The following is a 72,089-nucleotide window of genomic DNA, read 5'->3' on the forward strand; positions in this document are numbered from 1 at the left end:
ATGACAAATTTGACCAAATTAGAATTTGCCGCTCTTGATATCAATGACAATAATTATTTGTCATGTGTACTAGATGCTAAAATTCATCTTGATGCCATGAACCTGGGAGAAACCATCAAAGAAGGAAATACAACCACAAGTCAGGAAAAGGCAAAAGCCATGATTTTCCTTCGTCACCATCTTCACGAGGGGTTGAAAATGGAGTATCTGACAATAAAAGACCCCCTTGCCTTGTGGCAAAATTTGAAAGAAAGATATGATCATCAAAAAACAGTTATTCTTCCTAAAGCTCGTTATGAATGGATGTATTTGAGGCTCCAAGACTTCAAATCAGTAAGTGATTATAATTCTGCACTATTCAAAATCAGTTCGAAATTGAAGTTATGTGGAGAAAAAATTACTGATAGTGATATGCTAGAAAAGACATACTCAACCTTTGATGTCTCGAATATACTCTTGCAACAACAATATCGAGAGAAAGGTTTTATTAATATTCTGAGCTCATATCATGCCTTCTGGTTGCTCAGCAAAATAATGAGCCACTGATGAAAAATCATGAACCTCGACCAACGGGAGCAACGCCATTCCCAGGGGCAAATGCTGTAAATTTCAATAATCGTGGTCGAGGTCGAGGTCGTGGTCAAGGGCGTGACCGTGGCAGAGGAAGAAATAATTTTTCATTTCGTGGTGGGCGTTATAATCGTCCAAATTTTAAAAGAACCACACGAAATGTTGATCATAAAGAAAAAGCTCCACAAGATCAGAATTCCAGAAGTGTTGAAAATAAGTGCTTCCGATGCGATATGACTGGGCATTGGGCACATATTTGTCGTACATCGAAACACTTAGTGAATCTTTATCAAGCTTCCTTGAAAAAAAAGGAAAAAATGTGGAAGCAAATCTTGCCTACTAGGATGGTGATATCTTTGACACTGCCAATATTACAAGTTTGGATGTGGCTGACTTTCTTGAATCTCCTGGAGAACAAATTGGCACAGTGAGCACAATGGATGGAATAGCAAGTGCTTCTTTTGATTTTGAGAATATTCAGAACTAATGTTTTTTTTTATATCTTTTATGTATGTTTTGTATTTCAAGTTTTTTTTTTCTTCATTCTTCTTATTGTAATTATTTTGTTTAATGAAGAAGCATGGACAATTTTCATATATTGGATGACTCGAAAATGAGCAATGGTGATCTATGTCTGGTAGACAGTGCGACTACGCACACAATACTGAAAAGTAGACAATATTTTTCTAAATTGACAATGCTGAAAGCAGAAGTCAATACTATATCAGGTTCTGCAAACTTGATTGAATGTTTTGGAAAAACAGACATAATTTTGCCTAGAGGAACAAAATTTACAATTGACAATGCATTATTCTCTAGTCAATCAAAGAGAAATCTACTGAGTTTTAAAGATATACGTTGCAATGGTTATCATATTGAGACTGATAACTAGAATAATATAGAATATCTCTATATTAAATCTATTGTCTCACATAACAAACGTATACTTGAAAAGTTGCCTGCTTTATCTTCTGGGTTATATTATACTCATATACGAGTAATGGAAACATATGCAACTACGAACTTGAAGTTCATAAATCCAGATATATTTACCATTTGGCATGACCGATTAGGTCATCCTGGATCCATAATGATGAGAAGAATCATTGAAAATTCATATGGACATCCATTAAAGAACCAAAAGATTCTTCAATCTAATGAATTATCATGTGATGCTTGCTCTCAAGGCAAATTGATCATTAGACCATCACCATTTAAAGTAGGGATTGAATCACTTACATTTTTAGAACGAATTAATGGTGATATATGTGGACCTATTAATTCACCAAGCGATCCTTTCAGATATTTTATGGTGCTAATAGACGCATCAAGTAGATGGTCACATGTATGCTTATTATCAAGTCGAAACCTTGCATTTGCAAAACTACTTGCTCAAATAATAAAGTTACGAGCACAATTTCCTGATTATACAATTAAAAGTATTCGTCTTGATAATGCTGGTGAATTTACATCCCAATCATTTAATAATTACTGTATGGCAATTGGGATAAATGTTGAACATCCTGTAGCTCATGTTCATACACAAAATGGTTTAGCAGAATCATTCATAAAACGATTGCAGTTAATTGTTAGACCATTACTTATGAGAGCTAAGCTCCCTACATCTGTATGGGGACATGCTATTTTACATGCAGCGTCGCTCGTACGCATTAGACCAACATCTTATCATAAATATTCCCCGTTACAATTAGCTTATGGCCAAGAGCCAAATATTTCCCATCTGAGAATTTTTGGATGGGCAGTATATGTTCCAATTGCTCCACCACAACGTACTAAGATGGGTCCTCAAAGGAGGCTAGGAATATATGTTGGATTTGATTCCCCATCAATTATTAAATATCTTGAACCCTTGACGAGTGATGTATTTACTGCACGATTTGTTGATTGTCATTTTAATGAGACAAATATTCCAACATTAGGAGGAGGAATAATGAAGTTGGAAAAAGAAATTACATGGAATGCATCGTTATTGTCTCATTTCGATCCCCGTACAGATCAATGTGAACTTGAAGTTCAGAAAATAATTCATTTGCAAAATATAGCAAATTAATTACCAGATGCATTTATTGATGCCAAGAAAGTGACCAAGTCACATATACCAGCTGCGAATGTTCCATAAAAAATTGACATCCCAATGCAGAAAGTTGTCATTAATGAAACTGCAACACACCATAAGCGTGGTAGACCAATGGGTTCCAAAGATAAAAATCCTCGAAAAAGAAAAATAGTCAATAATCAAAATGACACAATTGAGAATGAGGATATTCCAGAAGAAATCCTAAACATGACTACTCATAAAGATATTGAGGAAAGTCAAGTACCTCAAGATAATAATGAGATTTCAATGAATTACGTTATGACTGGAAAAAGATGGAACCGAACTAATGTAGTTATTGATGATATTTTTGCTTATAATGTTGCTATTGACATTTTATCTGAAAGTGATGATTGTGAACCAAAATCTATGAAAGAATGTCAACAGAGAAAAAATTGGCTTAAATGGAAAGAAGCAATCCAGACAGAACTTAACTCACTTTCAAAACGTCAAGTTTTTGGACCAGTATTCCGAACATCGGAAAATGTTAAGCCTGTGGGATACAAGTGGGTATTCGTAAGGAAAAGAAATGAAAACAATGAAATCACAAGATATAAGGCAAGATTGGTTGCACAAGGTTTTTCACAAAGACCCGGTATTGATTATGAAGAGACATATTCTCCTGTGGTGGATGCGATTACACTGAGATATTTAATTGACATGACTATGTTTGAAAGTCTTGACATGCATCTCTTATGGATGTAGTCACTGCATATTTATATGTATCTCTTGATAATGATATTTATATGAAAATTCCTGAAGAATTTAAAGTACCCAATTCTAATGCTCGGGAATTGTATTCCATAAAGTTACAGAGATCATTATATGGATTAAAACAATCAGGACGGATGTGGTACAATCGTCTAAGTGGATATTTGTTGGAAGAAGGATATAAGAATAATCCAATATGTCCTTGTGTTTTTATAAAGAAATCATAGTCGGGATTTGCCATTATAACTGTATATGTTGATGATTTGAATCTAATTGGAACTCCTGAAGAACTTTCAAAGGCAACAAAGTATCTTAAGAAAGAATTTGAGATGAAAGATCTCGAGAAAACAAAATTTTGTCTTGGTCTACAAATTGAGCATTTAGTAGATGAGATATTTGTATATCAGTCAACTTATACAGAGAAAATTTTGAAAAGATTTTATATGGATAAAGCACACCCATTAAATATTCCAATGGAAGTTCGCTCACTTGATGTGAAAAAAGATATATTTAGACCTCGAGAAGATAATGAAGAGCTTCTTGGTCCTGAAGTACCATATCTTAGTGCAATTGGTGCACTTATGTATCTGGCTAATAACACAAGACCAGATATAGCATTTTCAGTTAATTTATTAGCTAGATATAGTGCTTATCCTACAAAAAGACATTGGAATGGGATTAAGCATATATTTCGCTATCTTCGAGGAACGACTGGTATGAGTTTGTTTTATTCAAACAAATCAAATTTTGATCTAGTTGGATACGCAGATTCTGGATATTTATCTGATCCACATAAAGCTAGATCTCAAACCGGTTATTTGTTCACATGTGGAGGAACTGCTATATCATGGCGATCAGTAAAACAAACCATAACAGCCACCTCCTCAAATCATGCTGAAATTCTTGCAATTCATGAAGCTAGTCGAGAATGTGTATGGTTAAGATCAATGACTCAACACATTCGTGAAACATGTGGTCTATCATCTAGTAAAAATCTTCCAACGATACTTTAAGAAGATAACACATCATATATATCTCAAATCAAAGGAGGATATATTAAAGGAGATAGAACAAAACATATTTCACCAAAACTTTTCTATACTCATGATCTTGAAAAGAATGGTACTATCACTGTTCAACAAATTTGTTCGAAAGATAACTTGACAGATATATTCACAAAGGCATTACCTACAAAACCCTTTGAAACATTGGTGCGCGACATTGGAATACGACGACTCAGAGATCTCAAGTGATGTTTCCATGAGGGTGAGTTAAATATATTGTATTATTTTGGGTTTATTAGATTATATGAAATATGTACTCTTTTTCCTTCACTAGGATTTTTTCCTACTAAGTTTTTCCCTAGTAAGGTTTTAACGAGCATATTTCATATATACAATGGGCATCTAAGGGGGAGTATTATGAATTTTTAATTAAATAGATGCCCACTAACCCTTGGTTAGTGTCCAATTTTGAGGTGTCTCAAAATTCATGCTCCATATGTCCTCTATGTGTCTTTTATTCATAAACCCCATAAGTTCCATTATCCATGGACCATATGTTGAAACCCTAATGCCCTATGTGTCTCAATTTTAGACATTATTAGTGTCATGTAAATCACACCACATGCTTATACATGGCCTATAAATAAGGTCAATGTGGTGCTCATTGAGAGTGAGAATTTGTGAGAAATTAGTGATGAGAATTTGTGAGAAATTAATGAGAAATTTGGTGGGAAATCAAGTTTGAAAATTGGTGGGAAATGCCATTTTGAATTTTGAATTTTCTTTATTATTTGAATTGTTTTGTTTATTTTATTTCCACGACGTTGCCTCGTTTCGTTCCTCAATTTTACAACACTTTTTAAATTAATTAGAATTAGTTTTTATATTTCTTTATAATTTTATTTTGATTTAATTTGTTGAATGTTTTGATTATTTTACCTATTCTATTTCTTGTAAATTTAATTTTTATGTTAACTATGATGAGTGCTATTTTTTTTATTTATAATTTTGTTAAAAATAAATCTTATTTATAATTTATCATTATACTGGTAAGAGTAAGAATTCGAGTTTTAAATTTTTTTTTATATACAATTACTTAGGTTGCGAAGTTAATAAAATTTTATTTCATGAAAAATAAATTATTAATTAGTTTTATATAGTAATTGACGCCGCTCACTATTTTTCTACTGATGTTCGACTTTTTATTTCATCCTTTTTACAAGTCGTTTAAGTTGTTTCCTTTTATGCCAAAGTAGAGTTGCGATTTATTATCTATCTATATTATTTGAGTCGTTTGCTAATCTTCCTCCTCTTGATTTGTCTTTCTATTCATTCATCACATCAATTGTTGCTGGCTCTTGTATGTATCATTCAAAATCACCCAGTTATTGGTCTCTCCATCCCACTGAATCAATTTGCCTTTTTTTTTTCTAAAAAACTTTTTTGTTGAGAAGTGTGAATCGTATAATCTTAGAAAGAGAAAAGAAGAAGAAAAAAACTATCAATTTGATATAAAAAAAAGTGCAAGTAAAGGGGTGTGCCAAACGTGTATTCATGAGGAAGAAATACTTTAGACATAAAGATTTCGCTCGGGTAGCCTAGACATAGGACCTCGACCTAACGTTACGGTTGGTTTTTATTAAATTAAGTTCTTTTTTCTAATAGATATATTAGGAATGGACTTAAACCTGGCGAAGTAAAACCGAAGAAAATTTATGAGAGGCGCTTGATGTCACATTTGCACTTTTCAAAGGACTCGCAAAGCGATTGTGCGGCACTTGCTCTTGCCCACGAGCAAGTCAGCCAATGAGAATCGGATAGCCGGCGGCACTACGGCTATATATCGCAACCTCTACCCCCGTTATCGAGAAAACAATTTTGGAAAATGGGGTTAGAGAACAAAGGTTTGGAAAACGTTTGAAGACATTTTGGAAAGCTTGTTGTATGCTTGAATGCAAGAGAATATATTAGCGGTAAGACAAAAATACAACTATATGTAGGGAGGAGAATAGGTGTACCCCCTAAGGTATATTATAAAGCATTCTGCCTTTGGCAGGTGTGAACATGCAAAATGGCGAGGAGTCAATCACCACCAAAAGTACAATGAAAAGTAAATAACATGCAAAAGTAAATACATGACATAAAAGTAGGAGGGAAGAGGCTATCATGGGCATGCGGCCATGGGCGACATGCACTGGACGAGCATGACCATGACATCCTCCCCCACTTAAATGGTTGACGTCCTTGTCAACCGACGTTGCTCGAACTCTGCGATCTAGGTTGATGCTTATTTCAGATCTTCTGCGCGCTCCCAACTGATTTCTTCATCTGGAAGCCTTGTCCGACTAAGAATTCCTGTACGTCCCTTCTCAATCGTCCGACTCGACGAGTTCTTTCAGCTAAGATTTCTTCAACTTCTTTTTCCATCTTGTTGTTCAAGACGACCCCTGTTTGGATCACTTCATTACGTGCGGGATCAATGGTGTCCGGGTGATAGGATTTTAAGTTGCTCACATGAATCACTGGGTGGATTTTCATCCATGAGGGTAATTAGACCCTATATGACGTCTTCCCGACCTTCTGAATGATGTTGACTGGAACTTCATATTTCCGTACAAGGCGTTGATCTTTGTTACCTTGGAATCGAAGCTGTTCAGGGCGTAATTTAATGAGCACTTGATCTCCTGCTTAAAATTCCAACGGTCTGCGCTTCTTGTCGGCCCACTTCTTCATGTGCTTAGATGCCTTCTCAAGGTATGCTTAGGCAACATCCATGGATTGTCGCCATTCTTTGGTGAAGTTGTAAGCTTGGGGGCTCTTTCCTGCGTAAGGATGGTCGATGATGTGGGGTAACACAGGTAAGCGCCTGCATACTATTTCAAAAGGAGCCTTCCCTGTAGTCGTGCTCTTCTGGCAGTTGAAACAAAATTGGGCTACATCAAGCATCTGTATCTAGTTTTTCTATCGAGCATCAATGAAGTGGCAGAGATATTCCTCTAACATCCTATTGAAGCGTTCTGTCTGACCGTCGGTTTGCGGGTGGTAGCTTGAGGATATGTTAGCCAAGTAGCCGGAACAGTTCCGTCCAGAAGGTTCTAGTGAATCTTCCATCTCTATCACTCACGATGCTTTCGGGGACACCCTATAGTTTCACTATGTTCTTGAAGAATAGCTGTGCTGTCATCTGTGCGGAACACATCTTCGGAGTTGGGACAAAGGTTGCATATTTGGAGAATCTGTTGAAAATAACAAGGATAGCTTTGGATTCTCCAACCTTGGGCAGGTGGGTGATGAAGTCCAGGGATACGCTCTCCCAAGGCCTTGATGGCACTGGAAGGGGCTCTAGTAAGCCCGCAATTTTAGTCCTCTCGACTTTGTCTTGTTGGCAGATGAGACAAGTCTTGGTGTATTGCATAACATCGTTTCGCAAGTTCGGCCAGTAGTACCATTTCTTCAGTAGTAAGTTCTCTATCACCCAGCGTGGCCAGCCCACATGGTGTCATGGCATTCTCCCATTAGGAGTTTCCTCAAGTTTCCTACTCGCGGAACATAGAGACAATTGCCTTTCGTAAAAAGGAGGTCGTCTTCGACCCAAAACTGGCGGATCTTCCCGTATTTTGCTAGCTAGCTGAATGATTGTTTGCTACTGGATCGTCTTTCAGGCGTGCCTTGATGGCTTCACAAACAGACCCCATCAACTTGCTTGCTTTCAGATGAGCTAACATGCACAGGGCCGCATGTTCTTTCTTTCGACTAAGGGCGTCTGCTGCTTGGTTTGACCGACGAGACCGATGTTCGAATTGGAAGTCGAATTCACCGAGGTACTCTTACCATCGGGCTTGTTTCGAGGACAACTTCGGCTGATTGAAGAAATGACATATCGAATTGTTGTTGGTTTTGACAATGAACTTGGAGCCTAGGAGATATTGTCTCTAGGCCCTTAGGTAGTGGACTACTGCCAGCATCTTTTTTTCAAGGCCACATACCTCTTTTATGCGTCGTGCAAGTTTTGGCTTTCGTACGCCACTGGGTGTCCATCTTGCAGGAGAATACCGCCTAGGGCGAAGTCTGAGGCATCAGTTTCTACCTCGAACGGTTTGGTGACATCCGCGATACCAAGCACTAGTTCTTCCATCATGGCTTTCTTTAGTTTATTGAAAGCCACTTGACACTTCGGAGTCTAACACCAAGTATTATTCTTCTTCAGGAGTTCAGTTAATGGTCCCATCTTCTTCAAGAATCCTTTGACAAATCTTCGATAATAGTTTGCTAGCCCGAGAAAGGACCACAGTTCTGTGATGGAACTCGAAACTTTCCAATCTTAGATAGCCTTGACCTTTCCGTCTTCCATGTCAATTCAGCCACACTCGATCACATGGCCGAGGAAGTTGATGCGTTTTTGCGCAAACGCACATTTCTCTCTCTTCACATATAGTTCGTTCTGTCTCAACTTCTCAAAGACCAGCTGCAAGTGGGTCTGGTGTTCCGCCATGGAAGAACTGTAGACTACTATGTCGTCGAGCTAGACTACCACATATTTGTCGAGATACTCATGGAACACTTGATTCTTTAAGGTGCAAAACGTCGCTGGGGCATTGGTAAGGCAAAAGGGCATAACAAGGAATTCGAAGGCCCCATATCTCGTGACACAGGTCGTCTTGGGCTTGTCTCCCGCTGCAATGTGCACTTGGTAGTATCCAGACCTCAAGTCTAGCTTGGAAAAGTACTTGGCCCCATGGAGGCGATTGAATAGATCGGTGATGATGGGCAATGGGTACTTATTATGTACCGTGAGCTTGTTCAAGGCGCGGTAGTCGATACACAAGCGGAGATTGCCATCCAGCTGGGCGGATGAATCCTGTATTCAAAAATTCATCCAGCTGCTTCCTGAGTTCGGCTAATTCAGGAGGGGCCATGCGGTAAGCGTTCTTAGCTGGTGGTTTCGTCCCTGGGACCAGCTCGATTTCATGGTCGATTCCCCTACGCGGCGGTAGGCACTTTGGCAGACTGTCGGGCAAAACGTCTGCATAGTCAGCTAAGACTTGTTGGATCTTACTGGGAATTACTTCTTTACTGCTCTCTTCTTCATCACTGGGATGGCCATAAATATTGGTTCATCATGAGCAAGGCCCCTTTTCAGCTGCAGAACTGATATCATCTTAACCCCACTTGGTTGTTTTATACTCGTCGGAACAACGGTGGGATCAGATCCATTAACAACTAGACACTTCGCCAGTGGCATGGGGATGACTTTGTGCTCTAGATGGAATTCCATTCTGAGCACGATGTCGAAGTCATCCATTCTAACAACTACAAAGTCCATTTTTTCGCTCCATGTTCCGATCTTCAGTTGAACCCTTTTTACTATCCCTACGATGGGGAGAGATGCGGAGTTAACTACTTTCATCTTCCCTGGACCTTTATCTCATTGTAGATTCAGACGACAAGCCTCAGTTTCAGTCATGAAATTGTGTGTGGCTCCAGAATCCACCATAGTACTCTTGGCAGCCTTATCGTGAACCAACATATCTACATACATGAGCCCTCTCTCTAGTGCTTCTTTTGCTTCCCCTACTTTCTTCTGAAGAGCCGATAGGAATTTCAGTGCCCCCTGAGGCTCTTCGGTCGGTATATCTATCTCAGCGGTTTCTGTCTCGACCTCAAGGCCATTGGCTATTGTAGCTTGGAGTGCCTTCAGGGCAGCTCGATGTGCGCAGTCGCTTACGCGATGAACCCATTTACACAGAAAGCAAACGAGGGGCCCTCGATTGAAGTTGTTCTGTTGGTTTGGCCCGCGCCAGTTGGTTCCACTCCTCTGATAGGGTTTGCGATTTGCTCATCCATTCCTATCTCCTCCTCCACTTTTGGGTGAGCTTGTTCTGGTGGTTTTGCTCCACTACTCGAGGAGGGTTCGTTCCTTCTGTAATCCTGAGACTGCTCGTTACCAAGATCAAGCAGAGCCAAGGTCTTGAACTCCTTGATCGTACAACTTGGACTTGACCCATGGTTTCAAGCCTTCCACGAAGTAGAAGACTTTGTCTTTCTTTAACATATCTCGTATGTCCAACATCAGTCCTGCAAACTGTTTTATGTAGTCTCTGATGTACCCAGTGTGTCGTAACTCTTCCAGTTTACGTCTCGCTAGAATCTTAACATTTTTTGGAAAAAACTGCGCCCTGAGAGCTTTCTTCAAGTCATCCCATGTGTTTATAGTGCATCGTCCCTCTTGGATGTTCATATACTTGGACCTCCACCAAAACTTTACACCTTCAGCTCGATGCATGGTTGCCAAAGTGATCTTAGCTTCTTCTGTCATTGTACTCGTAGCTCGAAAGTACTTTTCGACGTCAAAGATGAAGTTCTCGAGGACCTTGGCATTGCGTGCCCCGTCGAAGGGCTTAGGCTCCGGAATCTTCACCTTGTTAAACTAGACATTGCCCTTGGGCCTTGGTTTCCCACTGTTCTCATGGTTAGGTTCACCTTCGTATTTATCTCGGCGACTTCTGCCCGCATGAGTAACAGAGCTCGTCGAGCTATCCCCTCGCTCGAAACTAGCCGTTTTCCCGACTTTACTTTCTAGGGTCTCAACCCTAATCAATAACTCTTTCACTGGCAATGCGTCAATTCGAGCATTTGCCGCGTCGATTCCATCGGCTTTACTAGCCAACTCTTCTAGCCGATTTTCTAGGAACCGAACATGATCAGAGACTTCCTTCAAGAACAACAGATGTTCCTCAATTTCCACGAGTCGTTCGACATGTGTCTTGTTCAACTGTTTCACTGCCAAGATGATTACTGATTTCGATTCGAGGAGCCAACTAGGTTTGATACCCATTGTCACAATCGCACTTTTCAAAAGACTCACAAAACGATTGTGCGGCAGTTGCTCTTGCCCACGAGCAAGTCAGCCAACGAGAAGCGGATAGTCGGCGGCACTACGACTATATATCACAACCTCCACCACCATTCTAGAGAAACGGTTTTGGAAAACGGGGTTAGAGAAAAAAGGTTTGGAAAACGTTTGAAGACATTTTGGAAAGCTTGTTGTATGCTTGAATGCAAGAGAATAGATTAGCGGCAAGACAAGAATACAACTCGATGTAGGGAGGAGACTAGGTGTACCTCCCTAAAGTATATTATAAAGCCCTTTGCCTTTGGCAGGCATGAACATGCAAAGTGGCGAGGAGTCATTCACCACCAAAAGTACAATGAAAAGTAAATAACATGCAAAAGTAAATACATGACATAAAAGTAAAAGGGAAGAGGCTATCATGCGCATGCGGCCATGGGCGACATACACTGGACAAGCATGACCATGACACCTGGCTCCTAGTTGGAAAAAGTTTGCGTATTTTTAGCTAATTTGAAGTAACTAGGCTGGATTTATTGCATTGAGTCTTTAAATATCAAAACTAACATTATCCTTATTATTTGTTACCCCAAATTCAATTACAAAGTCACCGATCATTAACATTTCCTATAAAAAGACTTCATTTGTCCCTGAGGATGGATACTCGGAATACTCATTCCGCTTTACTACTTGTGACGGGTGTACACTTGCGCTCTATCATTTATTTTCATTACATATCCCGAACATGAGAGATCAACAACGTTTCGACGATGATTGTCATCCGAGGAGGATGGAGAACCGAGAGTTATTCTTGCTCGGGATGGTTGAAGGTGATGAATTGTTAAATAAAAATTAAGCATGTTGTTTATTCTACTATGATGTTAAAATTTGAGATAACTTAATTATTTCCTATGTTTTATACTTGAGAAAATTATTTGTTTGATGCCCAAACAAAACCTTCTCAAGTGGGGGCATGAGTAAGATAATCAACAGCTGGTCAGGGAACTCGAACTTGGACATACTCAGAAAGCAGGCATGCCAAACCAGTAACCATTGGCAAAAGCCAAATAGGTTTGAAACCTAAGGGTTCCAACTAAACTTAGGGTATAAAATCGTTGACAAAAGCCAAATAGGTTAGAAATCTAAGAGTAAACCCAAGGGTATAAAACCATTGGCAAAAGCCAAATAGGTTAGAAACCCAAGAGTAAACCCTAGGGTATAAAACCATGGGCAAAAGCCAAATAAGTTAGAAACCCAAAGGAAGTACCACTGGCTCTGCTGAAAGTTAGATCCCAAGGCCAAAATCTAACGGTTAAAACCAATCGTATTGCTGAGCCCAAGAGACTTGATTGCAGCCAACACACGGCAAAATACTCTCAAAGCAGAAGTCAGATAATCTTCAACTTTGAGAGTGGGGGCTATTGTTATGGATGAGAAAATCTCAATCCCTTTATTCAAGGGATTCAAAAGGGAAGATATCTTGATGGCCGTTAAATTAATGAGAAGATATCCTGTATTCAAAATGAGAAGATATCCTATATTCAAAAGGAGAAGATCTCCTAGATTCAGATAACCAGATTTTCTAGATGTATCATGATTCGAATTCCACAATCCCTAGAGAGACCATGATTCAATTTCTATAAATAGGGAAGTAAGCCAAACCTAAAGGCATGCTCACAACACCCTACACTTGACACTCAACCAGAATCGGAGCCTATGTGGCAAGAGTCACACCGGTCTTTAGTGTTATTTTATTTTGCAGGTCTTGTTGATCCCTTTTATTATAGAAGATTGGTGCGAATTTGGCGAAATCCCAGGAGGCCAAATTTCTGCATCAACAATATCAATTGTTGTTGCTGGCTCTTGCATGTATCGTTCAAAATCACCCAGTTTTATAGTCTCTCCCTCCCATCCAATCAAATTGCTTTTTTTAAAAAAAATTTTTTTGTTGAGAAGTGTGAATCGTATCATCTAAGAAGAAGAAAAGAAGAAAAAAATTATCAATTTGATATAAAAAAAGGTGCAAGTAAATGGGTGTGCCAATCGTGTATTCGTGAGGAAGAAAAAACTCAGTATATATACATGATAAGAAATAATAACGAAAAAAGAGATAGGGAGAGAAGTGTAAGCAAATGGGTGTACGAATTGTAATTGTTGAATAAGTGGTATTTTTATATATATTTGTGTAGAATCCCCATAGTTATATGTTTTTTTAATAATAATGATATTTATAGTTGTAAATTTGCAACAATAATTATTTAACCTAATGATTTTAATGTTGAAATAATTAATTTCTCAGTTACAATTCAACATCTTACAAATTAGTTTTAGTTAAATTTAAGTAAATTAAAAATAAATTATGAATTATTAATACTTGAGAAGGGATGACATCTGTAATTATTTAAAAATAAAAAGAATAATATGGTCCTAAAATATTTTGCAGAGATCCTTGCTTTTTAATATAGTATAGGTTATATCTCTAGTTATTACTTATCGGCTCTTTCATATTCATTAGCTGCATTCTTTCCTCCCATGATTTTATCTTTTTGTTTTGCATTTAAAATGTTAACCAACTTGTAGACAAGTTGTAGGAGATAGTCGTGAATATTCAAATGACTACAAGTAGGTTTTCTAAAAAAAAAATTATAAATATAATGAAAAACCAGAAGACACATCAATGATAATATTAATGAGTTATTATTTGTATAGACTACCTCGATATTTTTTTTAATATTATAATAATATAGATACTATTCTCATTCATTGTCAACCAAGCCAACGTTATTTAAGAATGATGTGAAGTTCATGAACGTTAAAGATTTTTTTATTTCAAATAAAATTTATAGTGTGGACGAAGAGTAGGTACTATAGGAGAATACTAAAAAAAATATTGATTGAACTATATGACTTCCTCCTCGATCATCCAAGGGTTCGCCCCTCTCTTGAACCTCTCTCAAAGGACCATCATCGGCTTCTAAGGTAAACATCATGCCAACTTATATCTCAACCCTGCAAACATTGTTATCACTCGCGCCTATACGGTTCACTAGAATGTGAGACCACTCTCTACTATTAGCACATATAAGTTATTGGGTACACATGCAACATAAGTAAATTCATCTTTGGCCACGACTCCTATATAAAGGAGTAGCCTCTATATTTTTTATGATCATGAATAATATTATTAATAGACAATCAACCCTTATTATATATATAAAAAAAAAACCTACTTGATAATTAATGAAACTATTTATATTTTTTTATCTAAAAAATATATCCCAAATATGAGTGAGGTTTCAACTTAGGATTTTTTATCTAAAAAATATATCCCAAATATGAGTGAGGTTTGAACTGAGGATCCCCTAGAAGTAGTAGGGATGTTTTAACGTATCTTTTTTTTAAATATTATATTTCCAATTGCATAACTCTTTTTAAAAAATATACAATATTTCTATTATTATAATAAAATTATTGGTAAATCACTTCGCTAAAATAATAGTAACTTCTTAAAATCAGAAGAAATCGATTATGGTAATAATGATTAAAAAAATGATGACATCACGCATGTGTTGAATTTTGGAAAAAGATATTATAATAAATTAAAGAAAGATGATCTCACTTTTTTTCATTTTTGTGAATTTTGTTAGACATCCATTATAAAAATAATTTTGTTATATTTTTGTCCTCCAACCTTTAGAAAGGTTTGTTTATTTATTAGTTCTTAAGCACCTTTTAAACATAATGCTTTAGGTCCAAAATTTCTATTTTAATCTTTGAATATAAAAAAATTATTTTTATCATTGCTAGCTAATATTTTGAAATCTAATTAGATTATGCTCACTCGATACTTATCTTAGTCAACCTATGTTAATCCGATACATGCTGGAGTCAACACGTGTTAATGCGGAATTATGTTATCAATTTGTTAAAATGCAAAATAAAGATAAGGAAAAAATTAGCGACTAAAATATGTCTTTTAAAAGTTGAGGGTAAAAGAAAAAAAAAACTTAAAAGTTTAGTAACAAAAGTAAAGAATTAGAAATTTTCAAAACCAAAATAAAGTTTAGAAGCCAAAATGAGATTTCAAACCCATTAAAAATAATTATCCTTAATATATCATAAATAAAAAAGTTAAATAAACTATTAAAAATTAAAATGATTTAAAACTATTTATGTCAAATACCTCATCATAACCAAAAAAAAAAAAAAATTTAAACAAATACTTTATTCTTAGTTCAATATGTGAGAGTAGGAGTATGAATTATATCTAATCAGTTGAGTTATGTTTACATTGAACTTGTGAACATTAAAAATTATATAAACAGTTAAATTGACGTGATGATGTTGTCGCTTGAAACGTATTGTTGACAAAAATTTAATTCAAAATATTCAACCTAAAATTAAATTTTTAAAGCCAATTTGGTAACGTTTTTCATTTCTTTTTTCTATTTCCTCATTTTTAATAAACAAAAAAATACATTTGCGTAATATCAATACCCATGAATTTAAGAATAATAAAACAATATTTTAATTTGAGTTTTGGAAGAAGTTGGAAATGGAAACTTTTCCAAAATTTCTATACAATTTTAAAAATGTTTTTGAAAAAATGAAAAAACATAGATGATTACTAACGGTTAGGTTTCTTAATAAAACATTACCAAACGTGCCTTTAAAAAATTTATTACCAAACATGCCTCTAAAAATTTATAAATGGAAAAGAAAGTATGATATAATTTTTGATAAAAAACAATAATTTATATTACATGTCAAATTGTACCAATAAATGGGGATGTAGCTCAGATGGTAGAGTGCTTGCTTAGCATGCGAGAGGTATGGGTTTTTTTGTCCTTGGTGATTCTTGCCAAATGACCATTGTTTATCTTTAGCTGCAGTAATCTCTTTTCCTCCACACAATAATAAATGAGCTCATTAATAGTCAATTCACTGTTTTGATAATAACAATTGACCTTAACCTGGTAAATTGTGTAGGTAGGGAAAGCAAAACTAAGTGCACGAGCGACCATCAGATAGCTCAACCTTAAGTGTCTTTAGTTCTGATCCAAGATGAGACATTTCCGTAATTTGCTTCTCAACGTTTTCTTTGTCCTTATACTTCATTGAAATAAATTTTTGCAGAAGCCTGCTTGTTTCAACCTTATAGTTTTTATCAAAATATTTCTCTATTTAAGCCAAGAAATCTTTAACATTCGTTATTCCTTCAAATAATGTACCCCTAAATGCATGAGAAATACTGCGCTTTATGATCAATAAACTTAAGCTGTTTGAGTGGTCTCACTTCTCAAATAGACTCCTATCACTAAGAGAACTCTCAACTGAAGGAGAAGGAGGTTCCTCTATCCTAAATGCAAGGTCTAGATCCATAGAGCCTAAAAAAGCAACCATATTTGTTTTCCATTATTTGAAGTTTGAACCATTAAGAATAGGAAAATATTGTCGAGAATAGCAGAAATTGTAGCAATATCAGTTGATAAGAAAACAATTTTTTTTAGTAGAAAACAATTTTTTTTTTTTTACTGCTTAAGAAAACAAAATTAAATGTATGATAATGCTCATATTAGTAATGGTCAATAATGAAAAAATTAACCATAGTAATCATAAAATTCAAATAATGTTTAATCCTTTCACAAAATACCTAACACGGCATCAATATCAAGTCTTTGGACAATAATATTGACTGTAAGCTGAAATCTTGGTATAGACAATAAGTACACGTCAAATTAACAAACCTATCTTTAGATCGATTTATTATTCACATGGCAAAAGCCTTATAATTTTCACACATTTATCACCAGAAAAAAATATTTGTAATTCACGTCAAATATTAACCTTCCTTTGGGGAGACTAATATTTGCATAAATATACAAACATTCCAACATTAAACACATTTATGAATAATCTCCACTAGAGATGTCACTTTGGCGACATTGAATTTCAATTATGCAACTATATATCTAACACAATGATACTAACCATAAAATTCAACTCACCAAAATTTGAATTTATGAATTAAAATATATATATCAATGTAATAACATAATCAAGTACGTAAGAATAAAATAAGTGCACAAGTTGCATAACCCAATATCTAATACCAAATTATAATAAAAATGCACCATTAAAAATTAAATTTATGAATTCTTAAATAAAATAAAATAAACTCACCTGATATGTATAACTTGGAAATCCAATTTTCAAATTGCATATACTGTACCAGAACACAAGTGAGTTATGACCCACCACTAGACAAAATCAAAACAAGAAGAAGTCTTTGTAATTCGCAAACGCACCGCAGTAATGCAAATGTCCTCACCTTTATTTTTTTTTTTTAATTTCTGCAGGCTGTGCGTTGCAGCATTCACAACCATCCTCTATGCATTCGCAGCCAGTGAACACTTCTGATTTTTATTTTATTATTTTTTTTTTAAACAAAGACAGTTCCAACATGTATGAAGAGTGGAACCAAAAAACTGAAAACTTAATCGCTACAGTGAGCCTTTCCTCGTTCCAGAAATCACAAAATGCAGAACCACAACAATTTTGTACGAAGATTACACTATTAATAAAGTAAGTGATCATCAAATTGGCATCAAATTGGAAAAATTAAAACCCAAAACTTAAAAGTCATAGATTGATTTTCCAGATCAATTCAAGAGAATTAATACCAAAGAAGCGAAAGCATACCTTGATCCATAATTGAATGCCGATTGATGGGTTTCATCTTCCACTATGTTTATTCGTGGAATAAAAAAAAGGTTCTATATGCAGGGATAAGAGAAAACTGACGTGATGATTATAGGACCATAATCCCTATGTAACCGATCAAAAATCATTGGTCGGTTACAAGGTGTTACGGATCTTTGAGACTTGTTATTGTTTGCATGATGTTGGAGTTCAAGAATTAAAGAAGAAGAACAGGGGAGGAAGAAGAGACTCATGGTTTAGAGTGGTATGGTTAAGCCAATTTTGGCCTACATCCACGGTAAGGCTATGATCTTTTCACTTATTATTTTGTGATAGAAATTACAAAGGTGAATCAACTACTCCACAAAGTTAATCAAAGGACTATTTATACAAATGCCCTTATTCCTAACTACTATCGTAATTACCCTCACTCACAATAGGTTCAACCAGGGTCAAGTTTTCTCCCACTAGGAACAAGTATCTAGATAGAAACCTTATTTTTTCCATATCTCATGCATAATCTGAATCTACATAACCATATAGCTCTTTGAGGATTTTTGTATGAGAGATATATATTTTTAGTCCATTTTAGGTACGTAAGTACCCATTTTGCAGCTTCCAGTGCCGCATTCGAATAGGCACTTGAATAGGGCAGATAGACTAATCTTTTGTACACTTGTCTTTTCATTTTGTAGCTGATTAGACTAGTCGAATAGGCCGAATTCGGTCTTGTGCAAATCATTAAGTACATCATGCTGCCAACAACACTTGAATAGGGCACTGTTTCCATCCTTTTGAAATTGAAAACAAAGATGTTGTATGGTTTAGAACTCTTTGTGCAAGTGTACACAACCATTGTAGCAAGTGATAAAAAGATCATATCCACAGGAATTGATAACTAAACACTTCAACCATTACTTAAGAAAATCAAACAAATCAACAAAAATGTTTTAGATAAGAAAAACTGAAGGAACTCAAAACAAAATAGGGCATACATTATTTGCTAATTAAAAACAAGGCAGAACCAAGCAAAACCAAATAGATTAAAGAAAAATGTGCAAACAAGAGATTAACTACTGATATTTAAAAAGGTAAGGGGGAAGAGTTTATGTGACCTCTTCTGGACTCACCTAAACAAATGTAATATACTGGCCAAACAGACATGGAATCTTCCCAGATTTCTCAGATTTTTTGCTATTACGTTTTAGGGCAAACATGACAGCATATCAACACAGTTTATAACCTTACTAGGTGAGTCTTATTCTTAAGTACCCACACTCTAAACTCAAGTAGATCTAGCATGAGTTGAAGCCAAACAATCCTTATTACAATTTTTCAAAAGCTAATAAAGATGTATTCCAATATGTTGGTCAAGCACGTTGAAAATCAAACAACTTCAACTCAGTATATATATCATCATTAAAGCTGAAACAAAGTTTACAGCCTAAGAATAAGTTCACAACATGCTTCCTCTTACAATAAACTTAGCTACGCAATGTCATACAAGAAAAGGAAAGAAGAAAATACAAGATCCGTGCACTTAAGAGTACAAAAGAAGAAGAAATGGAAGAAAAACAACAGCACTTCACTCCATTTGTTGTCTTCTTCCGGTTCCTCTCTAAGTGTTTTCTCTCTTCTCTTGTCTTGTTCTCTCTAAGGTTTGATTAAGAATGAATAGAGGGAGGCAAGCTTGAAATGTTGCTTTTATATCCATCCTTGATTTTAGGGCAACACAAACAATAAAGTGGCCTCAACTCAAAATATTAGGTGAATCTGCGTTTTACTGCAGTAAATACTCAAGTAAAAATCTGTCACTGTCAACTCTGTCTTTTCTGCATTTTTGATTCCGATGGTGCATCGTCAACAATGCTACATCAAAACATTTAAAGTTAGGTCATTCTTCATAACTCTCAGCATTATCAGCAAAAATAAGGAGGATGGTGAATTTATAACATTATTTGCACAAAATCAATGTAGAGTGGGTGTTAGTGACGCTATCCTTAGCTAATTTATATGAAAATCTTGCACAAATAACTATCTTTTGGAGAGTTATCAATAGAAAAACCAAAATACATGGGAAAAAATGAGTTTTTTTTTTTTTTTTTTAACCTTTGATGCTTTTTTTCCTATAAACAAAACGAACACCACCAAGACCTTCCTTGCTATGTCTCGGACGAAGATCTGCTTTTTGGGAACCAGATGGGAATGAAAAAGCAAAGAACAATTGAGAGAGAGATTCTTTGTTTTTTTTTTCATAGTAGGAAAAACAGGGAAAATGTTTATGCATTCTTAACTAAAAAACAAACGACCCCACGTCATAACTCCTCACTCCCTGCAGTTATGCAGGGGAGTTGAAAAAAGAGAAAAAAAATTAATTAATTAATTAACCATTAATTAATTAATTTAATTATCTAATATTTTTTTTCCTTTCTTTCTTCATGAAATTAAACTGTCATAAAAAACAAGTTTGAGTGACGAAGGGATCTCCAAAAACCCTCATCCCAAATAATAGCCCCTTCATCTTCAGTGAACAATCGGGCAATCTGATGAGCCGCGCTGTTAGCCTCTCGGTGAATAAAATTGACCGAGACCATTGACTTCCGGGCCAGCAAAATCTTGATTTCGTCCACTATCCAACAAATTTCAGAGATGTCGACATCCTCCTCCTCCACCAACTTCACCACTCCATGAGAGTCAGTTTCAAGGTGAATGTCGTATCCTTCTAGATTCTGAATATTTCTCAAACCATGAAGAAGAGCAAAAGCTTCCAAGAATTTAACACTTTGTTTCTCTCTAATGTAGCAATATCCAGCTTGCACCACCATGTCGCTTGAGTCTTGGGCGACCCAGCCAACGCCCCCAACTCGTCTTCCCTCAAACCAAGTTGTGTCCATGTTCATTTTCCAGGTATTAATTGGAGCTGAGTTCCAATTTCTATATGACTGTTCCTTCAAATTGCATCTGTGGAAATAACTTGGTTCTCTCTTGAACTCTGGCTACTTGAATCTTGGATAGCCTTCTGTGCTTGATAGGTGAATTGTCTCTCAATTAGTAGTCTCATGCGATCTTGATTCGGTTGTTCGCCTCCAAACACAATCGAATTTCGGTATACCCACATTTGCCAAACTAAAGTTATAGCTTTTGCAATGTCTTGACTCCCTCCACAGGCTAGGATCTCATCCCAGTAATCTCGAAATGATAGCATCGATTTGTTTAAAGAAAAAAGATTTATATTAAAATTTAGAAAATAACTTCATAAATCTCTAGTTACCTTACACTCCCAAAAAAGGTGTTTGGATGTCTCCTCTTCCTTCCAGCATAAAACGTATAAGTAGTTAGAACGAATCACTTTCTTAACCAGATTAGAATTTGTTGGAAGGACATCACTCAAGGCCTGCCACCAGGAAATCTTTTCTTTTGGAAGGGTATCGACATTTCAAAGACAATTTCACATATGACGATGATTGTCAAGGTTTGAAGAAGAGGCCTCATCGCAAAACTGAGAGTTCATCCCCACATGATAAGCACTTTTCACGAAAAAAAAAAACCCTTCTTATCTGGCCCCTAGATAATTTCATCATTTGCATCATACCTTGGGAGCGGTAACTGAGAGATGATTACTGCTTCTGTCTCTATAAAACGTGATCTAATCAACTCCTTCCAAAATCCTCTTTCATTCATAAGCGCATTAACACATTGACCTTTCAAAAAGTCAGGGCATTGGATAATTCTGTAATTGCCATCTCGACATGGATCTACCTCAATGACACCGAGTGTTCATTCCCAATTCTCCACCTATATGCTTGCTCAAAAAACTCTTTGCCCCAAAGAATACTCTGCCAAATATATGATGGGTAATTGCCAAGTTTGGCTTTTAAAAAACCTTCGATTTTAAAGTATTTTACTTTAAGAATTTTAGCAAGAAGGCTATTCAGATTCTTCAAAATTCTCCAACTCTGCTTGGCCGAAACCTTTAGCTCATTAAAACCCATCCTGCCTAGCTCTTTTCGAAGGCACATCCTCTTCCAACTGCACCAGTGAACTTTCCTCGCTTGGAGTAAAACTTAATTTAATTAGCTAATTAATTATTAATTAACTTAATTAATAATTATATTAATCAAATTAATAATCAATTAATTAAATATAAATATTAAATAAATAAATAATAAATTTTTAACTTTTTTAATTGAATATCGGATATTGAATTAAAACCATATATTTGAATCATATTCAAAAGTATCTCTTGTATAACCTATAATTTTAATGTACATTTTATGCGCATTAATTTTAACCTATAGTTTTAATGTGAGTCTAACTCATATTAATTATTGTTTGAATCTTATTCAAATATTTCCCTCATAATATATAGTATTAATTTTGAATCTTAATCCAAAATTAATATTTATATGATGTATCAATATACATTATATACATTCCCTTATAATTTGAACATTTAAAATTCTTACAAAAAAAACTTGATCCTCGTTTTACCCGTTATGAGTTAGCAAGGGGACCTAACACTGCAAGAAATATATGTTTCAGCGAAGAAAATAATGTGACGAAAAAACTTAATCGAAAAAACACGACGAAAACAGCTTTCGTCGCATTTTTATGTGACAAAAGAACGTTAATGCGACGAAATAATTTTCGTCGCACAGCCTTAATACCAAATCCCTAATTTCTCACCATCGTGTCTCCTTCCTGCTCTCTCTATTCGCGACCCTCTCCCTCTACTCTCTCTCAATCGCTGGTTGCTATTGCCTCACCGCCCTCCTCTGATTAGGCTTCATGTGCTGCCGCCACCCTCTCTACTCTCTCCCCACTACCCCTACCTTGCCGTCGCTTCGCCGCCGCCCTCGTAAATTTCTCTGAGATCAGTTCACTTGGAATCTCTATCACTTATGAATTTCTTGAGTGTTAGGCTTCCATCCTTGGTTTCCTTGATTTCAATTTCAATTGAAATTGTTTGTGCATTTTTAATTGAAAATGAGGGGCAGAGAGCAGTTTGCTCGGTTAAGGCTCCTGAGAAAGAGAAGAGGGTTGGGGAATTACCGTTTCAATGTGATCTTCTATAGTTTTTTAACTTTTACGAGATTCTCTTGATTTTTGAGGGCTATATGAAGATGAATCAATCCATTTTAATCTTGTTTATGTAAAGATGTGCACAACAGTGTGTTCCAGATTGCAGCTCGAACTCGGCCTCCGGACCGACTTGAACGCTTGGGCGGACCTGCACAAAAAGGTGAGCACTCCGACGATCAAGTCAGTATAGGTCGGATTCCCAGTTTAGTTCGAGGCCAGAAATCATCGTACCTGATCGGGGAGTGAGGTCCTCTACTTATGGGTGGTAGTCCCACTAATCTCGCGACGGTTACATTCGGTAATCTCGGGACCGTCGGTTACACCCGGTAATCTCAGGACCGACGGTTACGCCCGATAATCACGCCGCAGACAGTTGCTTACATCGGCCCCTACCGAGCTCCCCGGTAGGTCAGACCTGGGCCAGGTTCACCTCGGCCCTCATACTTAGCATTTGTCGACGTTAGTGGCGGCCATCTCGGCTATCCGAGCTGGGCATGACTCATGAGCCATCTTGGAGCACCAATAGGGGTCCTCCACGTGTCCACGGTATTCCCTTCCCCAAACATTGGCCCCCTCTCTGTTTGGTCCGATCTTGACCTGGCAGAGAAGTTCATTCGACTTGCTTTGGACACATGGCGACTTCCTATTCGTGGGAAAATACAACCGTCGCTGAAGATTTATCGTCGAAATATTCAAATATTCCGACGCTTCGGATCTCAGGGAGGATCCTAGCCGCTCGTTGATTACACGTGTACGGTGGGGAAATTCTTCCGACGGGCTATAAATGCCCCCAATCCTTCAGATCATACCTTACGTTCCCTGAATTCTTGGAGTTCGATCTGAAGGCAACTCGAACCCTTGGTAGGTCGGTCTCTTCCCTCTCTCTTTCGAACGTAGTTGCCATGTCGTCCTCTTTTAGCAGCAACTTAGGATCCGATTTAGCTCGTAGGTTAGAGTCCGAGCTCGAGGAGATAGAAAACTTTAGATTCTCCGATGACGGGGAGGATAGTGACGCCTCCACTTCAGGTCAGGGTTTGGAATACCCTTCTAGGATACCTGAGCACTACCTCGGATCCCTTCGTAGGGGGTTCGCTATCCCTGAGAACATCCTCCTCAGGCTTCCGGAGGAGGGGGAGAGAGCTGACAATCCTCCAGAGGGATGGGTCACTCTCTACTTCAAAATGTTTGAGTACGGCCTCAGACTTCCCCTTCACCCTTTTGTCCAAGAATTTCTCTTCCGGATTGGATTGGCTCCGGCTCAAGTGGCCCCCAATGGGTGGGGTGTCATTTTCGCTTTGGCCATCCTTTTTTGGCTACGAGCTCGGGATAGTGAGGAGGCCGAGCTGTTGGACGTAGACCAGCTCCTCGTGTGCTTCGAAGCGAAAAGGATAGCTAAGAAGCCCGGTCGGTTCTATATGTGCGCAAGGAAAGGCGCAGGCGGTATAGTTAAGGGGCCGACCTCCATCAAGGGATGGGTGAGGAAGTGGTTCTACGCTTCCGGGGAATGGCTCGCAAAGGACGAGTCAGGTCGTTCCTTCTTTGACGTCCCCACTAGGTTTGGGAACCTAGGTACGGAGTAGTTCTTGCTTTTCGTAATTTTCTTCTGTCATTCAGGTCTAACTCGGATTTTGTCTTCGTGCAGTTTCAATCCGACCAGTCCCCGAGCTTACGCAAGCCTCCTTCGACACGCTGAAATACTACAAGGAGCACTTTCCGAGGGGTAGGAAGGTCGGAACCCTGGTGACCGACGAATTGCTGCTTGAATCCGGGCTGCTAGATTACAACCCTGCAGTTCGTCCCATTGAATCCTCAAGGCCGAACTCTGAACTTGGTATGCCGAGCTTGCCTCACCGCTTTTTCCTCTAACCTTGTGATGACCCCTATTTTTATTTTGCAGCCATGGTTTGCGGGTTTGCAAGCAGCGTGAAGCGCAAGTCCAAGGGCCGAGCCCATGCTCTTGAGGCCGCCCAGAGTTCGAAACCTACCACCCCTGCCGTGGCAGGACCTGCCTCGGAAGATCCAGCCCCAGTGGTCGAGCTGGAGTCTTTTGGGGGTCCCTCGAGGGAGAAGCGCCCCAGGGATCAGACCGAGGCGGTGGACGTCCCGCCTTTGGGCGAGGAGGTGAGGGAGGAAGCCCCTCTGAAGCGAAGAAGGAAGAAAAAGAAGGCGATCTCCCCCTCGGAGGTCGGAGCTCGCAAGGTCTTACGTGCAAGTTTCGCAGATCGGATGGACGACCCTGCGGCTAGGATGAGCGGGACGTCCGACGTGACGGCACGGTTCAGAGTTGAGCCGTCAAGTTCCGGGGTGAGGGACCAGGTGTCCCGCATCTCAGCTGCAAGTTTGGACCGCTGCCTAAGGAGAGCGTCCAAATTTGTGAGCGACCCTGAGTCCGTTCTGCAGAGGACCATCGACTACGCCGTCGAGGTAAGACTAGTGTCCCCATTTTTGCTTAATTTCGCCCAACAGGTAATTCGGTCTAACTTTTTCCTTGTACCGTTTCTCAGGAGTTCGTTGCTTCCATTCAATCGGCTCTGGCTGTAAAGGCCGAGCTGGATGGGAGGGAAGTTCTGGCAGCGAGGGAGAAAGAGGAGTTCTCTGCTGCCTTGGAGGCTGCTTCCTCCACCATGAAGGATGAGCTGCTGAAGGCTCACTTTGAGGTGGAGATTTTGAAGGCCGAGGTGGAGTCCCAGGCCGAGCTGCTGAAGAAGGAAGAGGACAGGCGCAAGGCCCAACTCCGAGCTGCCCACGCTATCACCAGGGGCTTGGAGAAGGAGAAGTTCCAGCTTCTGAAGAGAAGGACGACATGCTCCAGGCGCTTGAAGCGAAGGATAAGGAGCTGGAGCATGCGACTGCCGAGTTGGAGACGGCGAAGGAGCGCCTCAGCAATGGAGTCCTATTGGAGGAATCGTTTAGGCAACATCCTGACTTCGATGGATTTGCCAAAGACTTTTCTGACGCGGGCTTCAAGTTCCTCATGAAGGGCATTGCTTCCGACATGCCCGACCTTCAGATCGATCTCAGCGGTTTGAAAAGGAGGTATGCGAGAAGTGGGCGTCTGGGCCTGGCGGCACCCTGGCCCCCAAGCGTTGGTGGATCAGTATGTCAGAGATCTGGACTCTGACTACTCCGATCCCGAAGAGGACCAGGTCGGCTCCACTCAAGAAGGCGCTCCTCAAGCAGACTCTTAGGCGACCACCCTTCACGAGGCTTTTCGCTCTTCTTCCTCCATTTTCTTTTGTTTTCTGTTTGTTAAGGCAGAGCTGCAAGGTCTATAAGCCTTGGCTCTGCTCTCCATTAATGAAGAAGCTTTGTTCGATTTTACTTTGGTGTCGGCAACATCTTTCATTTCTTTGCCTTTTGCAGCCAATGTCACCTCGCACCTCTTACCTTTGAGGTCGCGCCTTCAATTAAAATAGTTGTAAGTTTGAGTTTGAATCTCTTAATGTTCAATACATTGCACCAACTCTGGATTTTTAACATTTCACCCTTAACTTAAAAAAGGTTAAAAGGCTAAAATCCTAAGTCCGTAGCTATTCTTCATATCGTTCCTCGTACCCCCAAGTTCGGAGGCTTGATCATTTTGAACTTTTCACATCGCCCCTTTGCCTTGAAGGTTTGAATTTTAAGTTCGTCAGTGGTTTTTAAGTTCGTCAGTGGTTTTGGCATCGCACCTCGTACCCTTAGGCTTCCCTTAGGCTTCGGAGGATTGAACTTGAACCAACTGCTGGAATGTGATCGCGTGGGAGTCCGTGGCCCCCATTTAATTTCTGGTCGAACTCGGAAGCATGAAATTAAATCATTACATTTATTCCGATCATAATTCTTTTGGAACAGTCGTTACAGATTCATTGAAAACCCTCTTGGCATTTCAAGGATAATAACGCTTCAGGTGTTCCGCGTTCCACGGGTGCGCGAGGATATCTCCTTTCAGATCGGCCAATATGTACGTCCCAGGTCGGACTATGCCCTTGATCTCAAATGGGCCCTCCCAGGCCGGATCAAGGGCACCCACATGCGTTTGGACCCTCCTTAAGACCAGATGTCCGACCTGAAAGGCCCGAGGTCGAACGCGGGCATTGTAATGTCTGGCCATTCTGCCCTGATATTCCGCCAGGCGTAGCTGGGCCATTGCTCTTCTTTCTTCCAACAAGTCGAGGTTGAGGAGCAGCTCATCCTCATTTGTCGTAGGTTCGTAATGCTCTACTCTGTCAGATGGCATACCGATCTCAACCGGGACTACAGCTTCGGAGTCGAAGGCCAGAGAGAACGGGGTCTCACCCGTCGACTCTCGTTGGGTGGTCCGGTACGACCATAGAACCTCTGGTAGTTCCTCGGCCCACCTGCCTTTCTTGGAGTCCAGTCTAAGTTTGATGCCTCGCTTGATGATCTTGTTGACTGCCTCCACCTGCCCATTTGCTTGCGGATGTGCGGGGGACGAGCTAAGATGACTTATGCCAAGTTTGCTGCAAAAGTGTTTGAACTTGGCGTTGTCAAACTGCTTCCCATTGTCTGTCACTATGGCCTGCGGTATACCAAAGCGACATATGATATTCGTCCATACGAAGGACGTGACCCTGGATTCCGTTATGTGGGAGAGTGCTTCGGCCTCGGCCCACTTGGTGAAGTAATCCACAGCAACCACAGCGAACTTGGTCTAGCCCTTGCCCAAAGGGAAAGGACCAATGATATCTACCCCCACTGCGCGAATGGCCACAGGGCCGAGATGGGGGTGAGCAGCTCGGGAGGTTGGTGGATTATGGTTCCGTAGCGTTGGCAATTGTCGCAAGTTCTAACGAACGTCTTGGCGTCCTGGCTGAGGGTCGGCCAATAGTATCCTTGTCGGACCACTTTGGCCGACAGTGACCGGGCGCCTGAGTGATTGCCGCACACTCCTTCGTGGATCTCTCTGAGGACGTACAGGCCCTCTTCAGGGGTTAGGCATCTCAATAGAGGCAGGGAAAAGCCACGTCGGTATAATGCCCCATCTCGAACCACGAACCGAGCTGCCCGCCTTGCCAACTTTCTGCGCTCCTTGGGGTCTTGTGGTGAGTTGCCCCTAATGAAGTCCGCGATCGGGTCCATCCATGAGGATTCTGGAGCGCCGATCTCTATCAGATCTGGCTCTAAGATCGAGGGATTATCGAGGATCTCGACGGGGACCGACCTGGCCAGGTCGGTCTCGTACGCCGATGCTAACTTGGCTAAGGCGTCAGCATTAGAATTTTCTGCTCGCGGAATCCGGCTTACTTCGTAAGTTCGAAACTGGGCGAGGTGCGATCTGACCTTGCCCAAATACTACTCCATTCGGGTGTCTTTGGCTTGGTACTCGTCCTTGATCTGGCTCACAATCAGCTGGGAGTCACTGAAGACCTTAACACAAGAGGCCCCCAATGCTCGAGCGATTCGCAGGCCGGCAATAAATGCTTCATACTCAGCCTCGTTGTTAGAAGTTCGGAAGCCGAACCGCAAGGCATACTCAAATCGCTCGCCCCCTGGTCCGAGCAAGAGGACCCCGGCTCCGCACCCCTTCTCATTGGAGGATCCGTCGACATAGACTGTCCAAGGTAGGTCGGACTCGCTCAGCTCGGAAGGTGGTGTGAGCTCGGCTATGAAATCTGCCGCTGCTTGTCCTTTCAACGCAGTTCTGGGTTAGAACTGGATGTCGTACTCACTTAGCTCTATTGCCCACTTCATTAGGCGTCCAAAAGCTTCCGGCTTATGGAAGATGCTTTTTAGGGGCAAGTTAGTGAGCACCACCACCGTATGGGCTTGGCAGTATGGTCTGAGCCGTCAGGCCGAGGTGACTAAAGCGAGAGCCAACTTCTCCATCTGAGGGTACCTAGTCTCGGCTTCGGTCATAGCCTTGCTTGTGTAGTAGACCGGGTTTTGCCGCGCTTCCTCTTGCCTGATTAGGACCGAGCTGACGGCACTGTCAGACACTGCTAAGTACAATTGGAGCTTGTCCCCCGGCATGGGCTTGGCGAGAAAAGGTGCCGAACAGAGGTAGCTCTTCAATTGCTGAAACGCTTGCTCGCACTCCACTGTCCATTCAAACGACCCTTTCTTTCGTATGATTTTAAAGAAAGGAAGGCACCTATCTGTCGCTCTTGAAACAAACCGGCTCAGGGCCGCAACCCTGCCATTGAGACACTGAAGCTGCCTCAGCGTCTTCGGTGCCTCCATCTCGGTCACGGCTTTAATCTTTTCGGGGTTGGCCTCGATTCCCCGGTTATTCACCATGAAGCCGAGGAATTTTCCCGAGGAGACTCCAAAGGCACACTTAGTAGGGTTGAGCTTCATTTGATATGCCCTCAGAACCTCGAAGGCTTCGGCCAGGTCGGAGAGATGCGACTTAGACTGCTTGCTCTTGACAAGCATGTCGTCCACATACACTTCCATATTCCGGCCGATCTGCTTGGCGAACATTTTGTTCACCATTCTCTGGTAGGTCGCTCCTGCGTTCTTTAACCCGAAGGGCATGACCTTGTAGCAGTACAGACCTTGGTCTGTTATGAAAGCGGTATGACCTTCATCTGAGACATGCATCTTGATTTGGTTGTACCTAGAGTAGGCGTCCATGAAGGTGAGCAGTTCGTGCCCGGCTGTGGCGTCCACGAGCTGATCAATCCTCGGCAGTGGGAAGCAATCTTTCGGACATGCCTTATTTAAGTTCGTAAAATCTACGCACATTCTCCACTTGCCGTTAGATTTTTTAACTAATACAACATTGGAGAGCCACTCGGGATACGAAATTTCTGTTATGTATTCAGCTTTCAAAAGTTTGTTAACTTCCTCAACAATTACATCACTCCTCGACTTGTTTATAGGTCTTCTCTTTTGTTTCACAGGTCGGAATGATGGATCTATGCTGAGGCGATGCGTCATAATTCGCGGGTCAATGCTAGGCATGTCCTCATGGGACCACGCAAAGACGTCCGAGTTGGATCTGAGGAAGTGGATTAGCTCCTCTCTGTCGGTGGCCCCCAGCTTGGTTCCTATGCTTACCTGCTTCTCGGGACTAAGCAGAGGAACAAGCTCGAGCTCCTCAGTGGGTGCGGCAAACTCCTTCCTCGGCAGGTCGGGCTCGGACTCGAGCGGCCCATCCCTGCCGGCGAGAGTTTCGAGGGCGCAAACCGATGAGCCTTTGAGTGCGGAGGCATAACACTCCCTTGAAGCGGCCTGTTCACCTCGGACCGTGCCCACGCCATTGGGGGTTGGATACTTCAAAACTTGATGAAGTGTTGAGGGAATGGCCCGAAATGAGTGGATGATGGGTCGCCCAAAGATGGCGTTATAGGCCGATCTACCGTCAATTACCACGAACTCGGCCATTTGAGTGACCCGAGTTTGGTCCTGCCCTAGCGTGACCGGCAAGTCGATGCAACCCTCTGGGATGACCGATTCTCCAGAGAACCCAACCAGCGGTGTCGGGCTTCTCTTCAATTGCGACCTCGTCCATCCCAAGGCGAGGTAGGTCGGTAAGGACAGGATGTTAGCGGATGCGCCCCCGTCTACCAGCACTCTCCTGACCACCACATGATCAATCAAGGGAGCAATCACAAGTGCATCATTGTGGGGCAGGTGGACCTCCTCCAAGTCTGCATCGTCGAAGGTGATTGGGCAGGTCGGCCCCTGCTCCCTGATGATGCACACCTCGCGCCTGGCTGCACGGGCTAACTCCTTTCTTTTATGTCCGGACTGACCCCCGCTTGGCCCTCCAAAAATGGTATTGATGACTGCAGGTCGGTCGGTGCGCCGGGGTGACGTCCTTGAACGCTTTCGCTCTTCCTTTTTCTCTGCTGAGCTAGTCTTGGGCTTTCCCACAAACTTCTTGAAATAGCCATCTTGAATTAGATTCTCAATTTGGTGCTTCAACTCCCAGCAGTCCGACGTGTTGTGGCCGTGCTCCCGATGGAAGCGGCAATACTTGTCCTTGCTGCGCCTCTCCAGGGCTCCTTGAAGTTTCTCAAGACGCTTGAGTAGTTTCTCCATTCCAGACTCCTCGATGTTCGTTAGGATCTCGGAAATTGGAATCGTGGTCGGGGTGAAGCGCTCGTAAGGTCGGCTCTTGGTAGGTCCGTTCTCCGCCCTTCGATACTCAGCTCGGCCGCTGGAAAAGGATCTCTTGTCGTTGGACTTGGGATCTGCCCTTTCTACATCTTTTCCACTTCTGCCCCGGCCGATCTTTCGCTCCGGTTGGCCGGTTTTGGTTCGGAGGAGCTCCTATCCATCGATGACTTTCTTCGCCTTCTGAAGCACCTCGGCGAAGGTGGCCGGGGCCTCCTCTCCAAGTTTCACCGTGAGGGCTTCGTCGGCTAGACCGGTGAGGAAATAGCACATGGCCGAGTCATCGGAGCAGTGTGCAACCTTCAACTGCTCCTCCTGGAATCTGGTGACATATTCTCGCAGCGTCTCACCCTCCTTCTGCCTGATGGTGGCGAGATGGGTCGCTGTCTTTTTTTCATAGTGCCGAGAAGAGAACTGGGCGAGGAACTCCCTTCTCAGCTGAGAGTAGGTCGAGATCGACCTGGCTGGCAGTCTCCGATACCACAATCGCGCGCTGCCAGTAAGCGCGATCTGAAAGGCGCGGCATTTGATTGCGTCTGATGCCGCTTGGAAGTCCATGAGGCCTTCAAAGACCTCAACATAGTCCTTGGGGTCCTTCGCCCCATCATAAGGCTTCACGGTAGGAGCTTTGAACTTCGGAGGGATTGGTGCTTCCAAAACGTCCGAGGTGAAAGGCGATTCTCCCAAGTCGCCATCGTTCAGTGAATCGTCTTTCTGCTCACATTTGGCCTTTAAGGCCTCCACCTGAGCATCGAGCTCCCCCCTCAGCTGGTCGAACTCCTTCCTGTGATTATCCCTGCGGGATTGTGAGAGGATTCAGCCTGCTAGTTGGAGCTCCTGTGTGAGTGGGATGGTGACTGCCCTTTTCGGAGAGACGAGCCTCTCTTTCTGTTGAGATGCTCACGGAGGTCTCCCCCCTGGCGAGTGTACCCCTCGCTCTCGTTGTTTTCGGGACGTTCCTCCTCGGCTGGGCCGAGGTGGGAACCCCTTTGCTCGCGTACGTCTATGCGCGTCACTCGATTTTCAGATCGGGACCCTGCGCCTGCAGCTAGCATCATCTCGTTATACATTTCCTCGATGGAGCGCATTTGTGTGCGCATTGCCTCCATCTCTCTCTTGAGCGCATCAAAGTTCTCGCTTGTTGGAGCCGGAGCTGGATCCCGGGTGCCCTTCTTAGAGGTCCCACCTCGGCCACGGGTGGCCTTGGACGTCCTCGGGTGCGCAGGCGGTAGGGCAGGCGCGGTGATCCGCGCCGACCTGCGGAGGGGTTCCGTTGCTAGGCCGTCGTGACCTTGCCCCTCTACCGCTGCTGCTCCGACCTCCCTCTGGTGGGCATCGCTGGCAGCTAGAGTCCTTCGGTCTGTCGTATTGGTCGAGTTCGCTGGTTGAACCATGTTCGCTCGCGTGTTGGTTTAAAAGAATTGGGATGACTTACATTGTCGTTCTCACAGACGGCGCCAAATGTTTATGCAAAGATGTGCACAACAGTGTGTTCCAGATTGCAGCTCGAACTCGGCCTCCGGACCGACCTGAACGCTTGGGCGGACCTGCACAAAAAGGTGAGCACTCCGACGATCAAGTCAGTATAGGTCGGATTCCCAGTTTAGTTCGAGGCCAGAAATCATCGTACCTGATCGGGGAGTGAGGTCCTCTTCTTATGGGTGGTAGTCCCGCTAATCTCGCGACGGTTACATTCGGTAATCTCGGGACCGTCGGTTACACCCGGTAATCTCGGGACCGACGGTTACGCCCGATAATCAGGCCGCAGACAGTTGCTTACATCGGCCCCTACCGAGCTTCCCGGTAGGTCAGACCTGGGCCAGGTTCACCTCGGCCCTCATACTTAGCATTTGTCGACGTTAGTGGCGGCCATCTCGACTATCCGAGCTGGGCATGACTCATGAGCCATCTTGGAGCACCAATAGGGGTCCTCCACGTGTCCAGGGTATTCCCTTCCCCAAACAAATCTCATGCATAGAAAAAACTGATGAATAAGTCATAGAGTAAGTCGTTATTTTTATTGGGCTCTGATTTTAGGCGATCTGAGTGTTGGCGAATACCGTGTGAGGTTCTCTTAGAAATAGGAAATATTGGCCGCTGCAAGAGTGACTTTGCTTCGAATGAAACGATTCAGCTTTGGCACTTTTGTTTGATTGTTTCATTTCCTTGCGGCAAGGGAGAAAGAATGATACTATTCGATTCAAATTGGCATGCAACATGGTTATTTACTTGAGGGGTGTTTGTTATACATATTTGGGATTTGAGAATGTGAAGATTTCATGAATTATGAGAATGAAATTTGAATATACATTTAGTTTATTTAAATTCCAAATATTGTAAGATTAAGTTCATTGATTGAAGTTTGGATAGTTTGTATAAAAACGTGATATTAATATACATTTTGTAATTTGCAAATTAGCTTGATTTTGTATTTTGAACCCTTCAGGCTTGAAGTATTACATTCATGAAGGATTGAATAAACTTTAAGAGAAATTTGAGGTTAGTAAATATGTTTATGATTTTCGAGCTCCAGAAAAATATTGTTGTGTAGCATTGTAATTGATCACTTAATAATTACTGTTTTGAAGTTCATATTAGTATTAATGATATTTTGGATTATTTGTTAGCCAGGAATATTTGATGTCACATGATAATCTTCCATGTATTTACTTTTATCTACGAAGGAGTACAAATTTTTGTTGTGATCTTCTGATTCAAAATCTTTTTGCACTTGTTTAATTATGTTAATGATCATTGTATACTATGATTTATTAGGAAAATTATGGATAAAACTTGGATAAAAAACCCGAAGAAGTTAAGCAAAGAATATAAAGAAGGAATTCGCTTGTTCATTGAGGATGAAGATGAAGATGAATATGAAGATACAACATCGTCGGATGAAATCGATGACTCTGATATTGACGAGTACTCCCATATGGTATATTATATTTTTTGTATGCTTATAATTTATGGTTCATACTAATTCTAACAATTTGTTTTATTTCTTGTTCTATCTTTGCAGTCATAATTTATTAGGAAAATTATAGTAAGGTGTGTTCTGAAGTTAGTTTCTTGGTGCTCTTGTTTTGCTATCTAGTTTTAAGACTTTACGTATGTTTTGAGTATGTCTTCTGAATTCCGTGTATGTTTGGAGTTGTTTGAGGTTATCTTTCTAAATTGCAACTGTTTGGAGTATGTCTGAAGTATGTATGATGTTTTGAATTTACTTATGTTTGAAATCATGATAAAGAGCCAGGAGGCGGGGTATGGTTTAAAGGGTGTTCTTCGTGTTCTGTCTTATGATTTATGTATGTCTGAAGTATGTTATGATTAACTTATGTCTTAGTACATAAGTTCTTGAATAGTTCTTGATAGATTTTGTGATAGTTACTTATGTTATTTGTTTTTTATTATTCTCGGATTTGAATGAGGAAAACACAAATATTTTTGTGGTTCAATTTTATGAAATTAGTTGGATTTTTGAGTTTTATTTGACAAAGGAGGTGTGTTTGTGAAATTGGTTTAGTATATTTGTTTAATTTTGTCTATTAGTGTAGGCTTTAATACTTGTACTACAACAATAGTTGATGTTATTCTTTGTACAGGATTGATGTAACAGATTGATGCAACTATATATGGTGGAAATATATTTTGTAACCTTGGCTCAATTGAAGGGAGAATGTTATTTGCAAATTTAGATAGACATTTTGTTGTTTTAATTTTCAAAAATTTCATTCTATATGTAGGTACTCTAATTGAATTGTTTTTATTTGCAGAAACATGTATATGTTTTCAATGACATATGTTGTTCAATGAAATTTGTATTATTATCTAAGTAATTTTGCAAGTTGAACGTTTTAAATTTAGCGACGAATTTTGATGTCGATTAGACATTTGTGTTGATTTTGCATAATAAGGAGAATTAAAACAAAACGACAAGGAAAACTTGCAAAAAAGGAAAATTATAATGAAAAGAAATGGTCAGAATGCGACGAAGGCGTTTTCGTCGCAGAAGCGACAAATGCGATGCAAGATATTTTCGTCGCATATGTGATGAAAATGCGCTTTGTCGCATATGCGGCGAAAAGTACATTTTCGTCGCCCATATGCGACACACGGGCATTTTCGTTGCTTTACCTCTTCAGCGACTCAGTTTTAGCAACGAAAATTGCGATGAAAGAATTTTCATCGCAGATATTCTTCAGCGACAAAAATTTCTTTTCAGCAACGAAAACTTTTCGTTTCGTCGCCGAAACCCCTCATTGTTGTAGTGTAATGGACCTACAGATCAGAAGCTCCAACAATACGAAGTTAATTGATTGAACTCATTAACCAAATTAACCAACATTTGTTAACTACGGATCACTCCACTAACAACCCGCCGCTGCACTTTTCTCACTGCAGAATATTTCGTGTCCACGGAAATTAACTATTGACGACAAATCAATACTTCACGAGCGTTGTAACTTCAGCTAGGTCAAATTATCATTTTACCCCTGAGTTACCTCTTTCACCTTAAGTACCACTGCTCCTCTAATGAACAACCTGTTTATGGTCCGACCATCAAACAGAAGTCCCTCTCGGGCCAATGAGAGGGTGGAGCCCCTTGTTTAAGTCTCGGAGTGAGTAATTAAGGGAACACTCATCTACTTACCCTAAAGTCGGGAAGGAGTGAATTCCATCTTGCGTAGTTATGTCCTCAGCTCCCCACTTTGTCACATCCCCAAAATGGTAGGATTATTGAGTTGGCAACACTACAAGAATATTGTTGTTTGGCGACGAAAATTAGGGACGAAACAAATTTTTGTCGCAAGAAAAGCAATGAAATTATTTATTGTCGCAAAACAAGCGACGAAACGAAATTCGTCGCTTGAAAAGCGACAAAAGAAACTTTCGTCGCCCACCGCAACGAGGAGCGACGCTGAGTGCAAGGGGGTGACGAAATTTCAATTTCGTCGCCCCATTTTGAGCAGCCAACGAAAAGAAGGGTGCGTTTTGGCACTGGGCGACGAAATCGTTTTCGTTGCCCCCTTCCAAAACCCCAAACCTTTCTTTCTCCCCCATTTCTCTTTTCTTCTCCTTTCTTTCCTCTCGGGTTTTCTTCTCTATTTCCAGTCCCCATCGCCGCTGATGACTTATTGCCGCTGTTTCTTCCATTATTTCGCCGGTAAGTTGTACGATTTTCGTCAAATGTAAGTTTATTTCATTTTTAAAGTGTATTTTACTTCATTTAAGCTTACATGCAATTTGTTTTTTTTTTTGTAGATTTCGTTTTGTCTTCACTCCGGCGTTCAAACGAAAAGTTACCCCGTTCTCTTTGGGTCGAGTTTAAATCGAGGTAAATGTATTTCCTTTTAAAACTTTAACTTACTTGATTTATATTTATGTCATATTTTGTTGGGTCGATTCATTCACGATTGGGCGTTGATTTATATTTATATGTAATACTTTTTTTTTGTGTAGATTCATTCATTGTTTAAGAGATTTTATTCAATTGTTCTTGTGATAATTACTATTTGGTACAATTTTTCACTTTTTATTTTATTTGAAGTGTTTTTATTATTTAAAGTGGTTTAAAATATTGTTCTTGTTGTGTAGTGTTAAATAATAATATTTGTATATATGTTTGATATTCACTTTAAAATTTGGTTCTAGTTCACTTGGAATTAGACTTAAGATATTTATGCTAATTTATTTTAGAATTCAATTATTAATAATGCAATTCTTTTTTACTTATTTTATTTTGTTTTTATTTGATAGAAGGTTGCTTTAGATTTGAATTTGTGTGAGGTTGGAATAAAAAAAATTTAGGATTGTTAGGCTTATGATTTTATTGTGATATATAAATTTTTTATTATAAGTTCGTACTTTCACTTGTTTAATTATGTTTATAATTATTTGAATTATTACTTTTGAATAGGAAGAATTATGGATAAAAGTTGGATAAAAAATCCGGATAGGTTAAGCAAAGAATATACCGAAGGAATTAGGTCGTTTGTTCAATTATCAAAGAAGCATCTCGATAAAAGAGGGTTCACACGTTGCCCATGTACAAATGTCGAAATTTACAATGGAAACGACCATGTGATGTCGAAGGTCATTTGTACTCCTATGGAATGTATCCTTATTATAAGATATGGACTTTCCATGGTGAAACTAGAGAGTTGCATTCCAAGAGAATACGTACAAACGTGGACTAAAACACAGGTCAGGAATAAGGAATTAGTGAGATGTTAAATGATTTTATAAATGAGAGATACACTAAGTCTAATGAAGAAGGACCGTCAGTTAGGGGTGAATTAAGTGATCACAATAGACAAGCTCAAAATACCAAGTTTCAATCCATGCTTAATGAACTTGACCAAGAATTATACCCTAGATGTACGAAATTTTCGGTACTAACATTCATGGTTAAGTTAATGCATATCAAAGTACATAATCTATGGAGTAATAAGTCATTTGATATGCTGTTGCAATTACTTAAAGAAGCTCTTCCTAATGACTGTAAAATTCCAGAGTCTTATTATGGTGCAAAGAAAATGTTACGCAATTTGGGCTTAGGATATGAAAAAATTCTGCTTGCAAGAATGATTGTATCTTATTTTGGAAAGATAATGAGCAAGCTAATGTCTGTCCACAATGTAACGAACCTCGTTACAAAACAGACAAGGGGAAAGGAAAAAAGATTCCACACAAAGTTCTAAGACATTTCCCATTGATACCTCGATTGCAAAGATTATATCTGTCTAAGCATATGTCAAATGAAATGAGATGGCATAAGGAAAAAAGACTAGACGTAGAAGGGGTTTTACGACATCCAGCTAATGGTGAGGAGTGGAAGGAGTTTGATAAACAACATTCTTGGTTTGCCAGGGATTCAAGGAATGTAAGATTGGCCTTGGCCACTGATGGATTTAATCCATTTGGAAACATGAATGTATCATATAGTACATGGCCAACTATATTAATTCCATATAACTTACCCCCGTGGAAATGCATGAAGGAATCGTTTTGGTTCACGTCATTACTCATACCAGGTCCAAAAGCTCCAGGAAAAGAAATAGACGTTTATTTGCAACCATTGATAAATGAATTGAAAGAATTGTGGTCTACTGGTGTTGATACGTATGATGTATGTAGTAGTCAGAACTTTCCAGCTTATGGCAATTTCTCCGGATGGAATACGAAAGGCTATAAGGCATGTCCTGTATGTAATGAAGATATTTCATCGGACAAATTGCATAGTAAGATATGCTATATGGACATCGTCGTTTCTTACCACAAAATCATTCTTGGCGCAGAAGTAAACAATATAATGGAAAAACTGAACATAGAGTTGCACCACGACATTTTTCTGGATTGGATGTCATCCACCAATTAGATTCCATTAATTTTCCGCCACTCAGAAAAACTATCAATGTTTCACAATGGAAATGGAAGCAACTAAACAGTCAATTTAATTGGGTGAAGAGAAGTATATTATTTGAATTACCATATTGATCAACTCTCAAGATTCGACACAAACTTGATGTCATGCATATCGAGAAGAATATTAGTGATAATGTCATGGCCACATTATTAAATATCGAAGGGAAAACAAAGGACACTGATAAAGCACGTAAAGATTTAATGAAGATGAACATACGTAAAGAATTACATCTCCAACATGTTGGGAACAAATTGTTAAAACCGCATGCTAGCTACACGTTAACGTTAGAAGAAAGAAAGAAGTTTTGTAGTTTTTTTGAAAACGGTAAAATTCCCTTATAGTTTCGCATCGAATATTTCAAGATGTGTTAGTGTTAAAGACGGAAAAATACATGGACTGAAAAGTCACGATTCACATGTGTTGCTTCAAAGACTTTTACCAGTGGGTGTTCGTCTATTTTTGCCCAATGATGTAATGGAGGTATTGCAGAATTGTCGAATTTCTTCAAAGACTTGACTGCGAAGACATTGAAAGTTGAGACTTTGCCATTTGTGGTACCAGGACGAACCATTCGTACTTGTATCTTAAGCACAACAAGTGTTCTATGTTGAAGATCACAAATTAGGGTCTGGTTGGAAAGTAGTTCAAAAAATTGAACATAGACATTTATGGGATGTGCCTGAAATAGAAGAAGTTGATGTATGTGAAGGAGTTACAAATCAATGTGAAGTTGAAGAAGTGGATATCGAAGCACATACATTTCATAGAGTCGATATAGATCCAATTATAATATCCGACAATATTGATAGGCTTGAGATCGTCTTAGATTTTGGCGATAATGTAGAGGAAGACATATATGAGGAGGAAGAAGATGAGGAGGAGGAGGAAGAATACAAGGATGATGCAACATCGTCAGAAGATGACGATGACAATGACGATGACGAAGAAAGCGATAACTCTGACATGTACACATGATGGTATATGAAATATTAGTGCAATGCTGTATAATATAATCTTTTATAATTTATTAGAATGTGTTTCTTTTTGTGTTTTTTTTTTTTTTTTTTGCAGGGATAATGTCTTCAGATAGCGAATATAAAGGAGCAGCTGTAGAGCATCGGGAAAACAGTGGCGTCGCCTTAGACGAACTTATAGATGCAAATGGAGGCAAACCCATACCAATTGCGTGGACCGCTGAAGCTCGCAAGCCTGTGGGATATCTTGCTAGTTTATTCAATAGTGAGATCGGTCATCTGACGCGCTGGAATGTACCTTTAGACATTACAAAGAAAAAAGATATTTTAGATCATACATATAATATCATCATTCAATTTTTGTTGGTAAGATTTGTTATTATGTATCTATTTATCATATAATTTGGTAAAATGAATGTGATGTTATCTATTTTCATTGGTTTACATATGCAGAATAAATTTGAGGTGGACCTTTATGTTAAACATCACTATGATTATATCAAGTACGAGATCGGGACCTGCTACAACGATTATCGACATCGCTTACATAGGTACTATCGTGATTTAAAAGATGCAGAAACGGCTCGACAACGACCCTATGGACAAATTACACCAGAAGTTTGGAATATGCTATGTGATAGATAGGAAACTAGTGAATGGAAGATAACTAATAACTGAAGTTGATTACTAATAATTAGAAATAGTGATATATATATATGTATGTATTCTTGTTGTAGGCAAAGTCAGCGAGAAACAAAGTTAGTTGGAGTAAATTACCCTTTAATCATCGCGCTGGCCCGAAATCATTTTTATCCCATCATGAAAACAAGGTACAAAGTTGTTGTTTCTGGTAGTATAATATATGCTTTGATTGTTATTATTATCAACTAACTTATTGCAATAGAAAAAGGATGATGGGACGTATTTGAGCCCTTTCGAGTTGTTCTTCGCAACACACTGCCATCCGACGAAAGGTTGGACCGATGAAGCCGCTCATCTTGCACATGTAAGTATTCATTTTAATAACATAAATTTAATGGTAATATTTAGTCAAAATTATAACTTAATATATTTATTGTGGTAGGAAAAAATGGTGGAGTTGGTGGAAAAAGCGAAGGAAGAAGATAAAGAATTAAGTGAGCAAGATGCGATGGAAACTGTGCTTGGAAAGTGATCATCGTACACGAAAGGGATGGGGTACGGTCCAAAGCCACCAAGTCAAAAACAAAGCAGGAGGATACTCACAAGAATATGTTCATGCTTTGGAGGCTAGACTAGCAAAAAATGAAGAGTTATTGCAAACTCAACGCCACGAAACCCAGAGGTTGTTTGAAATGCAACGTCAAGAATATGAAAGAAGTTTTGACAGTATGGAAGAACTTTTTCGAAGATTTACTAACGGAGGAGGAAGTTCATCATTGAACAAGGTAAAAAAAATTGTAATTTATGTATGTTTAGGTTTATGTATTTGGTGAAGTTTTAGATTTTGAGTATGATATTATTTTGATATTGTTCTTGGATCTTGATACTTTGATGTTGATGTGTTGATTGTGGGTGCTTTCGCTTGAACTATTGTTGGGAGCTTGAAATTTTGATGTTGTAGTTTGAGGAGGTGGAGTGTGCATTTGTGGGGAGGGTGTATTGATGTTGGAGATTGAAAAGGGGGAGGGAGAGGGGGAGGGAGAAGGGGGGAGGGGGGGGTATTGATAATATTTTTGTTGGAGGTTATGCTTTGATGCTATAGTTTGAAGGGTTGAGTATGTTTAGATTGGGGGTGTTTTTGCTTGAACTATTGTTGGGAGCTTGAAATTTAGATGTTGTAGTTTGAGGAGGTAGAGTGTGCATTCGTAGGGAGGGTGCATTGATGTTGGAGATTGAAATATGGGGTATGCATTTTTTTTGGTGATTTTGTTATGAATGAGCATTTGTATTGAATCTATGTTTGAGGTTATGCTTTGATGCCATAGTTTGAAAGGTTGAGTATGCATTGATCTTGAGATTGTAGAGTATTGAATCTACTTGGAAGTTTGAGACTTTGATGTTATAGTACGAGGGTCAAGTGTGTGGGGACGGTATATTGATTTTGTTATGAATGTGCATTTGTATTGAATCTATGTTTGGGTTTATGACTTTGGTGAAGTTTTATATTGTGGGTGTTTTTACTTGAACTATTGTTGGGGATTGAATTTGAGGAGGTGGAGTGTTGTAGGGAGGGTGCATTGATGTTGGAGATTGATGTATTGACTTTGTTACGAATGTATATTGTTAGAGATTTAATTGTTAAATGATTATACGTTAGTTTGTTTAAATTTGATGTTGGAGATTTAACTGTTGCATACCTATAATTATGTCGTTGGAACTTTGAATATTAAAGTTAGATTTCCTATTGTTAGTGTTTTTTTATGAAGGATTGTATTTTTAGTTTGCTAATAATGTTGCTCAAATGCAAATATTTGTGCAGGATTGAAAACATGATCTTCTCTGTTGATCGTGATGCTTGAAGATCTGAAAAAAATATGTAACGATGATCTAACGTACGTTTTCCTTATAGTGAATATGTACATTTCTTATTTATGTTGTCACATTGTACACATTGTGTTTAATTTTGAAATTTAATAAGATTTTATTTAATTCCTATTATCATTGCAGGAAGTAAGTAATATGGTAGAGTACATAGAAAAGTTGGAGTTTTTATTTGCTAGCGACAAAATACTGAAAGCGTTGCTATATTTAGCGACGAAATTGCATAACGTCACAATAAGAAAATAACAAAGGGGCTGAAATTTGTATGAAAAAAAAAATTTAGCGACGAAACATTTTCGCCACAAAACCAAACCAACGACGATTTCTATGGGTGATTTCTATTGCTTCAAGCGACGAAAACGTCATTTTCGTCACTGCAGAGACAAAACGTTTTTCATCGCTGCAGTGACGAAAATAATTTTCGTCGCAAAACTTTGTGACTCGCGCGGTTTCGTCGCTGACGTCCAGTAGCGACATTTATTCAGCGACAATACGAGTGACGTTTTACTTTTCGTCGCTGAACGTGTTTGGCGACGAAAGTACTGCTTCAGCGACAAAATATTTTCGTCGCCGAGTGTCATTTTTTTTGTAGTGCAACCTGGGCCACTCTCATCCATACAAATCAAAGGACGGTCCCTTATAGGCATGAGTACATAACTCGCTTACGATTAAGTTACCTGGTTATCCTATGAAATATTAATCTAGTTAGTTTACGGTGTTATAACTAAAGATTAATCATTTCGCAGTCCGATCTTATACAAACTCATTGTATAGGATACCCCCACACGCATGTCTCCACATGAACGACCTGGATATATCGTTTGTAACTATTACAAAGCGTGTCGTATCCATACTGTTACCAAGATAAGGTACCGAACCTTATCCACTAACCTTGGATCTTAGTTTATTGGAATACGAGTAATGCAAAGAAATAATAAAACAACTATTTGTTGAATAAATAATTTGTTCATAAATTACAAATACACGAGCTAAGGGCACAAAGTCCAACAAACACCACTAGTTGCTTCTTCAAAATTTGAGGTTCATGGTCATTCAATTTGTGTGCCACACTTAATGCGGCTGCAATTATATTTGAGTTACCGTACATGCTAGGTGGACGTATTATCTGTCCTTCTCTAACGATCTCTTGCAAGAGAGTATTTTGTTAGATTTAAAGGTTACTCAGAGGTTTCACCTTCAACTTGAACTTCTATTTCCTCTGTTTTAGTTTGAAAGTTTGTATTTTGAACATCAGTATTTCAGTCATTCAAACTATTAGAGACAGCTCCACCTCAATTGTTGATTTTTCCATTTCCTTTAGATCTGGTTGTTGGACTACTTGATACATGAACATTTTGTATTCTCTAAAGACCACATCTTTACTGTTTATGCATCTTTTATCAGTTGGATGCCAAAGTATATAACCTTTAACACCTTCTGTGAACCCCACAAAAATACATCTTATCGCCATTGGTTTTAATTTTCTCTAATTTACGTGTACATAACCAACACAACCAAAAACTTTAAGATTGTCAGTTTTGGAGGATGTTTAGTCCACTTCTCCTCAGGTGTCAGAAACTCATTTGCTGTATGGAGGCATCTATTTATGGTATAGACTGTATAAGATGCAACTTCAGCCTAAAATCTTTCAGGTAAGTTGGCATCTAAAAGTAAACATCTAACTCTCTTAATTATAGTTCTATCTAGACGCTCTACAACACTATTCTGTTGAGGTGTATATCTGACTGTCTTATGGTGAGTTATTCCATTTTCTTTACAGATTGAATCAAAATCCTCCCCAAAAAATTCGAGCCTATTGTTTGTTCTTAGATGTTTGATGAATCTTAATGTTTGATTTTCAGTTAATTTCTTCATTCTCTAAACTTTTCAGCAGCTTGATCTTTAGATTTTAAAAAGAGATCCAATATTTTTCTTGAAAAATCATCAGTAAATGTGAGGAAATAGCTTAAACCAATGAGTGATGGAGTTTTGTTTGGTCCCATAAATCTGAATGTACATAATCCAATACTGCCTTTGTGACATGATTAGATTTCTGAAAACTATGTCTTCTGGCTTTACCAAGTACATAATGTTGACAGAACATTAGTTCTTGACTCAGACCTTGTGGTAGAACTCCTTGCTTAGATAGCTCAAGTAGGCTTTTATTGCTTATATGAGAAAGACGCTTGTGCTATAAGTTTGCTCTAAATATTCTCTCTTATGTGGTAATAAGTGTTGTACCTGCTAATTCAATGCCTTAGATTACATACAGACCATTCACTTTTTCTCCTACAAGAACAGTTTTTGAGTCCTTTTTTACTTCAAATGTCCCTCCATGTCCACTGTACTCACACCCAATTACATCAAACGTATCGGGTGAAATTAAGTTTCTTTTAAGACCAGGGACATGTCTTACATTCTGCAATTGTTTTAGAGAGTCATCCTTAATTTTTAATGCTACTGTTCTAATTCCTACTAATTTGCAAATATTATTGTTTCCCTTGTAAACTTATCCACCATCTAATTCCTTATATATTCGAAACCATGACTTAGACGGTGTCATATGGTAAGAACAGCCAGAGTCTAAGTATCCAATCTCCATTTTTTTGTTTGTCACTTTGCTGTGCACTATGATTAGTACTGCCAACACATTAGAGTATGTAAATGCATGTTCACCAATTAATGCTTCAGCAAGTTTTGATTTATTGATTTTTCCATTCTGCTTTCTTTTCAAAAAAATAGCAATCATTTTCTAAATGTCCTTCTTTACGACAGTAGCTACATTTTATTCTTTCCTCCATCTTCCTGTTGAGTTTTTTATTCCTTCCATTTATTCTTATACTTGCCTTTAGCGAAGTGTCCCTCTGCACTGTAATTTTTCCTTTTTGTCTCCATCAGTTCCAATTCTTTTGTTTTGACGGTTGATACTATGCCATATGTAGTTATTGATTCTCTGCCATATTTTAATGCTACTTTGTCTTCTTTATATGCCTCTAGAAGTGAATTCAGCAAGATGAATGCCTCGTTTTCATCTCTTATTTTCTCTCCAGGGTTCTTGAAATTTGAAGATATCTTCTTGAATTCATTGAGATTCTCACTTAGAGATATTGAATTTTCCATTTTGTAAGTGAAAAATATTTCTCCCAAATAAGCCTTGTTAGGTAGGTCTTTTGAAAGAAAAATGGTATCTAATTTGTTCCAGATTTCATAAGCTGTTTTGAAGTCGATTACCTGTCGCATAATATTATCACTGAGATTAAGGATAATCGTTCCATAAGCTAGCTCCTCCATGGTTTCTTTTTCTTCGGCAGTCATCGACTCAGGCAGTTTTGCTCGATCAAGAATAGCCTTTGATGACGATTTTGATGCTTTTTGTTGTCCAAGAAACGCTTTTATCTTGAATTTCCATAACTCAAAGTCGCCCTTCCCATCGAACTTGTCAATCTCAAATGCCATAGATTTTCTTCTTTTGCTAAAATAGATGGTTTATTTCTTCTTTTGTTAAAATAATTTTCTGCTGTCAAAGCTTTGATACCAAATTGTTACCAATCTTCGAGATTTATTCTTGTTTGGAAGTTCAAGAAGTAAAGAAGAAAAAAATGGGAGGAAGAAGAGACTCACGATTTAGAGTGGTAAAGCCAATTTTGGCATACATTCACTCTAAGGCGATGATATTCATATTTTCACTTATTATTTTGGGAGAGAAATTACAAAATTGAATCAACTACTTTAGGGAAATTGGGATTTTTGACCCCTTTCAATAACCACTTTGGACTTTTGACCCCCTTTTGATTTTTACCTATTTATGACCCATCCACCTCAGATTTTTGACCTCTCCCCTTATTTTGCTTTGTAAAATTACCAAGTTACCCTCAATTTAAAAAAAGAAATCAAACCCAGCCCTCCCCTCCTTTCCCTCCCTGTCTCGGTCCTTCCTCTCCCTCATTCACTATCTTGTTGTCCATCCCAGTCTTCATCCCGGTCTCTCCCTCACAACCAGAAAGTTCATCTCCGTCGTTTCTTCTTCGTCTCTATCAGAGCTTTCCCCCTTCCCTAATTGAGGTAATTTTTCTTTCGAACTCGTGATCTTATTGTAAATGATTTTCTACCTTTTTTTTCTTCGTTCTTTGCGTGGGTGTGAATGATTTCAACCTTCGGCTCTATCTGAAGTAGCCAAGGTTATTATGAAGTTTGATTTATTGTTGCTTCCATTGTTTTGTTTTAATTTTTGACTTTCAGGGTTTCATCTCGGCTTTAAGCCCGGTGGATTTAGGACCGGGATGAAACCCTGAAAGTCCATTCCAGAAGGATGGACTTTCTGGATTCCATCTCGGGCCTCATCCCGGTTCGAAATAGACCCGGGATGAAGACCGAAATGGTATCCAGAACGACCATCCTTCTTTCTGGATTCTATCTCGGGCCTCGTCTCGGTCCATTTCGGACTGGGATGAGTCCCAAGATGGATTCAAGAAGGATGGTTAGACTTTCTGGAATCCATCTTGGGACTCATCCCGGTTCAAAATGGACGGGGACGAGGCCCGAGATAGAATCCAGAAAGTCCATATCTTGTACTTCGACTTTCTAGATTCCATCCCAGGCTTCAACCCGGTCCGTTTCTAAGCAATATTGTTTTGTTTTGTTACAGGAGACATGGATATGACACTTAAGATCAACCAAGACGACTGGTTCCCGGCCGCGCTGTCAAATCTCGCTCACGTAAGGAAAACCTGTTCTCGTCTTAAGGCTAGGTTAACTCCCTCTCAGTTAGACATGTTTAGTCAAACATGTTTTGGTCCGATTTTAGGGATGAACGTTGTATTTAACGGTTCGTTGCTCCATCACCTGTTGCTTAGAGAGGTGGAGGAACCTAGAAACGACCTCATTAGCTTTAACCTATTCGGGAATAGGGTCTCTTTTGGGAAGCGGGAGTTCGATCTAATAACCGGTCTTAGACACACCATGAATAGGCTAGACGAGGATGTTCATAACCGGAGACTTAGAATTCTGTATTTTCAAGACAAGGCGAGTGTGAAGTGTTCGGAGTTGGAGAAAATTTTTTTAGAACACACATTCGAAAATGACGAGGACGCTGTGAAGATTGCTATAGTGTACTACATAGAGCTTGCCATGATGGGCAAGGAAAGGAAGCAGAAAATGGACACGAGCCTCCTTGGGATTGTGGATCGGTGGGAAGTTTTCTGTGATTATGACCGAAGTTCAATGATTTTTGAAAGGACTCTCTGGAGCTTGAAGAACGCTCTGAAGGACAAGGTCGAGGCGTACAAACAGAAGGTCGCTATAGACTCGAGCCATGTTGAGACGTATAGCTTGTATGGGTTTCCATACGCTTTTCAGGTTAGTGAAATTTAAATGTAATTTATTATATATTTATGTACCTGTGAAATACCGTAGAGTCTAACTTAACGTGACTGCAGGTTTGGGCATACGAGACAATATCAACCTTGTCGACTCGAGTAGCATTGAGGCTGAATGACGATGCTATTCCTCGTCTACTTAGATGGTCCTGCACCTATTCGCGTGCTTTTAATGTTTTGGAGCGAGAGGTCTTCGAGAACGTCAAGGTGAGTACAACATGTTCTTATTGTTTTTAGTATTTAATATTAAAATTGACCTAACTATTTGTGTTATACAGTCGAAGGTTGTAGTTCGTTTGGAGGCGACTGATGTCGAACGACAGCACATGGCTCGCGTTATGCATCCACCAGTGGCCCCTGTCGGACCTCCTGGACCCACAAAACTTGCTACAGAACCACTGGCTACTACTTCCACCGCTCAGAAGTCTCCCGTTACTAGTGAGGTTGGGGATCTAGTTGAGCTCGATGATGTAGCAAAGGATGCTTCCCCACTGGTTGATCGTGTAACAGAAGATATTATTGGGACCGATGGAGGACAAGATCAATTGTTGCCACAGAAAGGGACGGAGAAGAAGAAGAAGAAGTCGAAGCATAAGTGGAGTCGAGAGCTGCGGAGGCTCGGCGACAGAGTGACGGCCATTGAGACAACTCTGACGGGCATGACGACTGACATAAAGGACATAAAGAAGTTTATGAAGAGGCTAACAAAGGTAAGGGTTATTGTATTGTATTATCTGAATTTCTTGTTCACATCCGTATATTTATAATTTTTATTACGTAGGTTATGTCGAAGGGCCAGAATAAATATGATAGAAGGGGCGGTGTGCCGGATCAGGATGGTTCTTCGGGTGGACGTGATCCAAGTGGGCGTAACGAGGAGGATATGGACATGGATGAGGATCCGAAGACAGGGAAAGAGCCGAAGACAGGGGACGAGCCAAGGATGGACGAGGATCCGAAGACTTGTGAAGAACCCACCGACGTTCACGAAAGTGATGTGGAGATGGATCACGCTCCTACCATTGTTGGAGCTACCCAGGAGGTCCCAAGTGGCCACTCTAGTCCGGTCGACGTAATTGAGGTATTTCTGTAACGATACTAACTTTTTTACGTTAACCTAACTTTATTTACTTAAAACAAATGTTCGTCCATTTTTAGGATCTTACTCTAGGTACGTGCGCCAGTGATGGGGAGGCAAAGTCAATTTTCCCAAAATACAATGTATTAGTCCTTCTAATAAATTTTTGTTTGAGATACATAAATGTCTACATATTACAACGTAAATAGCCATAATATTGCTACACAGTCTTTAGTGGTTCGCGACAAGTTTTACGATTGTGTCCCGACGTACCACATCGACTGCACTTGCGCGGTGGACAGACCTCGCCTGTGGAAGGAATCCTCACCGTCTATCGCCGTCCAACCCTAACGACCTTCTTCGGTGGTTGAACATCGATATTCACAAACCCCGGAGAACTCTTCCATGTTGAGGATGAACCCACTGGAAATATTGGTTCTGCATACGCCAACATCCAGCTGTTGACCGTGTACGCCTCATCGCATAGTGTGTACGGATTTATGCTACGAGAACAGGCTGCAGCAATAGCATGGGAGCACGGGACTTTAAAATAATCGAACTCCCGACAAGTACACGTCTGCGATTGCAAGTCAACGTCCCCATTGAGGTTCCCATCGCGTACCTCAAAATTAAACTGGTCGATGTTCATAACAATGTGTCTCCGTGCATTATCCGAAGCTTCGGCAATCATTTCCTCTGCGTAGTCAGACAACGTACTCTGACGTGAAGAAGCAAGCGTCCGACGTTCGTAGAACCACCTCTGCAACACACCTCTGATATGATCAAGTAATGCGGTGACTGGCAACTTACGTGCATGCCTAAAAAGGGCATTAACGGACTCTGCAATATTGGTGGTCATTTGTGAGTATCTTAGTTTCGTCTGAAAGCAGCGAGCCCATCGTTCCTTTCCTATAGCTTCCACATATTCCCTCACTCCTGGGTGTGCGCACAGTTGGACCCAGTTCTCATTGAAATATGACTCGCGACATGCCTTCGCAGCCTTAAAAAATAATTCCTCCAACTCGGACGTTTTAAATTTGGCCAGCAAGTTCATCTTTAGATGATGTATACAAAAGCAATGAAATGCAGTAGGAAATACCTCATCAATCGCTTTACAGATGGCGGCATGTCTATCAGAAATGAAGACCAAATTCTGAACGGTGTCGACAACACTCTTCAATTGAGCCATAAACCATACCCATGATGCGACGCTCTCACTCCCAACTATTGCAAAAGCAACTGGGTATATTTGGTTATTCGCATCAATAGCAGACGTAGTTAGTAATACACCTCCGTACTTCCCTTTAAGGTGTGCCCCGTTAATAACCAAAACTGGTCGAATGCAACACATAAAACCTCTAATTGATTGACCCATGGCCATGAAGACATATTTGAAGTACTTGCTATCATCCAACTCCAATTCAAATATAGTACCTGGGTTCATGATTTTCATGGCTTCCCCATAAGCGGGTAGTAGCCCGTACGATGAAGCTGGATCCCCTCTGATAAGTTAGAGTGCTTCTTCGCTCGAACGCCAGGCCTTGTCGTAACTCACATTTACACCGTACTCCTCACGAATATCTTGGATGATGTCCTTCGGCCTGTACGTGCGAGAAACATCAGTAAACTTTGATTGTACTAGATGACCGACCACCCAACTCTTCGCCTGATGATGATCCTGTTTCATAAGGGCACCATTGCAATTAGAATGGACTGCGATATATTTCTTTATCTTAAACAGGTTGCAATCTCTAATCTCAGTGGCTCTAAGTCGCCACGTGCAAGTAGGATCGACGCATCGCAGCAAGTATATTTTCGGCGTAGACTTCTTCACTCGAAATTGAAAGTTCTTCCGCAATGCAAGTAAATGCATTTTCATAACTAGTTCCTTCTTCGAGTCGAATACATCACCCTCCTTAACATCATTGGTCCCAGCCGATTGGACCATGGCTTGCAATCTATCAGCTTCTGACTGACCGGTGAGTCTATTGCTTGACGTTTCATGGACGGCATCTACAGGATATTCAGCCATTGTATTATGAATTGTTACATCTTCATGCTCATGTTGCACATCAAGTCGATCACTGGCGTGCTCATTTCCATATTCCCTTTCGTCGTCTCCTTCTTCCGTGTCGGTCATTAGACGATATGATTCATCATTATCTTCATCCATATTTTCACTTCCATTCCACAAGCCAGACACATCTCAATCATATGCCCTATCATCTCCCAAATTACAAGGAACAACATTTGACCCTAACGGTGCGAGAGATGCTATATCGTGACCAATATGACCAAAGTAGGGGGTGGTGGGCGGGAAAAAGAGGGGTTCGACGACGAGGACGGAACTGACGAACTTGAAAATGAGGGTCTCGGAAATAAGGTTTTGCAAATGGGGGGCACAAGCTGAGGAAATAGGAACATTGGACACGTGTTGGCCTAAATAATATGGGAAAGAAGGCATGTACGGTTCATTCTGATGTACCTTCTTTGGCACGGTAGATATGTATAGCGGCAATTCAGAGACATCTTCACCAGTCAAGAAGAAAGTCAGGTCATCGTCGTCAGTTATTTCCATTACACAAACTTTCGCCTTAAAATTATATACACGTCTAATTATGATATCTTCCTGTAATGGATTTATACTACTTAGCCTACATACATGTCCTAGAAATTCAGCATAAGTGATTTTACTATCCACAGTCAATCCTTTTGTACGACCACCCACGTAATCCTTTTCAATATCTTTCATTCTCCACCGAATGATATAAAAACACGAGACATCCTGCAAATAGACCAAAACACTATAATTAAATACAAATCAATAAATTTACAAACAAACAAGAAAAATTCAAGATTTATATTGCATGGTCTCGGTCCCTATCCCGGTCCCGGTCCCTATCCCGGTCCCGGTCCCAGTCCCAATCCCGGTCCCGGTCCCAGTCCCAATCCCGGTCCCGGTCCCAATCCCTATCCCGGTATACCCCAGTTTATCCCCATCTCGGTCCCGGTCCCGATCGTATCTGGACATGAAGGACCGGGCTTGAGTTTACCTTCTATCTCGGTCTCAAACCCGTTTCTAAATTTCATCCCGGTACCAATCCCGGTCCAAGTTATATTCTAGACTTCATTTCTGTTTTCCGTAAAATAACGTTTTTTTCTAGAAAAATGATAAAATTTGTATCATTACAAGTTTGAAGAAGTACAATATTCTAAAATGATGAAATGGACATACCTATATTGTGAAAACAATGGATTCGAGATAACGGATTATGTGGGGACCGATCGATTGGATAATGTGGGCCAACAATCACGTGGAGAAAATCTTGAGTATTGGAAAAAAAAAACGTGACTTGCGTGTGTGTGGTGATTTGGAGTTGAAAAAACAAAGTGAGAATTGTTAAGTTGGTCGTTGGTGGGTTGGTTGGAAATTTATTATATCATAAATGCATTTATTATGAAATGAGGGCAATTTAGTCAATTTACAAAGCAAAATAAGGGAGGGGTCAGAAATTTGAGGTGGAGGGGTCATAAATAGATAAAAATCAAAAGGGGGTCAAAAGTCCAAAGTGGTTATTGAAAGGGGTCAAAAATCTCAATTTCCCACTACTTTACACAGTTAATCAAAGGGCTATTTATATGAATGCCCTTATTCCTGACTACTACAGCAATTACCCCTAACTTACAGTAGGTTTCATCCACGGTAAATTTTTCACAAGGTTTTGATATTTCCAATTTGGTCCTTCATCAAATAGGAAATTATTTCATGGTATCTATACATTTTACTCATAGTCATTTTATAATCACTCTCTTAAACCAAAACTTACACATAATTTGCACTCATATGTTCATATTTGTGAATGAGGTAGTTGTTGGTAAATAATTGCTATATAGGTAAACTGAATAACATTACCAAACAATTTATAACATAACTGACTACAAACAATTACATATCTTGACAACTTGATTAACACCAAAACTTGATAAATATAGTCGAGACACACTTCATTAGCGTTGACCTGAAGACAACCATTCGCTCTGTACAAGTTGCTAGCAGTACAACGATCGTCAGCATGATACAATAACTAACTCCAGTAGGATTGCAACCTCGAAGTACTGGCTCCAGTAGGATTGCAACCTCGAAGTACTGGGATTTGACAGAACTTTGAGATACTTACTCTCAACACAAACAGGAACAAAAGAAGAGAGAATTTTTTAAGAAGAGGAAAAACTCAAATGAGAATACTTGATATCTCAAATGAGGAAATCACAACTATATATGTACAAACAAGTAACCCCTCGCACAATTTAGAAACTTAACATAAATGTAATCATTTTTTGCAGAGGTAAACAAAATCGACAAACAACTCTTTATTTAAACATATAACTAGCTTCAATTTTAGTAAAATGAAGAAACATAACAACTAAAGAAATAAACAAACAATTGATAAACAAAATGGAAAAAAATTCACAACGTGTATGTATGGTTTGAAATGTTGATGTCGACGAAAATGTCGAGGTTCTAATTTACGGATATGTCCCTCAATAATCTCCTTATTTCTTATTTTCTCTTTGATTTCTTCTATTATCACTAGGGTTTCATTCTCATAGCCAATAGTCACTTAATCGGTTTCTAAACAACTTCGAAGTCGATCTTGGCCTATTCGTTGTCATGCATGTTTTATCCAAACTTATTCAGGAACACACGATTAGAGTAAATAATTATTGAATAACTTTTTAAATAGAATAATTTAAAAGTTAAATATGGGTTAGTCTTTAATATTTTTATTTATTTATTTAGTTTATTGTTTTAAAAGTTTTAATTTAATCGGTAATATGTTTCTAATTATACAGTTTTATGGGTGAAGCTTAACAACATAGTATTAATAATTGATTAAGCCACTAGTAGAGGCATAAATAATAGGTGAGGTCTTAATTCCTTCGGGGAAAAAAAAGGTGAGGTCTTAAAAAAAAAAAATAATTGAAAAGAAAATAGTAATTCAGAAATTAGAAAAATGAAGCGAAATTTACGTGATAATTGCTTGCTCAAAGCCCATAACTAAGCGGGAGTATAAGAAGGCTTGGGCCCTGTTCGTATGAGAAATTAGACGGCCCAGAAAACTTTTTTCTGTGGGCCGAAAAGAAAAAAGATACAGAAAAATGAGATTAATTTGGAGATGCGGGGTATCGATCCCCGTACCTCTCGCATGCTAAGCGAGCGCTCTACCATCTGAGCTACATCCCCATTTGATATATACAATGATATAGTTAATTTGTTAGTTATATTTTAATCTCAAAATTGATGGATTAAAAAATATTGGTTAAAATACTAGTCCATATAATTTAAGTTTTGGTTCATTTTGGTCTTGTATTTTTTACTTTGGTTTATTATGGTTCTTGTACTTTCAAAATGTTCGTTTTAGCCATTGCACTCTTAAAAAGTAACAATTTTGGTCACTTAATTTTATTTTTAATCTTATTTTTTTTATCACAATTTACAACATTATACTCAATATTTCTTGAAATGTAATCATTATTTTATATTAAAACACTTTCAAATTTGTGTTAAAAAGTTTACCAATAAAGACTGAAATGATCACTTTTTTAAAGTACAAATATTATCAAAACGAACCCCTTGAAAACACGATAACTAAAATGAACAAAAGTTGAATTTATAAATTCCAACATGAAAGTTGAAGTACCAAAATGATTCAGAGTTAAAGAATATTGTAACAAGAATTTTGTGGCCTATTGTTCATAATAGAGCCTATACTTCTATTCTAGCTAGTCTAGAAAAGGTAGGAAAAAGGAAGTAACTCAATTGAAAGGGTGAACATTTATACTTTGGTGTAGTTTCCTCTCCACTTATCCTTCATCATTATTATTTTTATTTTTTGTTTATTTATATTTATTATTCCTATTGAAGATTTGAATATATAATTCACCATCCTTCAAATTCTCTCTCTTTTTAGTGGGGAATGAGTAAATATATATATATATTTCAATTTTGAGGTCATTAGGTGCATTGGATAGAAACCTTTGAATCTCCTTTAAATGTTAAGAGTTGGGACCAAATCCCATGACAATTATAAGTAAAAAGGATTACAAATTTATAATAAGAAACTTTTGGAATAGTATAAATCAAAAACCAAATGAATGTAAACCAATGATCATCACTTGATTTGAGGTTATAAATGAAGTTGCATACCAAACAATATTCACTGTATAAACTGAAAGTATATATTTGTATTCCCATTCATATATAAACTTGGTCAGCAACATACACATATCTGATCAGATGCATCCATGCCTTTTAGTTCATCACAAAGCAGATGTAAATTATATGTGTTTGAGTCGAACATTTTCATAAGGAGACAGTTGCTCAACTTCTTATACATCTTCAGAATCTTTGTTCTTTGATTCAGCACTTTGATTGGCTTCCAACTTGGGAATTTTTACCTCGATAACCATGTCGTTTTTGACACGCGCCTCCATTCTCCGCCAATCAGCATCGTCGGGCAACTCGAGCCGCCGAACATATCCATGCTCCCACCAGTTGACACTTCGCCAGTCGATGATCGTCTTGCTTTCCCTCTGCTGCTGCTGCTTCAACTGACCACTTATCTCTAAGACCTTCCCATTCTCTATGAAGATCTGCATTGTGTTTCTCACAGCTTCTGTTTTTGTCAAATTTTTGCTTTGTGTCAATGAAACATATCACCCAAGTTTTGTACCATAAGTAGCAACAGAATTGAAGGCCTTGGGAATGTCTTTTTAAATGTAGTTGATACATAATTCACCATTAAAATCTATTCTCTCTTATCATCCTTTCAACTTCAACACTCTCTGCAAAATAAATGTTTGAGAATGCTTTTAACTATGATAGAAGTTAAAAAGCACTTCCTACGAAAAATATATATCTGTATTGACTATTATTTATCATCCATTACAAAAATCTATACTTAAAATGCTTAAAAAAAATTAAAAGATTTTGGGTGGAGGGTGCTTTCACTAGAAACAGTACTGCTGTTAAAATTATTAAAGAATGCTTAATATAAAAGTCTCAATTGTTTAATTCTGGTATTTCAAAAATGCTTTTGATCCAGCTAGAACTATTTTTGAAAGATTAATATTTACGTAACAAGTATTTCTCCAATGGATAAATCACTAAAAATGAAAATAATTATAAATACAAACCAAACAAATTAAGTGAGAGATTAGTAAGAGTAATAACAATAGTTTTGGGCTCTTGAGACTTGAAGTAGGAACGTGGTTATTGAAGTTTCAAAAAGACCTAGGTCATTGAGATTTGAAATGATTCTAAGTAGTTATTATTGAGCTCCCCTAACCGTTTGTTGATTAAGGTTAAGATGACGTAGCGGTTAAATTGTTGATTGTACCTATTGATTTGACAAAATATATTAATTTAATAATATATTTGTGGTGACAGGACTTTCTTTCTCTTTTCTTCTTCTCTTCCTCTCTCTTTCTCCTACCACACTGCCAATCGTTTCTCTCCTGGCTCGTCACCCCCTCTTTGCTATGCTATCGTTATTATTGGTGTATCGTCAAAGGATGCTTGTTCCTCGTCAAATCAGATATAAGGGATGCTTCTCATCCCAAATTCAATGAGGAACACCCTCGTTTCAAACACTCTTCCTGAATCTTCTAGATTTAGAACGAGTAATATTCCTAATTGAATCGCTTCTAGATATGGAATCAGGGTTTCTCTCATAAAAGAGAAATGATGGGTACTTATTTATTCCATATTCAAAGGGGAACACCCCGTTTTAAACGCTCTTCATCGAATATTTTAGATTTGAAACAAGTACCATTCCTCATCGGACCTTGTAGATTTGAAATGAAAGTTTGTCTGTGAGGGTGACGATATAGAGAGAGATGACAGGTGTTGGCAACATTCATAAGAAAGGGAAAAAGAGAAGCTAAATTAATCAAATAGGAATGACTCTTATAAGATCCAAAAATGGGGTGGTTGAGAGGCGAGGAGGGAGATCGAGAGTGACCGCCAAACAACCCCTACGCACGGGGCAGGCAGCACCACCTACAATCCTCTCATGGGCGTTCGGTAAAGCAATCGGGAAACTGAATCACGCGCAGTGCATCAGCGTTTCTTTGTTGAGGTCCACACGGGGGAAACGCTGGCAAAATACCCCAAATTTTAAACAGGTTTAGGGTTTGGGTAAGCGCGTGCAGTTCCCTTCCCGCCACCCCCGAAGTTGCTTTCAAAATTGATTCTCCTCCAATTTAAAAAGCTTACCGAGTTGTGGTTCTTTCGATGTGGGAAATGCCCGTGCTGTGAATCAGATTCCTTCGATATTTATTTGTTCTTTTTTAATGTAAAACAAATTTGACTCCTCTTACTATTTCTATCTCATACCAAAAAAAAAAAAAAAAGATATGTTTGAGATCTTTAACTAATTTTTGCAAACTAAGCCCAACAATTTTACTTTTTGGTTTTTTCTTTAAAAATTACATTTTATAAAAAACTATTTATACCCGTGGTATTAAATTTCTGTCGACATTTCCATCGATATTTTCATGTATGATAAATCGACATAACTATAATATTACAAAAAAAATGGACAAAATATGAAAAGTATTAACAAAATCTCATCAATATAGACATGATATTAATATTAATTATTTTTAACTGATTTAGAAATGATGAAATGGTTATTTGTTGATTTAAATAGTTTTTACGAATTTTTTATTTTTACAACTCTTTTAGAAATACTTATCCATATCTACATTTTATGATGTTTTTATTGACATTTTCATGAAATTGAAATCTCGAAATTAACTATCGAAATTTAAAACTTTGTTTATTCCTCGTTTGTTATTTTACTTTTTAAAATACTTTTAAATAATCTTTGTTAAGTTTCTAATTACACTTAAAGATTTTTTTTAGGTGGGAGTAAGCTAGATGAATAAAATTTAAATTGATTTTTTCTTTTCCTAAACCACACTCTTATTTTATTTAGTTGATATATTTTGCCACTTCTTATTGCACATGTTTTTTCTCATCAATCCCTCCTACACACACTCTCTTCTTAGTTTCTCTCTTATAGATCTCTTTTTATTGTCACTCTCTTCAAATGACATTTTCTTTCACTAATCTTGATTCATCTATAGTTAGTGATCTTTTTATGCAATTTTTTTTTTCACTAACGTCTCTCAATACCTATTTTCTTTCACTTATTTCATTCATTTATTCATTTTTATTTTATAATTTCAATGATTTTATTTTTAATTATCCAAAGTCAGTCCAAAAACTCTTCTAATTATACATAAAACATACTCTTCTAAAATAATCTCTCAAGTGGCAAAGAAAAGTACCTGGTAATTCTGCCTGGAGAACATATTCTTGATCAATCTGAAACCAATCGATCGTTGATTTTCCTGAGTTGCGGAGGTTGGACAATAACAAATCCGACTCAAACTCCCACAGCGGAAAAGCATCAGCTGGATCGAAGAACTTTCCGAACAGCAATGGACTGAACAACGAGCCATCGCCGAATACCTTTTGCACAACCGGATTAGCTTGCCCTAGAAATCTTCTGAAAGCTTCTTCTCCCAAAGAAACACTCCATTTTGATGGAGTATGGTCTTCTCTGTGAACTTCTAGTTGTTTTGAAGTGGCCATTGCCAAAGTGAGTAGTTCTGCATAGAGAAATTTGAAGTGTTGGGAGGTATATTATAGTGTAAAGAGAAGGGTTTTGAGAAAAGCTATGCAGAGGACAAATGCTTTGGGAATATTTGGAGGGCTGTAAAGATAATTGGAATATTTCTTCTTTTTTTGGTTATTGGTAAGGTGATAATATTGTGGCAGGCAGATTAATTTATTTGGTTTGCAACTTTGCCCTAGATGCCATTGGATATATGTAAAAAATTTTACCTTTATGAGGAAGACAAAGACAGCTCCTAGCAAGTTCCAAATCAAGTAGAATATGTTGTCATTGTCTTTCAAATGCAAACTCACATCACTCTTTGGTCCAAGTCAATTTGGTTAATTCGTGTTCATCGATAAAAATCGAAAAATGATTCTCGGTTGGTCAATTTTTCAAGTCATGTAATTTAATTGGTTCAGAGATATATTGTCATTTGTCTGTTAATTAATACAAACTCTTATATTACCTTTAGCCTTGATTGATTTGGTTTTTACACTGACAATTGAATGTGTTTATTCGATTTAATCAAACACAATATATTCCATAACGATTTTTTTTTTTTCAGTATGTTCTTCAAAAATAACTTAAATTTTAGTAGTTTTCTTCATTTTTTAGCTTTTGCCTTTTAAAAAATTATTGAAATCTTAGATAAATAATTAAAACAAAATAAGTTTTTAAAAACTACTCTAATTTATATTTCTTTGTTTCAAATTTGGCTATAAGATTTCACAACTATTTCTTTAAAAAATTAGAATAGAAAAACAAAGAAAATTATTCCTAATAAACATGATTTTTGTAAATTTGACTATTTATAGCTAATAACAAAAATATTAGCTATAAATAGTCAAATATTTTGGGCTCGATCTCTTATTTTTCTTAAACAAAGCCATGTCAGTTTACTAATAATTTTTGTCCAAAAAAAAAAGAAAGAAAAAAAGACCCGACCCGACCTGGCATGCTTGCAACTTGAATCTAGCACACATGAATTTGGTTTGCATAGGTAATTATTGGAAGATTTTTTTATAAGTAGAAATGGAAGTTTTCGATGGGTTTAAAGGAGATTCTAATCCTCTAAATTTTATGTCAATCATTTGACGTAGTTTTTGTTTGTTTTTCAAAGATGATGAATCTTCTTCAGGCGAAAGATGATAAGAAGGATGGAAGACAAAAGTCACAATGCTCGAATCGATACAACATTTCTGACTTAAATTTAGTCCACACGAACGTTATACCTTCGTATTCTTCCTTTATCTACCTATCAAATTTACATTTTTTTTTAGTTTCGTGTTGAATCATCTATGAACTAAAAATTTAAGCGGGTGAATGAATGTAAACTTAATCGTCTTTTATAAATATCTAACACTTTTATTTAATAACTATGGGTGGATTGTTTTGTTTACTTATAATTTGATTGATGAACTAAATTATGATGAAGGAAAAACTAAATTTTCATTTCAAATCTAACGCTACTATAATAAATTGCACTTAAAAAAATCCACATTCCTCTAGTTATAAAGGTAATAGAGGAGTTCAAATGTTCGACAAAAAGATAGAGCTATACCCATGCCAGTAAAAATAGATTACATGTTGGTCGGTGAATTATTATAATTTTTGTTTGGGAAAGGGAATTATGTGTAAATCAACTATTGTCACACTACTTAAAAAAAACTATTTTGTTACATAGAATACAACCATTTTTAAATTTTAATTACTATTATCAAAATCAATTATGATATTTGTAATTATTTTATGTAATAATATATTTTACAAAATATTGTAGAAAAAAAATACCCATTTAAATTTTCCTATGCAAGATCATTTTTAAAACGGGCCTTTAATCATAAAGATTAAACTTTCTTGAAAATTTGGTAAGTGGAATCAATTTCCATCCTCTCTTTGTTTTTATGGGTTTATTTTTTTCTTTTATTTTTAAGAGGTCTTCTTTTAATAAAAAGCTGTGGGAAAGGAATATATATTATGGGTGGTGTTTGTATCTTATCTTTTCTTTTTAAGTACAAACATTCCATATTCTTTTTTTTTTTTTTTTTTTGACTATTCAGTCGCAATGTGAAGCTTTTTTTTTCTTTTTCTTTCTTTCTTTTTCTGCATTTTTCTTCTAAATGGAATTGGCATCTTTGAGAGTTTCCTTTTATAATTATTATTATTATTATTATTTTCTTCTTCTTTTCCTTAAAGCAATATTGGAATATGCTTGTTTAGTGTATTGAGTTTTCAGCTCTAAAAATTCCAGTGTCACATTGGGAGGAGGAGGGGCATTCAAAATTCTTGTTCAAACCTCAACTTTTTGACAAGTGAAAAATATCTGCCATTTGTTGCAAATAGATATGTTGTTTCTTTTTTTTTTTAAATTTTTTTCATTGATTTTTTGTATTTTAAATTTCAATCATCATGATTGAATCTTTATGTATTAAGAAGTAGGTTGAGATGAATCGAAATTTAGTTAAATGCATCTTTAACAAACTTATATAATTTTCCTAACTTCACAAATTAGATTTTGCCAATTTAGCAATAATTGGAGGGTTCAAGATGACATTCATGTGGGGGCAGAATTGAGATTTAGTTTTTATTTTCTTATATATATAAATGTATTTCTGAATGAATATGGCTACTTTCACATTCCTTTCCTTCAGAGTAGAAGGAGAGACACATTTACTACATTTCTATAGTTTTTATAAAAATCAAGTTTAAAGTGATATAACAGAAGAGACATGTAATCAAAAAAACAAAAAAAAACAAAACAGAAGAGGCATATAAAATTTATGTTAAAACTTTACGTGCTTAGCCTCTTAAAAAGTTCTAAGGATACGTATGTTTTTTGGAAATGTAGATGCTCGACATCGATAGATACCTGAAATTTATGATGTTCAGAATTTTAGATGTCCGACATCTCCAAATAGCTACATTTGTTTTGTTGAAAAATTTATAAAGATATTCGAGAATATTTTGGATAGTCAAATTTGTTTGGTAACATTTATTAATAGGAATGTTTTAAATTTATAGAATGTTTCAAAAATGCCCTTACAAATATTCATATATTTATACCTTCCTTTAATATAATAAATTTATTTGAATTAATTTAATATTTTATTTTTTTATATGTTATTTTGTAGAACAAATTAATTCATATTAATTTAATATAAATTTTATTTTCAACATATTTTTCCTAAAAGAAAATCATATAATTGGTGTTACCTTAGATAACATTTATTTATCTTGTCACCACATTATATTTTTTTTTAATAGGAAAATTATCACAGGTGTGTCGGTCATAAAAAAAAAGTTACTTTAAAATTATATATTTATGATAATAAAAATATTAAAATAAACGAAGATATTAAATATAATTTAATTGCAGTTTATTTTATATGTAAATGTAACGTACCAATATACTTAATTATATAAAGTTGTTTATTAGACGTTGAGTACATTAATTTATTTAAAATATAATTTGAAAAGAAAAATAAAGAATATTTTTGAGAAAAGATGAAAGAAAATACATGAAAAAAAATGAAGGGTAAAAATATAAAGAGTTATGCTCTCACACCGTAAAAATTAAGTTTGTACCATGAGAAAAACCTTAAAACTAGATAGATGCCTCTTGTATGGCATGCTAGCATCGTAGGATACTTGATCGAACATCTTAACTTTAAATAGTAAACTTTTTAATTTGTTTTCTAAAAAAATGTTCTATACTTTCTATATTATAATTTATAGTTAATAACTAAATTAGAGTGTAACAATTAATAAAATTTTCATTAAAGCTAAAAGAATAAAAGAAAATATATAACATTAATAATGTTATCGAGGAAAATTAACAAAATTTTAAAAAGAATTTAAAATGAAATTAAATAAAAAATCAATTCAATAGATTTTAATAAATTTTGGTTTAAAAATCTAAAAATATTATTAAAATAAATTAAAAATTAATTATCTAATGGGCCGGACCAAGCCCATTCTAAAGTTTGATTGAATGGACTAAGCCAAGTCCAAACAATATCTTAGGCTAGTAGACTTCAACGTAACGATGAGACAAACTTTAAACATAGGGAGGGATAAGTAGACTATAGATTATACGTAGATTCAAATTATATAAATGAATTCATGTTTCAGATTTTACACTTTGTCTTAAAATTCGTATAGAATTGAGTTCCTTTAGAACTTTACAAATTTACCCTCTTAATATATATTTAATAAACACAAAAAATCAAAAATAAAATTTGCAAAATGGAAATTTTGGGAGATTTAAAGCAAACATCCCTAAATTAAATTGAATATTTTAAATCCCTTATGATAAATGAGCTACCTCAATAATTATGCTCAAGAACTCTATTATTCCGTGAACCCCACAACAGTAATAACAATAACCCCAATAACTAATTGATGAAACAACCCAAAAAAGTTAAACAAATTTTACTTAGAAAAATACGAACAACGATCTAGAATAAATGAGAATTTGTTTCAATATTCAAGATTTCAAACTCTTCACAACTTAATTGATCAAACTAGATTGAAATTTATAAATACCAGAATACAAAGAAAGCTTAAAGCTTTGAGAGAGACTAAACTCAATTTGAAATTCTCATTCATCCAATGTTGTGTTTGAAAACCAAATGTACACATCTATTTATAATAATTGAAAATACACAATGAAAAGACACAACTCTTCGTCTAAGTAGTCCAAATTCAGCCACCACCTCTCAAATCCATTCCTGAACCCTTTTAAATGCAAATACAAAATTTGAAAGATATACAATGCATTAAATATGTGAATAAATCTGGATTATTTGATTCATGAAGTTTCTTGGAGGACAAGATATCTTTATAAGTTTGGAGGGATGCAATTCTTCACCAAGTGTGAGTACCTTAGTTGGAAGTTGTTTGGGGAAGAGAATACCCTGGACACGTGGAGGACCCCTATTGGTGCTCCAAGATGACTCATGAGTGGTGGTGCTCACTAACTTGCCCCTGAAAAACATCTTCCATAAGCCAGAAGCTTCTGGACGCCTGATGAAGTGGGCAATAGAGCTAAGTGAGTACGACATCCAGTTCGAACCCAGAACTGCGTTGAAAGGACAGGCAGCGGCAGATTTCATAGCCGAGCTCACACCACCTTCCGAGCTGAGCGAGTCCGACCTACCGTGGACAATCTATGTCGACGGATCCTCCAATGAGAAGGGGTGCGAGGCCGGGGTCCTCTTACTCGGACCAGGAGGCGAGCGATTTGAGTATGCCTTGCGGTTCGGCTTCCAGACTTCTAACAACGAGGCTGAGTATGAAGCATTTATTGCCGGCCTGCGAATCGCTAGAGCATTGGGGGCCTCTTGTGTTAAGGTCTTCAGCGACTCCCAGCTGGTTGTGAGCCAGATCAAGGAAGAGTACCAAGCCAAAGACTCCCGAATGCTGTATTTGGGCAAGGTCAGATCATACCTCGCCCAGTTTCGAACTTATGAAGTAAGCCGGGTTCCCCGAGCAGAAAATTCTAATGCTGACGCCTTGGCCAAGTTAGCATCTGCGTACGAGACCGACCTGGCCAGGTCGGTCCCCGTCGAGATCTTAGATAATCCCTCGATCTCAGAGCCAGATTTGATGGAGATCGGCGCTCCAGAGTCCTCATGGATGGACCCGACTGCGGAATTCATTAGGGGCAACTCACCACAAGACCCCAAGGAGCGCAGAAAGTTGGCAAGGCGAGTAGCTCGGTTCGTGGTCCGAGATGGAGCGTTGTACCGACGCGGCTTTTCCCTGCCTTTATTGAGATGCCTAACCCCTGAAGAGGGCCTGTACATCCTCAGGGAAATCCACGAAGGAGTGTGCGGCAATCACTCAGGCGCCCGGTCCCTGTTAGCCAAAGTGATCCGACAAGGATACTATTGGCCGACCCTCAGCCAGGACGCCAAGAAGTTCGTTAGAACTTGCGACAATTGCCAACGCTACGGAACCATAATCCACCAACCTTCGGAGCTGCTCACCCCCATCTCGGCCCCGTGGCCATTCGCGCAGTGGGGAGTAGATATCATTGGTCCTTTCCCTTTGGGCAAGGGCCAGACCAAGTTCGCTGTGGTTGCTGTGGATTACTTCACAAAGAGGGCTGAGGCCGAGGCGCTCTTCCACATAACGGAATCCAGAGCCACGTCCTTCGTATGGATAAATATCATATGTCGCTTTGGTATACCGCAGGCCATTGTGACAGACAATGGGAAGCAATTTGACAACGCCAAGTTCAAAGACTTTTGCAGCAAGCTTGGCATAAGTCACCTTAGCTCGTCCCCCGCACATCCGCAAGCAAATGGGCAGGTGGAGGCAGTGAACAAGATCATCAAGCGAGGCATCAAACTTAGACTGGACTCCAAGAAAGGTAGGTGGGCCGAGGAGCTACCAGAGGTTCTATGGTCGTACCGGACCACCCAAAGAGAATCGACGGGTGAGACCCCGTTCTCCCTGGCCTTCGGCTCCGAAGCTGTAGTCCCAGTTGAGATCGGCATGCCATCTGACAGAGTAGAGCATTACGAGCCTACGGCAAATGAGGAAGAGCTGCTCCTCAACCTCGACTTGTTGGAAGAAAGAAGAGCAATGGCCCAACTACGCCTGGCGGAATATTAGGGCAGAATGGCCAGACATTACAACGCCCGCGTTCGACCTCGGACCTTTCAGGTCGGACATCTGGTATTAAGGAGGGTCCAAACCCATGTGGGTGCCCTTGATCCGACCTGGGAGGGCCCGTTTGAGGTCAAGGGCATAGTCCGACCTGGGACGTACGTATTGGCCGATCTGAAAGGAGACGTCCTCGCGCACCCGTGGAATGCGGAGCACCTGAAGCGTTATTATCCTTGAAATGCCAGAAGGGTTTTCAATGGATCTGTAAACACTGTTTCAAAAGAATTATGATCGGAATAAATGTGATGATTTAATTTCATGATTCCGAGTTCGACCAGAAATTAAATGGGGGCCACGGACTCCCACGCGATCACATTCCAGCAGTCGGTTAAAATTCAATCCTCAAAAACCTAAGGGTACGAGGTGCGATGCTAAAATCACTGATGAACTTTGAATTCAAACCTTCAAGGTAAAGGGACGATGTGGAAAGTTCAAAATGGTCAAGCCTCCGAACTTGAGGGTACGAAGAGCGATGTGAAGAATAGCTACGGACTTAGGATTTTAGCCTTTTAACGTTTTTAAGTTAAGGGTGCGATGTTAAAAATCCAAAGTTGGTGCAATGCATTGAATGCTACACAGAGATTCAAATTCGAACTTTCAAATTATAATTGAAGGCGCGACCTCAAAAGTAAGAGGTGTGAGGTGACATTGGCTGCAGTTCAAAGAAAAAGCAAAGGAAAGATGTGGCCGACGACAAAGTAAAAACAAATGGGAGCCTCTTTATTGAATGAAGAGCAGAGCCAAGGCTTATAGACCTTGCAGCTCTGCCCTGACACTTACAAACAAAAGAGAAGTGAAGAAAGACAGAGAAAGGCCTCATGAAGGATGATCGCCTAAGAGCCCGCCTGAGGAGCGCCCTCCTGTGTGGTGCCGACCTGGTCCTCTTTGAGATCGGAGTTGTCAGAGTCCAGATCTCTGACATACTTATCCACCAACGCTTGGGGGCCAGGGGTGCCGCCAGGCCCAGGCGCCCATTGCTCGGCATACCTCTTTTTCAGACCACTGAGATCGATCTGAAGGTCAGGCATGTCAGAAGCAATGCCCTTCATGAGGAACTTGAAGCCCGCGTCAGAGAAGTCTTTGGCAAATCCATCGAAGTCAGGATGTTGCCTAAACGATTCCTCCAATAGGATTCCATTGCTGAGACGCTCCTTTGCCGTCTCCAGCTCGGCAGTCGCATGCTTCAGCTCTTTATCCTTCGCTTCAAGTGCTTGGAGCATGTCGTCCTTCTCCTTCTCCAAGCCCCTGGTGATAGCATGGGCGGCTCGGAGCTGGGCCTTGCGTCTGTCTTCTTCCTTCTTCAGCAGCTCGGCCTTGGTCTCCACCTCGGCCATCAAAATTTCCACCTCAGAGTGAGCCTTCAGCAGCTCATCCTTCATGGTGGAGGAAGCAGCCTCCAAGGCAGCAGAGAACTCCTCTTTCTCCTTCGCTGCCAGAACTTCCCTCCCATCCAGCTCGGCCTTCACTGCCAGAGCCGATTGAATGGAAGCAACGAACGCCTGAGGAAAGGTACAAAAAAGAAGTTAGACCGAGCTACCTGTTAGGTAAATCGAGCAAAAACACCAATCTTACCTCAGCGGCGTAGTCGATGGTCCTCTGCCGAACGGACCCTTGGTCGCTCACAAATTTGGACGCCCTCTTTAGGCAGCGGTCCAAACTTGCGGCCGAGATGCGGGACACCTGGTCCTTCACCCCAGAACTTGACGGCTGGACTCTGAACTATGCCGTCACGTCGGACGTCCCGCCTATCCTGGCCTCAGGATCGTCCACCCGATTTGCGAAGCTCGCAGGCAAGACCCCACGAGCTCCAACCTCCAAGGGGGAGGTCGTCTTCTTCTTCTTCTTCCTTCGCTTCAGAGGGACTTCCTCCCTCACCTCCTCGCCCAAGGGCAAGGCGTCCACCGCCTCGGTCTGATCCCTGGGGCGCTTCTCCCTCGAAGGACCCCCAGAAGACTCCAGCTCGATCACCGGGGCTGGATCTTCCGAGGCAGGCCCTACCACAGTAGGAGTGGCAGGTTTCGAACTCTGGGCGGCCTCAAGAGCATGGGCTCGGCCCTTGGACTTGCGCTTCACGTTGCTTGCAAATCCGCAAACCATGGCTGTAAAATAAAACAAGGGTCAACACAAGGATAGAGGAAAAAGGGAGGGAAGCAAGCTCGGCATACCAAGTTCGGAGTTAGGCCTTGAGGACTCAATGGGACGAACTACGGGGTTGTAATCTAGCAGCCCGGACTCAAGCAGCAGCTCGTCGGTCACCAAGGTTCCGACCTTCCTACCCCTCGGAAAGCGCTCCTTGTAATATTTCAACGTGTCGAAGGAGGCTTGTGTAAGCTCGGGGACTGGTCGGATTGAAACTGCACGAAGATAAAATCCGAGTTAGACCTGAATGACAGAAAAGAAAATCACAAAAAGCAAGAACTACTCTGTACGTAGGTTCCCAAACCTAATGGGGACGTCAAAAAAGGAACGACCTGACTCGTCCTTTGCAAGCCACTCCTCAGAAGCGTAGAACCACTTCCTCACTCATCCCTTGTGGAGGTCGGCCCCTTAACTATACCGCATGCGCCTTTCCTTGCGCACATATAGAACCGACCAGGCTTCTTAGCTATCCTTTTCGCTTCGAAGCACGCGAGGAGTTGGTCTACGTCCAACAGCTCAGCCTCTTCACTATCCCCAGCTCGTAGCCAAAAAAGGATGGCCAAAGCGAAAATGACACCCCACCCATTGGGAGCCACTTGAGCCAGAGCCAACCCAGTCCGGAAGAGAAATTCTTGGACAAAAGGGTGAAGGGGAAGTCTGAGGCCGTACTCAAACATTTTGAAGTAGAGAGTGACCCATCCCTCTGGAGGATTGTCAACTCTCTCCCCCTCCTCCGGAATCCTAAGGAGGATGTTCTCAGGGATAGCGAACCCCCTACGAAGGGATCCGAGGTAGTGCTCAGGTATCCTAGAAGGGTATTCCAAACCCTGACCCGAGGTGGAAGCGTCACTATCCTCCCCGTCATCGGAGAATCTAAAGTTTTCTATCTCCTCGAGCTCGGACTCTAACCTACGAGCTAAATCCTCATCGGATCCTAAGTTGCTGCTAAAAGAGGACGACCTGGCAACTACGTTCGAAAGAGAAAGTGAGGGAAGAGACCGACCTACCAAGGGTTCGAGCTGCCTTTAGATCGAACTCCAAGAATTCAAGGAACGTAAGGTATGACCTGAAGGATTGGGGGCATTTATAGCCCGTCGGAAAAATTTCCCCACCGTACACGTGTAATCAACGAGCGGCTAGGATCCTCCCTAAGATCCGAAGCGTCGGAATATTTGAATATTCCGACGATAAATCTACCGCAACGGTTATATTTTCCCACGAATAGGAAGTCGCCACGCGTCCAAAGCAAATCGAATGAACTTCTCTGCCAGGTCGAGATCGGACCAGACAGAGAGGGGGCCGATGTTTGGGGAAGAGAATACCCTGGACACGTGGAGGACCCCTATTGGTTCTCCAAGATGACTCATGAGTCATGCCCAGCTCGGACGACCGAGATTACCACCACTGGCGTTGACAGATGCTAAGTATGAGGGCCGAGGTGAACCTGGCCGAGGTCCGACCTACCGGGAAGCTCGGTGGGGGCCGATGTGAGCTACTGTCAGCGGCGTGATTATCGGGTATAACCGTCGGTCCCGAGATTACCGGGTGTAACCGACGGTCCCGAGATTACCGGGTGTAACCGTCGCGAGATTAGCGGGACTACCACCCATAAGTAGAGAACTTCACTCCACGATCAGGTACGATGATTTCTGACCTCGAACTAAACTGGGAATCCAACCTATACTGACTTGATCGTCGGAGTGCTCACCTTTTTGTGCAGGTCCGCCCAAGTATTCAGGTCGGTCCGGAGGCCGAGTTCGAGGTGCAATCTGAAATACACTGTTGTGCATATCCTTGCATAAACAGAAGTGATTATTCAATCATTCTTATAGATCGGTCGAGACCATGTTGCGTAATCCCGTTAGCCAATGAAAGGACTACCTTTTTTGGACCGTGAGCGACGACACAGAGCGTCGCGAGAGACGAGAAATGCGATTCAACTGCTTCCTAACTGCTCGATTGAGAAGTCTTGCCTAAGTTCTATGATTGGCTCATGATTGAATTAAACTTGGGTTGATCTGAATTGACTTTGAGTATAAGCTTCATTTGAACTTGCTCATCTTATAGATTTTCCTCGTGCTCTCCGCGATCACTCATTTCTGTATCACATTGATTATAGCAGACCCACAACGATTTCTTCCTTCTACCTAGATCTACAATGGCCCTAGGATTTTTTTTTTCAAAGAGAAAGTATATATACGTTGGTATATATTTAGGTATATGAAGTATATGTTGGGTATATGTTTCTTTTAGTTAAATCATGTATATGCAACATATGTTTGGTATCTTATGGAGTATATGTTGGGTATATGTAACACATTTGTGATAATATCATACTTTAAGTTCAATAAAAAATATATATTATATAACCTACTAGATTCATAAATAACAATGAAAAATATATATTATATAACCTTTTAGAGAAATATATGTTTATCCTACCTGAAAAATATATTATATAATTACCGTTGGATTAATATTATATAATCTAATAGTTTAGTATATACAAATAAAAAATATATATTATATAATTTTGGATGAGTATATGTTTATCATACTATTCGTCGAAAAAAAGAAATCGGAAAAAAATAATAAGAAAAAGATAATTAAAATATTAAAGGATATTTTAGAGGAGTATATATTTATAGAAAACAGACCAGAAAAAATAATGTGCTTAAGAAGAATGAAAAAAAAAAAGAAAAGAAAATGACCGTTGGTTCAATATTGGGAAATTGGGATTTTTGACCCATTTCAATAACCACTCTGGATTTTTGACCCCCTTTTGATTTTTACTTATTCATGACCCCTCCACCTCAGTTTTCTGACCCATCCCCTTATTTTATCATGTAAATTGACTAAATTGTCCTCATTTCATAATAAATGCATTTATGATATAATAAATTTCCCACCAACCACCAACTTAACAATTCTCACTTTGTTTTTTCAACTCCAAATCACCACACACACGCAAGTCACGTTTTTTTTTCTTCCAATACTCAAGATTTTCTCCACGTGATTGTTCGCCCACATTATCCAATCGATCGGTCCCCACATAATCCGTTATCTCGAATCCATTATTTTCACAATATAGGTATGTCCATTTCATCATTTTAGAATATTGTACTTCTTCAAACTTGTAATGATACGAAATTTTATCATTTTTCTAGAAAAAAAACGTTATTTTACGGAAAACATAAATGAAGTCTAGAATTTATGTTGGACCGGGATTGGTACCGGGATGGAATTTAGAACCGGGTTTGAGACGGAGATAGAAGGTAAACTCAAGCCCGGTCCTTCATGTCCAGATACGATCGGGACCGGGACCGAGATGGGGATAAACTGGGGTAGACCGGGATAGGGATTGGGACCGGGACCGGGATTGGGACTGGGACCGGGACCGGAACCGGGATAGGGACTGGGATTGGGACCGGGATAGGGACCGAGACCATGCAATATAAATCTTGAATTTTTCTTGTTTGTTTGTAAGTTTATTGATTTGTATTTAATTATAGTGTTTTGGTCTATTTGCAGGATGCCTCGTGTTTTTATATCATTCGGTGGAGAATGGAAAGATATTGAAAAGGATTACGTGGGTGGTCGTACAAGAGGATTGATTGAGGATAGTAAAATCACCTATGCTGAATTTCTAGGACATGTATGTAGGCTAAGTAGTATAAATCCATTACAGGAAGATATCATAATTAGACGTGTATATAATTTTAAGGCGAAGGTTTGTGTAATGGAAATAACTGACGACGATCACCTGACTTTCTTCTTGACTGGTGAAGATGTCTCTGAATTGCCGCTATACATATCTACCGTGCCAAAGAAGATACATCAGAATGAACCGTACATGTCTTATTTCCCATATTATTTAGGCCAACACATGTCCAATGTTCCTATTCCCTCAGCTTATGCCCCCATTTGCAAGACCCTTATTTCCGAGACCCTCATTTTCAAGTCCATCAGTTCTGTCCTCATCGTCGAACCCCTCTTCTTCTGACCGACCCCCTACTTTGGTCATATTGGTCCTGATATAGCATCTCTCACACCGTTAGGGTCAGATGTTGTTCCTTGTAATTTGGGAGATGATAGGGCATATGATTGGGATGTGCCTGGATTGTGGAATGGAAGTGAAAATGTGGATGAAGATAGTGATGAATCATATCGTCTAATGACCGACACGGAAGAAGGAGACGACGAAAGGGAATATGGAAATGAGCACGCCAGTGATCGACTTGATGTGCAACATGAGCATGAAGAGGTAAGAATTCATAATACAATGGCTGAATATCCTGTAGATGTCGTCCATGAAACGGTAAGCAATAGACTCACCGGTCAGTCAGAAGCTGATAGATTGCAAGCCATGGTCCAATCGGCTGGGACCAATGATGTTAAGGAGGGTGACGTATTCGACTCGAAGAAGGAACTAGTTATGAAAATGCATTTACTTGCATTGCGGAAGAACTTTCAGTTTCGAGTGAAGAAGTCTACGTCGGAACTATACTTGCTGCGATGCGTCGATCCTACTTGCACGTGGCGACTTAGAGCCACTAAGATTAGAGATTGCAACCTGTTTAAGATAAAGAAATATATCGCAATCCATTCTAAGTGCAATGGTGCCCTTATGAAACAAGATCATCGTCAGGCGAAGAGTTGGGTGGTCGGTCATCTAGTACAATCAAAGTTTACTGATGTTTCTCGCACGTACAGGCCGAAGGACATCATCCAAGATATTTGTGAGGAGTACGGTGTAAATATGAGTTACGACAAGGCTTGGCGTTCGAGCAAAGAAGCACCCCGACTTATCAGAAGGGATCCAGCTTCATCGTACGGGCTACTACCCGCTTATGGGGAAGCCGTGAAAATCATGAATCCAGGTACTATATTTGAATTGGAGTTGGATGATAGCAAGTACTTCAAATATGTCTTCATGGCCGTGGGTCAATCAATTAGAGGTTTTATGTGTTGCATTCGACCAGTTTTGGTTATTGACAGGGCACACCTTAAAGGGAAGTACGGAGGTGTATTACTATCTGCTTCTGCTGTTGATGCGAATAACCAAATATACCCAGTTGCATTTGCAATAGTCGGGAGTGAGAGCG

The 72,089-nt window shown here is 39.2% G+C and overlaps 3 protein-coding genes, 1 non-coding gene and 1 pseudogene across 8 annotated transcripts; 3 read left to right on the forward strand and 2 right to left on the reverse strand.

The window, feature by feature from the left end:
* Positions 1 to 1,001, forward strand: LOC148208501 (uncharacterized; annotated as a pseudogene).
* A 19,418-nt stretch (positions 1,002 to 20,419) lies between these two features.
* Positions 20,420 to 39,598, forward strand: LOC111022120 (uncharacterized). Of its 5 annotated transcripts, none has more exons than XR_015788192.1 (5): positions 20,420 to 20,658; positions 20,756 to 20,860; positions 33,878 to 34,040; positions 34,708 to 36,269; positions 36,368 to 39,598. XR_015788192.1 is itself a non-coding variant. In XM_088118568.1 (5 exons), the coding sequence occupies exons 4-5, from the start codon at positions 24,935 to 24,937 to the stop codon at positions 26,011 to 26,013; spliced, it is 999 nt and encodes a 332-aa protein (XP_087974694.1). In that variant the 5' UTR covers positions 20,420 to 20,658; positions 20,756 to 20,860; positions 24,678 to 24,866; positions 24,933 to 24,934; the 3' UTR covers positions 26,014 to 26,021. The 5 variants fall into 5 exon arrangements, 2 of the variants coding, with proteins under 2 accessions (XP_087974694.1, XP_087974695.1); XR_015788191.1 differs by lacking the exons at positions 34,708 to 36,269; positions 36,368 to 39,598 and adding exons at positions 33,549 to 33,601; positions 34,125 to 34,699; XM_088118568.1 differs by lacking the exons at positions 33,878 to 34,040; positions 34,708 to 36,269; positions 36,368 to 39,598 and adding exons at positions 24,678 to 24,866; positions 24,933 to 25,459; positions 25,540 to 26,021.
* A 743-nt stretch (positions 39,599 to 40,341) lies between these two features.
* LOC111022110 (uncharacterized) lies at positions 40,342 to 52,836 on the forward strand. The gene is made up of 8 exons (XM_088118567.1): positions 40,342 to 40,511; positions 40,590 to 40,932; positions 41,967 to 42,039; positions 46,674 to 47,383; positions 47,464 to 47,610; positions 47,682 to 48,113; positions 48,185 to 48,484; positions 52,475 to 52,836. Exons 4-8 carry the CDS (start codon positions 46,679 to 46,681, stop codon positions 52,502 to 52,504), a joined length of 1,614 nt encoding a protein of 537 aa, XP_087974693.1. The 5' UTR covers positions 40,342 to 40,511; positions 40,590 to 40,932; positions 41,967 to 42,039; positions 46,674 to 46,678; the 3' UTR covers positions 52,505 to 52,836.
* Positions 52,837 to 53,653: 817 nt separating this feature from the next.
* On the reverse strand, positions 53,654 to 53,726 carry TRNAA-AGC (transfer RNA alanine (anticodon AGC)). Its single transcript has one exon. It is a non-coding gene; the product is annotated as a tRNA-Ala (tRNA).
* A 981-nt stretch (positions 53,727 to 54,707) lies between these two features.
* On the reverse strand, positions 54,708 to 58,222 carry LOC111022088 (HSP20-like chaperones superfamily protein). The gene is made up of 2 exons (XM_022299252.2): positions 57,839 to 58,222; positions 54,708 to 55,158 (listed from the first exon to the last, which is right to left on the reverse strand). The coding sequence occupies exons 1-2, from the start codon at positions 58,143 to 58,145 to the stop codon at positions 54,872 to 54,874; spliced, it is 594 nt and encodes a 197-aa protein (XP_022154944.1). The 5' UTR covers positions 58,146 to 58,222; the 3' UTR covers positions 54,708 to 54,871.
* Positions 58,223 to 72,089: the final 13,867 nt, after the last annotated feature.

Source organism: Momordica charantia, assembly GCF_013281855.1.
Source record: "Momordica charantia cultivar OHB3-1 chromosome 10 unlocalized genomic scaffold, Mcharantia_2.0 BLBB01000010.1, whole genome shotgun sequence".
NCBI lineage: Eukaryota > Viridiplantae > Streptophyta > Magnoliopsida > Cucurbitales > Cucurbitaceae > Momordica > Momordica charantia.

What these genes read in the sequence shown, in the direction of transcription:
- LOC111022110 (XM_088118567.1), top strand. Translation starts at nt 46,679, where the DNA reads ATGGATATGACACTTAAGATCAACCAAGACGACTGGTTCCCGGCCGCG. An exon ending in AGGTCTTCGAGAACGTCAAG is followed by an intron (nt 47,611 to 47,681) that starts GTGAGTACAACA and finishes TGTGTTATACAG; the next exon opens with TCGAAGGTTGTAGTTCGTTT. An exon ending in GTCCGGTCGACGTAATTGAG is followed by an intron (nt 48,485 to 52,474) that starts GTATTTCTGTAA and finishes TGATAAATATAG; the next exon opens with TCGAGACACACTTCATTAGC.
- LOC111022088 (XM_022299252.2), bottom strand. Translation starts at nt 58,145, where the DNA reads ATGGCCACTTCAAAACAACTAGAAGTTCACAGAGAAGACCATACTCCA. An exon ending in TCTCCAGGCAGAATTACCAG is followed by an intron (nt 55,159 to 57,838) that starts GTACTTTTCTTT and finishes TGACAAAAACAG; the next exon opens with AAGCTGTGAGAAACACAATG.
- LOC111022120 (XM_088118569.1), top strand. Translation starts at nt 24,935, where the DNA reads ATGGTTTGCGGGTTTGCAAGCAGCGTGAAGCGCAAGTCCAAGGGCCGA. An exon ending in CCATCGACTACGCCGTCGAG is followed by an intron (nt 25,460 to 25,539) that starts GTAAGACTAGTG and finishes ACCGTTTCTCAG; the next exon opens with GAGTTCGTTGCTTCCATTCA.